Source organism: Saccostrea echinata, unplaced genomic scaffold, assembly GCF_033153115.1.
Source record: "Saccostrea echinata isolate AGI-Se365-2 ecotype Australia unplaced genomic scaffold, CSIRO_AGI_Sech_v1 ptg000006l, whole genome shotgun sequence".
NCBI lineage: Eukaryota > Metazoa > Mollusca > Bivalvia > Ostreida > Ostreidae > Saccostrea > Saccostrea echinata.
Window position 1 is genome coordinate 5,649,668 of NW_026889755.1, and position 72,089 is coordinate 5,721,756.

The 72,089-nt window shown below is 33.1% G+C and overlaps 1 protein-coding gene across 1 annotated transcript; it reads left to right on the top strand.

The window, feature by feature from the left end:
- The first annotated feature begins 27,154 nt into the window (after positions 1–27,154).
- On the top strand, positions 27,155–58,211 carry LOC133180242 (uncharacterized). The gene is made up of 5 exons (XM_061314785.1): positions 27,155–27,280; positions 36,032–36,358; positions 36,624–36,803; positions 57,654–57,755; positions 58,073–58,211. The coding sequence occupies exons 1-5, from the start codon at positions 27,229–27,231 to the stop codon at positions 58,165–58,167; spliced, it is 756 nt and encodes a 251-aa protein (XP_061170769.1). The 5' UTR covers positions 27,155–27,228; the 3' UTR covers positions 58,168–58,211.
- The last annotated feature ends 13,878 nt before the right edge of the window (positions 58,212–72,089 follow it).

The window sequence follows — 72,089 nt, forward strand, 5'->3', positions numbered from 1 at the left end:
ACTTTTATTCAATATAAGTATTTAAATGTGGACTATTTGAAAAAGTATCTTAGCAAAAATAAGTGAAGTTATTACTCTTTGGTAATTTTTTGATCGCTAGTATAATCTGATCACGAGTTATATTAGCCTTGCCTTTAGTATGATCATATATGAAAAAAAGTTGTTTTTCAAAAAAGAAATGCAGAACGGAAATAAATCTTACCATGGTCATTGAAACTTTTAGGAGTTAGTTTACTCGGAAAATCTTGAATTTTTTGGTATAGGATAAGTTAAGGATTCTGCATTAAATATAAACAGACAGAAAGAAAGTTATATTTATAATCGAAGTTTCGAGTTGCAATTAAAGATATCACTGGGTAATATTGGGTGTCACCATTATTCTAACGATATTTATTTAGGTTAAAGAATTACGTCAAAACTTAAATGAATCATGATCGATGGGCTGAACAAATTTGGTTTGGACTGAGCAAATTTGGTTTAATTCCAATGATGATGAAACTTGTAAAGGAATGTGTGGATTTTGAAACAAAAGAGCATAGAATTGTTTTGTGAAAATTGCAACTGTAAAATTGATTATCTGCTGCACATAATACAAAACACTCAGTGCTTAAGACTACTTAAACGAATGTTATAAAAGTAAATATCAACTCATGTTGCAGATTATCCTTACTTTTGTAGTATCTGGCAAGTATTTGGTAAGATTCTTATGTTATATGAAAATTGCCAATCAATGGATTTAGCATAGACAAAGCGAAATGCCTAAATTCAAATTTGTTTTAAAAACAATCTTTAGGCGGATTAAAAAAAAACTATTTATCTCAAATACATGTATTTATCACAACTTTATTTTTTTTTTTAAATTCCCATAATATAACACTATTTTGCTCGAAGAATCGTGCATCATGAGCGTCATCATGGGGCATCTTAAAGTAATGCACTTGAAGACCCATAAGTGTGTCGCAAGGCATATCCCTGTAAATTATTTCTGTGTCTTAACAAATAACATTCGGAGGTTGTTTTTTTTTTAATTCTTTTAATTTTTTTTTGAATGATAATCAACTTTCCTAAGTCAAGTTTTTCATATCCACAACTGCCGTTGCACAATATTACTGAATAAAAAGTGTATTTTTGAAAAAAAAAAATTTGAAATGTGTAAAATTGTATTGTTGAAGACATCGATGATACCTTATGGTAATATAAAATTGTCTTTTACAATAATTTATAAAACAATTTGATTTAATTTTTGGCTCACGATGCAGTTATTGTTGTCATTACATTTATTAAAATATGAAATATGTGTATTTCATAGTACATTTTGAAGCTTACTATGTTTTAATGAATTTAAAATTATGTTCTTTTTCTATATGATACGTATTTTTTATGTGTACTGGTCAAAATTCGAAAAATATTGCTACATTCGTACATCAGTAAGGAAAGTTGACGATAGAAAAGTTGAAATCATCACGTTTATCATTTATTTTTGTTGTAAGATTACCATTGAAGCTTTTTCTTGTGAAGTATCCAAATATGAAACAGATTGTTTGGGAGTCTCTGGTATCTTTTATTTCAAGTTGAACGGGATCTATGAATCAAATTAGGGATGAGAATGAATATTGCTAATTGCTATTCTCATTTAATCTCTGACTGTGTTTGTTGTCGAAGTACATGTACATTATACATAATTATTCTATCGAGTGCTGACTAAATTACGAAGAGTGCATTGACTCTAAGGTAAACGGCTAACTAAATATTCTACACCATCATATAATTTTGTTCTCTTTTTTAAATGAATGAAACATGTTTAAAACTCAGATTCATAATGACGTTTTTTTTTCATTTGGCAGTGAGGGATCTTTCTCTTAATAGCACCTACTGCGACACTGGACCTCGGTTTATACGTTCCCATCCAAATGACCAGCCTCCAGTGGGATTCTAACGCACGACATAAGGATTAACTCCTAAACCATGCCTCCAGAGCAAATGCTCTGACCACTGCGCCACGCGGGCGACTATATGATTTCTGTTTAATCTGAATCATATGCATTACCAGTTTTCTCCAGGTTATATTTTGATTGAACAACGAGAGATCCAATTTCATAATTCAAAATTTTAAAAGTGCACTATAAAGAACAGAAATAAAGCATAGCTCAAAAATTTTATTTCGGGGGGGGGGGGGGGGGGCTGGGGTCAACTTTTTTTTCATTTCTTCTGTATTTTGTTTTAAAAATCTGTAGTTTGCCAGTGTTCAGTAACAAAAATGAGGGGGGGGGGGGGGGGGGGCAAGCAACATCTAAATGAAGTTTACATACGAAAACTACTTCAGCAAAAGACTATTATCAGAAAACGTAAACACCTCCTGCGTACTACAGGACTGATATGTTACACATTTTTATTTGTATACCAGGAATTTGATATTATTATTATCTTCGCATTGTCCGATTTTCGGTTGCAAGTTCTTACATTTATTGTCTTACATTGCTCCCTCCTCCTCAAACATTTCTTTGTAACTAAGGTAATAGACAAACAGAATAATTGGGCATTTAAAAATGGATAGTCATAATTTGCATCATTATATCATACTCCAAAAAAAATCATGTAGTCTTCGAAAAAAAAAGAGCCTGCCCCATAATTCTGTCCCTGTGGTCAGTGGGACAAGTAAAATTAATCATCAGAAATAATGAGAGGTATAAAACTTTGTGTTTCTGATTTAATAGATTTTGAGCTGAATTTAAGCAGGAAAATTGAACCTGGAATGTTTTATAAAACAAGCTTACAATTAATCTTGCTGGAGTCTCTGTGCGCATCAGAGGCCTATTTGTGAATATAAGGGAAGAATGGATTGAATTTTTTCATAGAAAAAGCATGCTTACAATAAATTTATCACTAATATTAGTCAGAACAGCGTTATCAGTCTTCACCGTCTCAACATATAAGTAATAAGTTTTAAAAAATGACGTCATGGTACTTCAGCTTTATGAATGTTACATACATTGATTACCTGTAAATCCAGAACGAGGCAAGATACGCCTGTAAAATCTACAGATTATATTCACCATTAGATGTACTTCATTTTTGAGGAAAAAAGTAATTTTCGAAAATTTTTAACGTAAGGGGTTTTTTGGCTTTGAACGGCTCATAAAATATGATCATTTACATACATGCATTACATTTATTTTCTCAAATTTCTCCATTTTAATATTTAAAATTTAGTGCTGAGGGTAAAATTTTAAAATAGAAAGGATTATTCAATACATTAAATGACTAAATTTCATAATCTTTCTCGAAGTTCACATCGTCGCAAGTGTCCAATCTTGAAAATAAATTCATTTTAATACTGTAGAAGTACTTTTTGTACACGTGCAGTTACAATGCAATTAAAGCTATGAATGCAGGCTCAAGTTTTAGGCGAAAAATTATCCTCACTTTAAGCACATTTAATCCACATAGAAAAAAAAATCAAAGAAGTTTGCTTACTTTTCTTCTCGTGAATTGAACAGAAAATGTGTTTCTATAAAATTTCGACCCGTGAAAAAATGTACGATTTTGCATAAAACAGAGATGATTAACAGTTTTCACAAGTTGGACGTTGATATTATAATTAGAACGTACTTGTAACTTTACGATAGACTTTATGACTTTTTTCAAGAAAATCGATACAAGAGAATTTTGTTTGAAATATAATGTGTAATGTACAGGCATATGGATCAATAAAATTAAGAATTTCCTTTCAAATAAATGTTTATGAAATAGCTCTATATTTTACTCATTCTACTTGACAATATTGTGTGAAAGATGGGTATAGTTTTTCAGCTTAAGTACAAAGGAATATGTTAATTTTAGTTAAAGGATGGAGACTAACGTAAAAAATATATTTAAATTAATTTGACGTACCCTTTTTATCCAGGATACTATTTATTTAAGCTGCAATATTTAACATAACAAGAAACAACATCACAGATTTTTTTAAAGTATGTTAGAGGGTCGATAAGCTAAGCAAATTTGTTTTCTTAATGATGAAAAAATTGGAATATAAAAAATTTGAAAAGAAAAAGCACAGCACTCCGACTGTGGCACATAAGTGAAAATGCAATCGATAGTAAGATTATAAATGCCAGAATTTACCGAAAGTGAATATTTTTGAAAATGTCGCGTGCATTTTATTTCCGTTGCTTTCTGATTCTATACATTGTACTAAAAGAAACAATGCAAATGGGCATACATGTACATGAAAACTTTGGAGTGAAAATTGACGCCAACCCAACAGCCTCTTGCTTAGAGTTTCAGCATGCCAGAAGTAGTTTATACTGCCTCTCTTTTTGCTTAACAGAGCTGCAATCCTTTTATACTTTCAGTTATAACAACTTAAATCAGCGTTGCATGTGCTGTACTTATCTAGGAAAAGGAAGTGTCGTCAATGATACAGGATGGAACACGTATATACCTCGTAAGTGTTATATCTTAGTGTTTTATGGACATAGTGGAGATATCTTTTATCACATCATTCATTATAACTCCAGGCAATAGTAATCAAATAAAACCATAGGAAAAAAGCATGTAATAAATTAAATTTGAATTAATTAAATTTCAATCAAATTGCATTACAAAAATTATCTTGACAAAATAAAGTTTAAAAGAAGTATGTATAGGAATCATTTTAAGTCATATAAATCAAATTATGATTGTAACAGATTTATTCGTTAAAATTATAATGGTACGTATTTTGAATATTTTAGAACTGTGATATATGAAAAAATGAAAGAAAAAGTGAGCAAGCTCACATACCCCACGATCCCCCAAAACTCGACAATGCAACACGTAATGAATGGCACAGTGCATTTTAAATACACAGTATAATTGAAAAAGCGGCATTAATTGCAAAAAATCATCACATTCAAACTTCTTGCATATAAGGATATTCAAATCTTTGTATATTACAAATTTAATTGGGCTGAAGTTTCTATGATATTATTAAAGGCAAAGCACCTATTTGAGGGGGGGGGGGGGGTGAGAACCATCCAAGATTGTGTGTGTGTGTGTGTGAGGGTGTGAGGGTGTGTGTGTGTGTGTGTTAAATCATTAATATTTTGATCTCAAAATCAACAGGGGGTTTTTAAGGTCATAAAATATTTCACATAAAATTTCATTACAAAAGCTGATTCCAGTGGATTTTCTTATTACCTAGCTGGAAAGTTTCTTCAATAATAGGCAAATCTCTTAGGGCAAAAATGTTGGAATCGGAATTTCCTGGTTATATGCACATTTACACATTGTGTACTAAATATCTGCAAAGTTTGACGAAATTCTGTGCAGCGGTTTAAGAGCAGTTGCGCTGACAAACTGTTCATCTCTATATTCAAGATATGGCCAAAAATCTAAGTTGAAAAGTGCCAAAATTCCCAGAAAAATAATGGAATCGGAATTTCCTGGTAATATGTGCATCTACACACTGTGTACTAAATATCTGCAAAGTTTGACGAAATTCTGTGCAGCGGTTTAAGAGGAGTTGCGCTGACAAACTGTTCATCTCTATTATCAAGATATGGCCAAAAATCTAAGATGAAAAGTGCCGAAATTCCCAGAAAAATAATGGAATCGGAATTCCCTGGTAATATGCACATCTACACACTGTGTCCTAAATATCTGCAAAGTTGACGAAATTCTGTGCAGCGGTTTATGAGGAGATGCGCTGACAAAAAAAACAGGACTGACGGACTGACTGACTGACTGACGGACGGGTCGAAAACATTATACCCCCGCAACTTGTTGCGTGGGGTATAAAAATATTTGATTTAAAAATTTCTACAAACCTAGACAATTACCATTTACTTATTCGGTAAGCATATATAGAGAATTCATGTACATTCAACGAGCGCTTTTCATATGCAACATCATTTCGTTATAATATGTCTTTGTGAGAACTATTAGACGAAAATTTGTGAAATAAATATCAAACTGCGATATGTACTATAAATTATTTTTTTATATCCTTGACTTTGAAGTTGACTGCTGAAATAAGGGATTTGTATGCATACGAATAATCATTTCATTTTAATATCACATATTAAAATGACCTTGTTATAAGTCTTTGTATTAGGAACAATATCCTTAGCTTAGGACAAATTATTTTGTTTTCTCGTTTAGGAAATTGTCATGGCGCTTCAACTAGTAATAATAATTAAAATAATTCTGTTCTTGTTTTGTTAATAGCTTACTGTCAACTTGGATATGCTACATATCAATATTCCTATTTTGGACTCTGCCTGAAGTATGTACCTATTGCTACTTCATACCCAGATGCTGTTGCTAGATGTAAAAACGACGGTGGAGATTTGATCAAAATTGATTCGACAACAAAATATGACATATTTAAAAATTATGCAGGTATACACACAACTTTATTTGAACATTTTTATTATATATTACTATAGCTTTACAAATATATTAGAAGTTCTAATAACTATATCATTGTTCGACCATTCCCTACGTGTCATGGATAATATTTGTAAAGATTTCTTTCCATAAAATAAGTGGAAGAATTTTATTTCTGTAAGTGGCATATCCGATACAGAGATTTTTTTGATAACCATTTAAAATAAAAAATGCATGAATCAAACTTGTAGAAACCTTTCCTCTACAAATATCACTCTAGTGCATGAAAAGAATCACTAAAACATTTATAATTTTTATGGAAAAAAAAACACAAACAAACAAACAAACAAACAAACAAAAAGAACGACGGGGACACCTTATGATTGCCTCGGGTAATCAATATCTTCAAAGTAGAGTGTAATGATCAAGACAATAACAAGCAAGTAGTTCTGTGCTTTAAAGGTTCAATTTATATCTCGGATACATTACAGTGTTAGTGTTAGTGTATAAAAAATACCAATTAATAAAAGCAATATGAGCTGCATTTTTGAAAATTTAATTTTACTGTAAAAATATGCTATTGTGATAATTTTTAATGTAATTTGAACCTTTTTCATCAATTTGATTAAAATTAAGTATTAAATTGTTCCAGAAGACATCTAGATCTGTACAATGGAATGTATAGTATGATATAAGGAATCAATATTGTTAAGGACGACAATTATGTAATTCTGCTTCAACCAAAGCTTAAAAATAGTTATTCCATCGCAAATATAAACAACAGAAGTTTATTAATATTGCATTACAAACATACAAAGAAAAAAAATCTTCCTTCAAACATTAAACGCCTCTCGAATTATCAAATTTAAGATCTCATTTTTTCAAATTTTCAATTCTAGCTCAATTTTCTTTCTTTCTTTATAATTGTCTTTAATTGTCACAAAAAATATTAATGATATCTCACTATTTATTTTTAGGAATGTATGCTATACCTAGCGCAATTCAGGTCTGGGTTCAAGGCGTAAAACGAAATGGTCAATGGAAATTCCACGATAGCATATTAATACCGGATGTCTGCCAAATCTCTGAATCTAATCTTGCAGGTGAAAATCACATGAGAAGTCGTAGCGAAATAGGATTTCAATGCCAAGACAGCCCAGGGTCTAATAATTACACTTACATGTGTGAAATCTATCGTTTATTTTCCAATTTCGAGTGAAGATTGGATATTTCAGAATTTAGAATATTCATATTGATATGGATGTATATTGATTTTTTCTTGATATGGTAGATATTTTTTGAGAGAACTGTTTTGATTTTTTTTTTATTTACGTACCTCCTTTTCATGATATTTTATTTTCTCGTCAAATTTTGGTGGTGGGGCGTTGGCTTTGTAATCGGGAGGCCCGGATTCGATTCCCATTCGCCGCACTGCGTCAAACCTAAGATGTAAACATAGGTAGTGATTGTTTCTTCGCCAAGCGTCCGGCACAAGAAGTGAAAGTCATGGGTCTTTCGGGTGAGACCTTAAAAACCAAGGTCCCGTGTCACGGAAATCGTTGGCACGATGAAGACCTCACTGCTCAATGGCCCTGAGTGCCGAGTAAAGGGCTAAATTTGAAGCCCTTTCACCAGCATAGAGTGTCGTCTCTATATGAGTGAAAAATTCTCGAATGGGATGTTAAACAATATATAATCAATCAATAATGTGAAAACCCCAAACGCGTTGCATTGTCCTTTACTTATTTTTCATTTGTTTTGCACAGTCAAAGCTTTTTTGGCGCAAATATTGCATAGAATGAGACGTAATAGAATTAAACTTTTCCACTATGCTAATGCTAAACTCTAACACAGAGAAAGACCAGTTATTACATGTAAGTTATAAATCATCAACTGATATCTGTACTGTTATGATATAGGTGAAGATAACGAACAGTTACATGTATCTAAAGAAATCTATAAACAAGACAAATCTAGGAAAAGAATGTTGAAATCCCAGTAACATCAACATATCTATCACTAGCCTGCCTCGTTTTAAAAATTGATCGTACTCGGAGCATGCTCTTGAGTATCGAAAAAGTAGGGAATTGTTAACACTATATGCAGGTGATATTGAAAATAATGATGGTAAATCTTCCTGAGAAGCTGCTCGTATGGTTTTTCAGTGCATTTCCATAACATTTTTTTTCTGTATTATTGTTTAATACTTAGTCGGTTTTATTTATATTCTGAACAGGTGTTGTTAAAGAAACACCATTAGCTTTGGCAACAAAGCTGTTGTTAAGCTTTCCTCCCTATGGGGCATTTTGAATATATCAAATATGAATACATTTTTGTACTTCCATTGGGATTTTATCGAACTATGCATAATTTGTATCAAACACGTCAACCAAAGTACGACCCATGATTAGTTATATTGCTTACAAGGTCAACATGTAACGATCATTGGGAATCAGGACAACTCGCCCCCAAGACAAGTCGCCCCCTACACTATTAAAGACAACTCGCCCCCACTCAAGACAGCTCGCCCCCATTATAGAGACAACTCGCCCCCATTATTTTTTCTTGTGAATTCCAAGGGAAAAAATAACTGTTATTCAATTATGTATACATGTATTTTATATGTAAATTTAAATCATACTAAATATAAACGTGCATAAATACATACCTATTTAAACTGAATTTATTTTTGTAAAGCTACTATATTATTACATGACTTTAGTTTTAATTGAAATAACATTGTATAGCCCGCTCTGTACGGAATTTGGTTTGGTCACGTTATTTGACAGTCATGTAATAAATGCATATAATGTGTAGTGTATGTAGGTCATAAACAAATTTCAATATCGAGAGGACATACCCTGGTTAGAATTAAAAATTTCAGTGATAAATTGTATCTATATAACTTGTAGTTTATGGAAAGTGCTGCTGCTTATATAGAATTCGCATTTTATTAGTTTAAAGTTCAAGTTATTTTGCACTGGTCAAAATATGTGTGACCTTTACTATTTACTCTATTTATTTACTTAGTAATGCTCTCTATTTCAGGAAAGCAGCAGCATTTTTCAAGTTAAGGAATGCTTCCGTTATACATATTTAAAAAATGGTCAAGATTTATTAAGTGTATGCCCTTGCGAAAAGGCGATTTAATGAGGCACCTCGAGGTAAAACATGCACACCCTGTACACAAAAACACGGTAGAATTAATTCAATACAATCTCTCGATAGATTTTAAATAATGGCACTAAACAAAGGTTTCAGATTTGTATAAATGGTAAAATAATAAAATCCGTTTTTCACTGCGGAAAAATTACTTGATCCGCCTCTCACTGCACATAAACTGCGTCAAATTTTACCATCTTGCTGTGAAGGATTTAACTAGCGACGAAAATGAATGCAGTGGTATGTTTTGATGAAGTTCATCACTCTTATGCAGTTTAAAGCCGCAAATTATTTCATTTTCTGTTGTTGTGAGGAACTCCTATATTTCTGTGATGTCAAAGTAGACATTTCCCAAATTAGATCCCGCCCCCTTTATGCAGCCTTAACAGAGCTGCATTATGAAATGCTGAATTCAGATGAGATTGTTGAAATCCTTGTAACATCAACCTATCAGTCAATTGTGTGCCTCGGTGTAACGACTGATCTGACACAGAGCATGATCTTGTGCATCGAATATGTTGGGAGACATAAACAACAAACGAAGGTGCTAACGAAATATTACTACATAAATAAGGGACGTTGACGATGGAAAAGCTGAGGCCATCTCGTTTGTAATACAAATTTAGTTAATCCTCCAGACGCATGACCCTAATGAAATACTAACTGAATTCTACGAACTATTTAATAGCGTACTTGACCAGCATGCACAAGTTAAAACCAAACGAGTAAAGAGTGAAATTCGTCCTAAATGGATGACACAAGAAATAATCGATGCTAGACACTTACGTGACTCTTACCACAAAGAAGGAGATTTGGAAAACTATAGACTTTATCGAAACAAAGTTAGTCTTCTTATAGATAAATCAAAATCTTCATACTATAAAACAGCGATTGAACAGAGTTCAAATCCCAAAGAAATGTGGAACTATCTTAATCAATTAACATGTAATTCAAAGAATATAACTCCATCTCATGTGTTTTCTAACGGGGGAATTATTGATAATTTACAGGATATTGCAAATACTTTTAATAACCACTTTTCAGATGTCTCAAACAAGCTTCTTTTGGAAATGCCAAAGCATGAGTATGATCCAAATATATTACGTAATTTTGTTAGGTCTAAGCTTGATGATGAAACCTTTTTTAGTATTCATCTAATTGAGGAAAGTGAAGTTTTTAACATGTTAAATTCTCTTAATATCAATAAATCAGCTGGCGTTGACTTTATTGGACCGCGTCTTTTGAAAGTCGCATCTAAATATATATGTAAACCTATAACTCATCTTATTAACGCTAGCATAGTAAGTGGTATTTTCCCGACAAATTTAAAACAAGCCAAAGTAACACCTATTTTTAAGAAAGGTGACAAAGCTGACCCGAATAATTATCGTCCAATTTCTATTCTACCGACTATATCTAAATTGATAGAAAAACATGTAGCTAAGCTAATACAAAATTTCACTAATGAATTTAATCTACTAACACAATCCCAGTCGGGGTTTAGAGAACTCCACTCGTGTCAAACTTCACTTACAAAACTAACAGAAAGTTGGCTTAATGCAATGGATCGTGGTGAACTAATCGGTATTACATTTATAGATTTTAGTAAAGCATTTGATTTGGTAAATCATAACATTCTTCTAGAGAAATTAACCCTTTACAAATTTGACCATACAGCTATAAAGTGGTTTAAGTCATATCTTTACGACAGGACTCAGTGTGTTAAATTTGGAACATGTGTCTCCAATATTCTACCCGTCACAGCAGGAGTACCACAGGGCTCAATTTTGGGTCCACTTTTATTTTTATTGTACATAAATGACCTTCCATTACATGTAAACAATTCAAATATTGATATGTTTGCTGATGATGTAACTCTGTATTCTAATAATCATAATGCAAGATGTTTAGAAAATACACTAAATTCAGATCTTTGCGAGATTGAGAAATGGTGTGCTCAAAACCAAATGGTATTAAATGTAGACAAAACAAAATGTATGCTAATGGGGACACAGCAAAGAAAATCAAAACTAGATAATCCAAATTTACAACTTTATGCCTCAGACAAAACAATTGAAATGGTTGAAACTGAGAAACTTCTTGGTGTACATATTGATGATAAGTTGCAGTATGCAAATCATATTGATTCAGTTTGTAAAACCATAAACTATAAGTTATTTACTCTACGTAAGATAAAAAAATTTCTTCCCCTACATACCAGAAGACTATATTACAATGCTTATATTCTACCATCTATTAACTATTGTTTGACTATTTGGGGTAATGCCCCCAAGCAGGACATGGGTAGACTATTTAAATTACAAAAAAGGGCAGCCAGGATTATCCTTGACGCAAGTCCTGATTCTTCTTCTAAACCACTGTTTGAGAAACTTGGATGGTTAACAGTTTATGAGCTAGTTAATCTATACAAATACATATTATTATACAAAATTTTCAGCGGAATGACTCCCGAATATCTTTGTAATTTATTTGAATTTCACTACTCAGCTTCTTATAACCTGCGATCTGAAACTAATTATGACCTTAAATTACCTAAGTTCCGTACAAACTTATTCAAGACCTCTTTTCAGTACTCAGGTGTGCACCTGTGGAATAAACTTCCCCAGCACATAAGACTCTCTCAATCTCTACGAACATTTAAGTGTAATGTAGAAAATTACATTATCAGCTGTCGTACAATTATTTGAGCACAGTAAGATTTTGATATCCTATCTACAATGTGATTGTTAGTTGTATGTACATATTACCAGACATGGACACTCTATTCATAATTTTGTGATTGTAATTCCTTAAGACTATATCTGTTTTATTTACATGTGTACTTGTTTATATTTGTAATTGATATATAGAAGGCCCTGGGGAAGAATAGTGCATGCACTAACCAGGCTACCTTCTTTAAATAAAGTTTTATTATTATTATTATTATTATTATCGTCTTTAGTCAGTAAACCTCCAAATGGACTTTTGTGAGAAGCACTGACTTTTACAGTCGACGACTTACTTTGACATTTAAACCTGCCTTATGTACGGAGGTACGGAATTGATAATAGACAAGAAAACCTTAATAGTGGTTATAGGTATGGTGGTAGGGGCACTAACACGATTTACCGGTATGCAATCAACGCAAGAGTTGATGGGAGGCAGAATTACAAAACTTAAATACCTTATTCGTGAGGGGTAGCATCTTCTTTCAATCTCACTTTCTGGAGGAATCAAATAAGGAAGAAAAAGCATTCCAGGAGGAAAACTAAGCAAGAATTGGTCAATGAGGGAAGACAGGGGGTTGGGTGTAGGGTGGTTGCTTTTCCCTTCCTAGACAACGTAATATTTTCTTTGAAATGGCCAATTATTATCCTTTAATTAACTGTTAAGCTTAATATTCATATCGGAAAGAGCTTCCTTATATTGTGCTAGAGTAAAAGTAAGCCTTCGATTGTAAAAGTCAGCGCTTCTCGCAAAAGTCCAATATGAAATAAATGTGGAAGACTTTGTTGTTTCTTTTTTATTTTACTCGGATATATCAAATCGTCATTTAATTGTTTATTGATAAAAAAAAATTATCGATATAGCTGAATGACGAGTTGAAAGCCACAACAAGTGTTTTCCTCTTTTCATGTAACAGTTTCTAAAAAAAATCTGCTTAATAGAAATATACACACAGGTCAACTATTAAAGGAGAACAATGAATTCCAATCGAAATTTCAACAATTTGTTGGAAGACATTACAAAGATGATTACAGAATGTTGGCAATGAGGAACTCCAGCATCTTCAAAATATCATCTTTAGAGTACGTAAGTGCAGAATCAGTGTTTTTAACAAAGTAAATTTGTTGAAAATCAATCACTAGATATGATAATTTCCCTTTTTAATGAAGGAGCTGTTGTTTATGAAATCAAACAAGAACTGTCCAAAATGGACAAATATCCCTCGCTGGTTTTGTTTTTTAAAAAAAATTAAAAAAAAAAAAAAGATGCCAAGTCACTTAACATATTTTTTGGATCTAGGAGGAGTTCACAATTTGTTTAGATCGAAAACTAAATTAATCATTATATTTTTTATTGATAAAATAAGGTGCAGCCTAGTAAAACATCAATTAAAATAATAATTGTTACACTTTTTAAAAATTATATTTACTGATTAATTTTCAATTAAGGTCTTCCGACTTCCTACGGAAGACCGTACTATTTTCCTTCTGTTTCCTATTATTGCCTGACGCCACGTGCATCAGGCAGTATAAGGATTAATATTTTCATGGTCTGAAACTAAGCGATCATTCTTAATGAACTAGATTTTGTGCAAGCTGATTTACATCGGAATTTGATACCTTCATTTAAACAAATACAGTTTGCAGAAGATAGAATCATATTACTGATGCAAAATAATGGTGTGTTTAATTCCTTCAGTTTTTTGTGTTTGTTTTTTTTTTTGTTTTTGTTTTTGTTTTTTTTTTTTTTTTTTTTGCATGTTTATTCTTTGTGATTCTTTGTACGGACATGTCCCTCTTAAATTTTTTCTGCGTTTCTAAACTACTGGATCAGTCCATTTTCCTTCTACGAAAGGGGTGACACAATCATTTCGCGACAAATGTCACGTAAATTATCTCCGCACCTTTTTCTTGGATTGTTCTTTTGAATGGGTGTGATAACTTCTATGGAAATAAATAAAGTTTATTCATTTAACCTGTTTCTTAAGCTTCAGATTTTTTATTAACAGTAAATTTTATCTCATTTTTTTTTAATATTGTATATGGGCAGGCAACAATAAAGCAACGGATTTGCTGATTATTCTTTCTATTTATCCCATAAGTGGACTATTCCAATCATAAACAAACTCCCTCCACCTTGTAATTTAAATGGGACATCCCTTCTTGATTCAGTCTGTTTTCCACCTTTTCTTTCAATATTACAGGCCCCTTGGAAGCAATAACATTGGGGGGGGGGGCACAACTATACATTTTCAGTTGGGGGGCACTATCAACTACCAAAAATCCTTGATAAGCAAAAAAACAAAAAAACAAAAAAAAAAAACAAAACAAAAGAAAACAAAAGGTCATCATCTTTATTGAGGGGGCACAAGCATATAGTAGCTATGTTTTCTATAGTAATCTATATATCGGCAAAATTATTGGGAGGCATGCCCCCCCCCCCCCCCCCCGTGCCCCCCGGTTCCTACGGCCATATATTACATTTATTAATAATTTACGTTACAAAGATAGGTTTTAAAAAAGCTTAGAAAGTCAGCTAGTAGCATTTTCTTTCATGCTTTGTCACAGGGGCTTGCTCCCGCCGTGTAATAATTATTTATTTAAAAATCATCTGCGGTAATACTATTACCGTATATGATTTTTTAATAATTATTACACGCCGAGAGCAAGCCCCTGTGGCTTTGTGATGAAGGAGGGTTCCCTTTTAATACAGTGACAAGAGTGTAGATCAGTACCCGTAGAGGAATGGGCTTCACTCCTGTAAGGTTCTAAGTAAAGAATCGGCAAAATGAAGAAGACATCATGATCTGTACTGATTTTCATTTCATAAAAAAGCACGTATTATAAATATGACAAAGGTCCTAAAATCGATTGAAAAGAAAAACTAAACAATTTTTAAACTGTACCATGTATATGGTAAGACCATCTATCGCGTGAGTCTTGTCCCGGGGGGGGGGGGGGGATTAGTATCTTGTTTTGCTCTAGCTATAAAGTGTACCGGCCATTTATTTTGTGTCCTAGAGCAGCATTGAAGCATTTTTGCCTCAAACACTCCAAGACAACTTTCCCAGTTAAAACTGTTCATGATTTACTTCGTCGAGAACAACGGATCAGTCCATAATAAAGGCCGTCTCATCAATCTATCACTGACCATAGAGCCTGCATGAAGAAGCGCGCCCTCTAGTAAGAGAGTACATGTAATATGAATTTCTTTAAAACGAATCGTCTAACTTTTCCCCCCAGAATTATAATCTACGCAGTTTCTATGCATTTTCTTCCCAATGTAACTAGTCAGCCCGTGCGCTAACTAATAAATGACCAAATAGTGGAATGTCTTAGATATTCGTTAATCTGTAGTATTTGGTTATGACATTTCAGAAAGTCAATTGTTTATCTTGTGTAATGAAGTATCGCAACTATATCGCTCCTTGATGACGGAAACGTTTAGCACCTCTCTTGCTTATACGTTCCATAGATATTGATTGATTAGTCAGGCAAGCTTTTTGAAAAGCTATTACTTGTTATTATTATTACTTTTTCATAGTACAAGCGATTTCTCGGAAACAAGTCGACCGATTTCAAAGATTTTTAGGAATGATGCATCATTACCAAATCAGCAGACCGTTTTCAGTTTTTTTTTTTTTTGGGGGGGGGGTTTGAAAAATCACTTCCGTTCGCAATTTTTTCCTTTTTTCAAATTGCTATTTTGTTCACGCATTTTCTTGTAAACGACTCAAGAATCATTTTATTTTCAGAAAAAATAGAACATTTTTTGAGTTCTGCATAATGCATTCATTTTCGCATCCATCACTTCAAGTCGACACCAGAAGTGATATTCAATTTAGAGATATTTTGAAAAATTGAACAGTTTTGAATAAAGGCATCTGGAACTAAGGTTCCTCGGCATAACCGGCAACAAAAACATCTGTTGGAATACTTTCTGTGTAAACCGGAAGAAGTCGAAAAATGATTGCTTGATTAATTGTATGTTGTTTTACGTCCCGTTCGAGAATTTTTCACTCAGATAGAGACTAAATAGAGAAGGGCTTTGAATTCAGACCTTTGCTCAGCACTCAGCGCCACGGACCAGTGAGGGTTCTTTATCGTGCCAACGCCTACCGTGACACGGGGCCTCACTTTTTAAGGTTTCATCCAAATGACCGCAACTTTCACTTCAAAGTGCCGAGCGCTTGACAAAGGAACAATTCCTACCTATTTGTCATCGAATCAGGTCAGTCGCGGTCGTGATTCGACCTTCCGATCACGGAGCGAGAGCTCTACCGACTGAGCTACCTTGACGGCTCTTTTTTTCCCCTAAAATCATTAGAAATAGTATGAAATGATTTTGTTAATGAGTTTTAAGGATTTTTGCTGGCCTTGTGACTCCGCAGCTAGGTTAAGGACGCCCATAGGAAATACGCCTTAAAATATTCCTAGAAAATGAATATAGTGTTTATATTTTTTTGAACAGCATGTGTTTTGGTGATTGGGAATTCTACTATTTGCATATTTATATATCGGGTCTCTACTTAGTTCGGCCTAAGCGACTTCACATACATCAGCTGTTTGTCACGTGACATCCTTAAATTAGAAAAAAATATGTACGGCTACAAAGATCGTAAAAGTTCAACGATATACGGATATATTTTCGCTATGAAATTGATTGTGTTTTCTTTGAGACAAATTCCTTATCATGAAAAGTGCTGGGAGCCACTTCCTCATGGCCGGGAATTATGTAAAAATTAGCCATCTTTTAAGAAACTTTCTACATTGACATAATACGCATTGAAATAATGTTAAATTACGGAATAAAGCAATAGCACACAACAAACTCCCAGCACTTTTCAAAATAGTAGGGATAATAGCTATATTTGTTCAAAAACTCAGAATTTGTAGTGAAGCGGATATCGTTGAACTTTTGAGATTTTCAAGGGGCTGTGCCGGTCATTCTAATACGTTACTGTATTAGTGTGCCTTACTGCGGCTTTATTTGAAGTCTATACATTTTCAATTTAATAAGAGTATTAAATATCGATTAATACATTCAAGAATATATCTCCATTCGGTTCAGATCACGCTTGTTTCATTTTATTTTTCATATTTACAAGCTACAATAATAGTTTGATCCACGCCTCAAGTACAGAGAAACTGCGTGTCAAACTAGTCAGTGACGTCAGCTCACTCAGTACAGCGAGATCAAGGTGGCTTTAATTCTACATTCAAATAGTGTTATTATTGCGAAATAAGTTACACATCGATTTATGTTTACTTCATTTATGAGAAAAGACTGTATTTTAATATGTATGAAAAAGAACACTAGTATTTATTCGCCGAGATTCATTTGTATAGTTTTAAGGTGACGTCATAATCGTTTTCCCGAACCTCAGCATATGCTGATGTAAGTATGGGAGTCCTTAACCTAGCCGCGTCTCGACGTCAACCGGAAGTGACGACGAAAGGAACGGAAATGTCCGAATAGAAACTGGAACTTGTTGAAAAAATGATTTTGATATAAAATCTTAATAAAATACTTGCGACGTCCGTCGGAAGATCTACTCGTTACTTTGCATTAGGCTTTGCTCTAGTTATATTTATAATAATTGTTTTTTAATTATAATGTTTTTTATTGAATTGAAAAATAAATTGCATTTATCATCTTTCTGAGAAATTACACTCGGTAATTCGGTTTGTTAAAAAAGAATCAAAATATCATATTATACAATATCAAATTAATCATGATAACTTTATACCAAATTCATTTTAAAAATAAAAGGATAATCGTCCAGTAACTATGTATTTTAATTTCACAACTAAACTATAAATTAGAATTTAAAGAGTTATAGAACAGAGATCTTTAATTCTTCTGCGCAATTCCCAGGAAATATAGATTACACCAGCTAGATCAGAGATGCTCTAACAGCTTACCACTCTGAACTTATTAATTAATCTTCAACTTTTTACTCATTACAACCAAGGGACAAATGGATTTACACAGTTCACAGTACAATAGAAAATGCATGTATATTTCATTCTATTGAAAACAAAGATTTGTTTTAATTTGTTACGAAGTTTTAAAGAAAGAAACAAAAAATGTGTAATCTTTACGCATTTTTTTAAAAAGGTTACTGTATGACTCTTAGATTTTGATTGATTATCTACCAAAAGTCTTTTTTAAATACTGAGTGATTTTATGAGTTTTAAAAAGTACATTTGAGTCCATGAAATAATCTCCAAGAAAAGGTCCGAACAATATCACGTCTACAGACAGACGTACGACAGTACAGTTGAGAGATACATTGTATGGGGTTACTTTCAGTAGTTAAATCCATAGTAGGATGCGTATGTCAAAAGGTCTTTCTATACATTCTTTCGCACTGCAGTTTTTATGTTCGTATTTTTACTAAAGAGTGGGATGAATATCACTATGGGGTTCTGCACGTCCATAGTTACTATAGACAAGTCCCATAATATGTCGGAAAATTTTTGTGGGGTAAAGTTTATTTTCAGGGTTTTTTAACCTTGTACTGTCATATCAAACATGAATAAACCAAGTTATTGTTGGGTTAACCCCACAATAAAAAAGTAACCCCAGTATGCTGGAAAATACTCAGGTTTAACCACACAGAGTAACTCTGCTGATTCCAATATACCCCCCCCCCCAAAGAAAAATCGTTTGCGGGGGGGGGGGTAATAAAAACTTTGTTTTTAATTCAACGTGGGAATTGTTTGTATGAAGTATACAAAAATCGCACATTTTGATGTTCTTGACTGTTGAAAAAAAATGTTGATTTTAAATTTTGTAACAGATCTCTGATGTTTTTGAGAACCCACTTCTGATTTACATTTCGAATATACTTTAGCACAGTCATCTGAAGTTTCTCCTTTACAGCTATTAATATTTTTGAGAAATAAAGATAGGGGCTTGGTAGAGCATTTGTTACAATAGGCACTGTATTTGTAAGGGTTTATTTGAAGTTTAGGAATCCAGTATACGATCGAGGGGTGATCAAAAAGTTCGCGAATTATCTCTATATTTACAAAACCACAATTCAAGAATGCAATTTGGCACATATGTAGTCATACACATGTTCTATAAATAGCATATGTCTTATAATGTTCTGTGTTCGTGACGTCACAATGTGAAAATGACGTCAATATGTAGGTGACTTGTGATAAAGAATGGTTGACGAAGTCGTACTCGAGCAACGAACTGCTGTAAAGTTTAACGTATATCTCGGAAATTACTTTGCAGTAGAATTCGATAATTTGTACAGGGTTGAAGACAAAAGACTTACCAGAAGTTTAATCATTGATTGGATTGATTGTTTTAGTGAAGGCAGGGAGATTGTTAAAAATGATGTTTGTTCTGTTGCCCAGCGAAAGCAAGCCGGTAAAAGGGTGTGTCCTTAGTTGAGCAATTTGTTTTGAAAGATCGCAAAATTACAATTAGAAAAATTGTTGAATATCTGAACAATAATATACTTATCGAATCCCAAAAATATCATTTATTTTAGACTTTAAACTGTGATATGAATTTTTTTTTCCACATTGGATAAACGACGCTCCCGAGACAGATGACTCGGTTTGTGATGGTCACCAGGATAATTCTGGGAAGGGATATCCTTATCAACCCATCCTATTGCCGAAATTTGGCCATTTCTGACAGACAATCTGTTCTTGTTATAAAAAATAACTTGCATGGTAAGAAATATAAGACTCGGAAAAAATCTCTTAGCTTCTGTGAACAGACCGCTACTGAGCATGTTACGTGACCGCCTGGATCACGTGAATCGCGCATGGCCAGAACAATGGTAGATGTGCATTAAAATTGGAGATGCCTACTTTAAAATATAATGAACACTGAAACACTCATTTTACGCAGGTGAGTTAAGGCTAGGTATAGGCATTTCTATGCAGATAAACTAATTAAAATGCCTAAGGACTATTTCTATTATACAGGGAAAGTTAAAACTTGTTGTCTAATAGATACTCGGTACCCATGACATGAGATAGCCAGGACACATTATGACGTCATATTATGACGTCATTGTTCTTTACTACACAAGATTATAATGGACATCAATAAAAATGCTTCGGCGCAAGGGCATGCTCTATTTTATTTTACCGAAACAAGTTATATTTAGAAGCAAAATATTCCAAGGAGTACTGGTATTGCTGCACAAATATCAACAGCTCAGTTGTATAATTTCTATTTGTAAAGTTTTTAAGTTGAATAATGGTAAAAATGTACAGTCCAGTATAAGTTTCCTAAAATTCCGATCAAATGAAAAAATGCCTAGGATTTGTGCAGCAGTTTTATTAATCTATAGAATATTCTTCTTAGCATTATACAATTTTTATGTAAAAATAAATAGGGTAATCCCTTGCGCCGAAGCTGTTTTGTTGATGTGTTTTACCACCTCCAGTAAGTAAGATCAGTGACGTCATAATGTGTACTGGCTAAAACATGTCGTGGGTAGTTAGTATGAATAAGAAAATAAATCAAAACTTTCTCTGAATAATTAATATACCTCTTATGCGTTTTAATTAGCTCATTTGCATAGAAACGCCTATACCTAGCCTTAACTCACATGCGTATTTTTTTCAAGGAAGTAGTTAAATTAGTTCGCGAACTTTTTGATCAACCCTTCGTAGTCAATTTTGCAATACATGACCTTGTTTTATACACTTTAGTTTTCTGGATTAAATTAAAGATTAAAAAAAAGATGCTCATTTGTTTTAAACTAGATATATCCTTAACAAAAATTTACTACAGTTAACCATAGTAACTATAGTAAAGATTTAACTATAGTAAAAATTTTGATACGTTGTTTTTAAAGTCTCTTAAATTCGATAACAGTGATGTAAAATTTTGAAATGATATATGAATATACAAGTAATAGTTCCATTTAATTTAAAAATAAATATGCGCATTTGAATTTGAAATAAATACTTTGATTTACTATAGTGAAAACTTTGATTTACTATGGTAAGAACTTTGATACTATAGTAAACTATAGTTAATTATAGTTTGATCTATAGTAAACTATTGTTAACCATAGTTTTTTTATTGTATTGAATTGGGTGTTCAATTAAAAAAAATAAATCTGCTATTCAATTTTGGCAATTAATTGTCTAAGTTTGAATGAATTTGATGAAATAAACTTTGTATATTACTGATATCATAATAGTAGTAGTATCTTTATTATATGTTACACTTATTGCCATAAAAATGATACAAAGTTTTGTAATATTAATCAACAGATAGTGGGTAGTTTTCTGTGGAAAATAATTATACAGGAGTAATATGAATCTTGTTTGAAAGTACAATTTTCCTTTTTATCAAACACATCTTTCTTGAAATATTTTGTGATTAAGAGAAGGATAGAATTTTATATTCGATTCGACTGTAATTAGCACCCAGAAAGGAATACATTCATTTTAATCACAGGAGATGAAAACAAACAAATTTAAGACAATTGTTAACGATGTTTATTTAAGTTGCATTATTAAATATGATGGCAGATTGTATATAAGAAATTTATAAATTATTTATCAGGGTCGATGTGATAGCCAAATTATTTTTTCAGTGAAAAAATTGTAAAGGAATGCAAAGATATGGGGGGATGGAGGCACAGAACTCATAGTCACAGTCATATTCAGGAAATTACATTCGGTCTTTACATATAAATACAAGAAACATGTATGTGCAAATAGTATCATATATTTTCTTTGCTTTGTATTTAAACCCGCAATTTCAAAAGACATACAAAAGACATACAGTCGCCCGCGTAGCGCAGTGGTTAGAGCGTCTGCTCTAGAGTCGCGGAGTAAGGCGTTGATCCTTACCTCGCGGGTTCGAATCCCACTGTGGGACGTGGAGACCGGTCCTTCGAATGAGACCGTATAAACCGAGGTCCCGTGTCGCAATAGGTGCTGGCACGAAAAAGATCCCTCACTGCTCAATGGCCGTAAGTGCCGAGTATAGGACAAAATTTGCAGCTCTCCACTGGCAAGTGGTGGCGTCTCCACATGAGTGAAAAATTCTCGAGAGGGACGTTAAACAACATACAAACAAACAAAAAGACGTACACAACTTAAGAGTGAAAAATGATGCCGATACAAACCTGTGTTTGGATTTTCAAAATGTCAGAAATAATTTATACTGTTTCTCAACTTGTTTGACGAAACTCAAGTCAATTTACATGTTCACCCATAAGGACTTTGAAACGCAGTGCTGTAACGATGTTCCAGGAACAGAAAGTGCTCCTGGAACACAGACATACCTCGTTAGTATCATTAAAATTTCCTTTCAGTTGCTGATGGAAATGCAGGAAAAGAGCCATAGCTGCCTCTCCGACGACATGGCCGACTCAAGAATTTAAAAGGAAATCACCTGTTTCTATTTATAGATATACCTTTTCTATTCAAGATCAAACTATGTAATATGGTTTGAGGACGAGTATTATATTTTCATAGTTGCAAGTATGTCAAATGACATTCATTCAATTGGTTCAATACTCTAATTCTGAGACAAAAGATTTAGAAAATCAATAAAAATAAAACAAGTAGCTATGAATTTACAAACTTTAAAGCTATATATGGCGTATCTGAGCTAAAAAAAAAAATAAAAATAAAAATAAAAATACGAGATTGAGTAAAGATAAACGTGATATATGTTTTTTACGTTCAAATAAAAATTTTCAACGATTTTGAACATGAATAACCTAATGTTTCCATAGTTAAATTGATTTTAAACTGTGTCTGTTAATTAAATGCGGAGTCGTTAAATAAATCGGATATTGTATTAAATTTCTAATACCTGTGAAACGTGATTGATTTTAATTGTGTAATTTACAGGAAAGTCCTATCTTTATATAAAGTAATAAAACAAATAGAAAGATCTTTCTAATTTTAGTTAAATACTCTATATATGACTTTAATAAAATATTTTAGGACTGTCTTTTCCCGAGATACTTTCAAAGTGTAATGTGTATAATATAACTTCCTGAAATTATGCATATTATAAAACATAATAAAGAAAAACGTAGAAAAGATATACAAAGAAAAAAAAATTAAAAAAGCATAAATGGAAAAATGTGGGGCTCGAACTCGCAATCACCATATTTACATTCCAGTAATCATACCACTGCGCCAACGAAGTCAATGACGTCTAATGGATAAATTTAAGACAGATTGCTAAATCTTACGATTATATGAGAAGAAAATTTGAATATATATTTTCATCATATTCAATATGAAGACCACCTTTAACCAAAATTATCTAAATGCAATGAAGTGCAGTCATATCCAAATAAAATTATTCAAAAGTTGATTTTCTGGTTAAGGGTGGTCTTTAGCAACAATTTGTCATCTTTAGGTGGATACCTCAATATTGACTATACACTCCATACAAACTGGATAAATTATATATTTATCATATGAAGGAACTATCAATATTGAAATATCATTATTGTGTGGTTTGGTTTTACGTATGTATAAACTAATATTGTATGACAAAATTTTGGATAAACAATGAATTTAAGAAATCACTAGTAGAGTAGGCGATAATGCCTATCAAATGCGCTATGGCTCTTTTGAATATGCAATATTTCTTATTTCATTCTGGAAAGAAAATGATTTCAGAACATAGGCGTTTAATTAAACTTTAGCGTTTTAGTTAGAGCGGCTCATGCTTACCAATAACTGCCAAAAGACACATTCTAATAAGTCTATCGAAAAATTGTATTTTTTACAACATTTGAAAGAAACATGTCTACGAGGTCAATAAATGACAAGTCTTTCACTTTAAAGCCCTTTGTAGCATATATGATGACATATTGATTTTTGTTTAACGTTTGAAATTATGTCATACTTTGATTGCATTTCAGAATTATATATTGCATTTTATTTTTGCATTAATTCTTGAGATGTTTTGTAAGTCATTCAATAAAGGTCAATAATTGAAGTAATATATTGTCATGAGACTCAGCACTTTTTTCGCAATGTAGGTGAAATGCAATCATTACTTGATTTAATCTTTTTTCCCAATTTTGCCATTGACCATTTTGCAAAATCTGTAGTCCCAAACATTTTTTTTCATTACACAAATTGACTTGTATTGCAAAATGTAAGGCTAAGAAACTTAACGAGGCCCAATCTAGTTGAAAATTACGAAAACGGACCGGTAAATATTTCTCAATTTTAGATATATGTTTGTATGTAGCATGCTAGGAATTACATTGAAATATTGTTACCTTGCCGTGATTGTAGTGGAATGGGGGCAAATTCAAAATGTGGACTTTTTTTGTGGTTTTACACACAATTACATGCTAAAGCTACCTATTAGTAAATATCAATGGAATTGACAAATAAAAAAAAATAAATTGTGAAATCTTTTGCTTTTCACATATGTTATGCAAAATCCATTCCTCATTAAAAAAAAAATGAGAAGAAAATTGGGGGTAGCCTTTATTGTAGTGAAAAGGAGGCGTATCAAAACACAAAAATAGGACTTTAAAAATCTAAGGTTAACATAATATCAACAAATGATTGTTGCACTGTATATGTTTCTCAAAATTAAGTGCTTCTTATATTATGAAAGAATTTTCTCTTCATTCTTTATTCTTCTTAACACATAGCGTCATTTTAACTGGAAAAAGAAAAGGGGGTGTAATGAGGCGATGAATTACAAAGTGTATTGCGATGTAGGAAACTAATATTTTTCTTCTAGGTTGCATTTAAAAGGCTTGTACATTTTTTAAAAAAAAAGTCAATCTACTTCATGCATATTTAAGGTATCAACAAAACTGGTAAATAAATAGTTTCTAAGACTACAAGACTTATTGTTTACTTTCGGTTGAAGTGGTTTTTTCAAACTCAAAAATTAAAATAAAATAAAATAAAACTGGTAAATCTCTACTGAGAAATTGACAATATCGCGAAATAAATTATGTTACAAAGTTGCTTATTAATTAAAATATTCATTTATTAATACACAAGAATTGACAGAAATGCAAGCATTAATTAGAGAGCTTTCTACATGTCCAAACCTACGAGGTATGCAATAATAGCGAAATATTTTAGCCCAATTTGACGTCATTTTAACTGTTATTGAATTCAATTCTGACGGCAATCAAGGGTACTGTGACGCGTCTGAAACAACGCTGCATGAAAACGTATGCGCAGACCAAGTACATTGGGCCTCGTTAAGAACTGCCATCGAAGAATGAAAAAAAGAGGAACACAATTTCTTTTAAAGGAAGGAGATAAAGTTAAAGTCTTTTAAGGAAAAGATGAAACTTTATTTTTTTGTATTGTTAAGATATTTTAATATATATTTTTCTTTGAATCCATTGCCTCGTTGTAACTCTTCTACAAAGAATGTATGAAAAGTAGGCCAGGTGGGACGCTTCAGCTTTGAAATAATTGTTATTTGTTTGGGGCACCTTTGGATACCCTATACATAGTCTGGTAAACTCCAAAGAGATGTAAACTAAATTGAACTCTGCAATACACGGAAAGCGACACCCTATCGAAAACAGTGGACTGAGGGGGTATGATCAAGAAAAAAGGTCATTGTTAACACATTTGTACACATGTTCGTGGCATTACTAATAATTTTTTTAAATAAAGCATGTACAATAATTCTTTCATTTTTTTTTCAAAATATTTATATTAATTAATAGAAGAGTAAATTCTCCAGTGTAAATAATAGTAAACTCAATAATATCTTGTTCTTATTTTTTAAATATTATATAAAAAAACAATATGCCTTATTAGTGGAAATTTGTACACCCCCCCCCCCCCCACCCCCCAGAAGACTTTGATCTGTATGCATTCTGTCATATTTATTTAAATCAGATAATTCCATCAATTTAAAGAAGAGCATGCCTCTGATTTTTATGCATATTTTTTTTGTATAAAAAGGAACATTTAAAAGAAAACACTTTTCATTACAAACTCAATCACATTTATCAATATAATAATCATCAATAAAATCTGTTTAGCTAAAAGATTGAGTGGTTATTTTTGCAGACTGAATCATGCTTTTCGTAACGTTTGCTCAATGAAATCTGTCCACTTCACTCGTTATTAATGGATAATAGAAAATTAAGTTCTATAGGATAGAGCTCTGCCATTCAAGTAAATGAAAGGTGACTGAATGCCAGAGCTCTTTCATTCAGCCACCTTTCCAGACCTCTCAGTCAACATTCAGTTGCCTGAAAAATGCAGTTTCATCTTCTAATATGAGTATGATGATTTCTGTGGTGTCCTATATTTGAAATCTTAGTAATTGGAAAGATTGCCCTCAAAAGGAACTGTGGTACAAAAGGACTTTGAAAAATATCTTTTCATTTCAATACATTTGATACGAATTTAATTTTTCGGTGTAAATTTAGTTGTTAAGGTTAATTGTTTTCTGAGCTGTCTAAAATATCTGTTGAAAAATGAACAGTATTTCATGCGCTATATATCCAACTCGATGGAAAAAAGTACCTATTTGGAAATGAAATTCCCCAAAAAATATATGTCTCTTAAAAGTGATGGTCAATAATAGTAAAACAGAAGTAGAGCGATGGGTACCATTAAATTTTTGCCAGAATAAATACTTGATATTTGCTCAAATTTTTAAATACCTATGCTAACAAAAGTTTGTTCAGGTGGACGTTTGTATATCTAAACATGTCACAAAAATATCAAGGTAGTAAAATTACCCAGACATTTAAATTCAGTTGAACATGATCATTCCTGCCCATAAGATAAGAAATTTACACATATTTGTGGAATGCATCACATCTGGTGAAAACTTTCACTTAAAGTAACAAGAAATAGGATTTGATTATGTCCAAGTACGTTTTGTTGCTGATTGATTTCCTTGTGCTATTTTCAGATATACTTCTGAGATATCTGCAATGTTAATTTGCTGTAGAGTTTTCTGTCTTTGTACATTTGTTGAATTCTTAAGGATATGAATGTCTTGAGGATCAACATTATTTTCTTCGTTATACTTATGAATCCAGGTACTGTTTTATGATCATTATATTATTATTATTATTATTATTATTATTATTACTATTACTATTGTTGTGCAATTTCAAAAAGGAGATCTCAATATTTAACGTTATTGTTTCACGATGTACTCGATCACAAATCAGTTCATATTTTGATAAGGAATAACAAGTAAGGCTTTCGCCTGGCTTCCACTTTATTGAACATGTGACAAGGGAGCAGTCACTGTATCATGCATTATAATGACTGGGAGTAGTCATTATATATAGAATACTGTCACATCCCACTTTCTTTAAAATGTTAAGTTTACAAAGTTCTTCGAATACTGAAACTTTACTGTCCTTGAATGATTGTTCATTTGAGTGTTAGAAAACCATGAACAAATTACCATTAAACAAATTAAAACAGTGTGTACATTCAACATGCAATATTACATTATAGAATGAGAAATAAGATTTAATAACAATCAAGACTGACTAGCAAATAAGCAAATACAAGGCTATTTGCCATGTTAGGAGACTAGGGATTATAATGCCCTCAACACAGTCTTCCTTTGCAAACTAGTCTACAAACAGTAAGTCTAAACTCAGGCAAGTAATTATTTACATGAAGTCTAATATTAACTGAGAAATAGGTAGACGAGGAGTTATTATTACCTCTTTCACTATCTACCTTTGCCCTACACATCACGGTAACGAATTGGTTTCACAACTATATGAGCACTACGTGTTTTCATTGGACTTGATGAAACTTGTTGCTTGGGACGCTGAACGGGTACAGAATCTTGTGTATTGCATAATTCTGATGTTGGAGGAGCTGGTTTTGGTTCATTGCTGACTATTGTAAGAATGGGATCATCACTGCACTGTGATTGTTCAGTCAAAGGTTCAGACTCTGAATTTTCATGATCAGGACGGAATGGTTCTCCACTAACTCGGAGATGACGTCGATTGCGTCGGTATACGCGACCATCCTCAGTTCTCACTTTATAAGAACGTATATCACTCTGTTTCTGAACAAATGCTTTTTTTCCATTCCTTTTCATTTACTGTACAATGTAGGTCTAATACGAACGGTATCTCCTTCTGATAAGGGTTTCAGCTCCTTAGCTCCTCGATTATAGTAGTATGTCTGACGTTCCTTGCGTTCTTAGAGCTTTTCCCTGGTGTAGTCAGCATAACGTGGTCTGAGTAGATTTTCAGCTACTGATAATATCGTTTTTGTGCGTCTTCCGTTGTGCAGGTGAGTAGCCTATTCCTTGTGTAGGCGTATTGCATAGATCTAGGAGCGCCAAAATGAATCTTTCCTGTCCATTGCACACTTGTGAATAAGCCGTTTGGCAATCTTTACAGAGTTCTCGGCCTTGCCATTAGATTGTGCATATCTAGGGGAAGATGTAACATGCTCGAATTTATAACTTTTACTCTCGGCTTCCAAATGGCGGTCCGTTGTCCGATATTACTCTCGCTGGGATTCCATGACGTGCGAACTGTGATTTCATCATGCGAATAATTGAACTTCCTGTTTTACTATGAAGTCTTTTCACCTCAACGTAATCTGAATAATAGTCTGCGAGCATGAGGTAATCTTTGCTTTCACATTCAAACAGATCACATTCTATTGTTTGCCAAGGACGAATAGGAATTCCATGGCTTATCATAGGCTTCTTCTGTTGTTCATCCTGGTAAGTATTACATGCAGCACATTGACCAATGTTCGACTCAATGTCCTTCGACATATTTGGCCAGTAGACATAGTCATGGGCACGACGGATATATCCTTGGATACCAATATGAGAGTTATATATACGCTCTACTATACTATGTGTGATAGATCTAGGAACGACAACTCGATCAGTCTTGCAGGAGACACCGTTTTGAACGAACAACTCCTCTCTAAACGGAAAATACACTTGTATATCAGGGTGGACTTCTTTCGAAGAGTCAGGCCATCCATCAAGTATGACCTTCTTCAGCAACTGTAGAGAATCATCCTTTTCTGTAGCTTCCTTTATCTGTGGGTATCGTTCATCAGATATTGCTAAGTAGGTACGGTGGTTGATGCTGTGTATGTCATGCATGTTGTCTTCAACTGAATCAGAGTCAGTGATAAGATGGGCCCTACTTAAAGTGTCGGCAAAATACATCTCTGTGCCCTTTTTGTACTCGATGCTGTATTCAAATTTCTGCAATCTTAATAGCATTCTCTGCAAATGCTTGGGTGCATTATGAAGATTTTTAGGTACAATGATTTATAGGGGTTATTGATCCGACTGTATCGTAACATGTTGTCCATATGTATAAATTTCAAAAATGTTCCATACCAAACACTGCGGCTAAAGTCTCCTTCTCTATCTGTGCATAGTTCTGTTCTGTGGCTGTCAGCGAACGTGAAGCATATGCGATATGATGATTATCTTGCATAAGGCATGCGCCTGGTCCAGTAGAACATCACATTGCAAAGTCAGTTTCTTCTTGGTATCAAAGTATTTGAGAACAATTGCACGAGACAATGTGTCCTTGACCTTGTCAAATACTTGTCCGTGGATATCCGGATTCCATGCAAAATGAGTCTCTGCTCTCAGAAGATCTCGAAGTGGACTGGTGATCTCAGACAACTGCGGTGCAAAACGTTGTACAAAATTTGTCTCTGCTCTCAGAAGATCTCGAAGTGGACTGGTGATCTCAGACAACTGCGGTGCAAAACGTTGTACAAAATTTGTCATTCCCAATAATCTCTGAACTCCTGTCTTCTGGGGTAGGCATTTCATGTATCGCCTTGAGTTTTTGTGGGTCAACACTCAACCCATCCTTGCTGATCACATATCCAAGATAATTGACAGACTTAAGCTTACGTTTCATCTTACTTTGGTTAATCTATATATTTCTCTCCATATATCTCTGCATTAGGGCTCGAAGTTTCACATCATGATCCCTTTCAGCTTCTTCATCTGTCCCACCACATCAATAAATTAGCACATCATCATGTATAGGTCTAATACCTGGATTGTCACTTAAGGCGTCATCCATTCTCCTTTGGAACTCCTCAGGTGCGACAGCTAGAGATACCTAATAGCATCCTCAACCAGCGATATTGCCCCATGGCGTAGCAAATGTAGTTAGATAGTTGCTATCACTGTCAAGCTCAATGTACCAAAAAACATCCTTTGCATCGACAATGGAGAATATCCTCTATATTAGGTGTTGCGTAATGGTTCCGCATTAATGCCTCATTGAGTGGTTTCGGGTCAATACATAGGCGAATGTCACCATTGCGTTTAGGAGCCACCACTGAGGCAGATACCCAGTCGGTTGGTGTGTTAACCGGTTTAATGACACCTAACTTCTCCAGTCGGTTTAGCTCTTCTTTCACTTTTGGTTTCAAGGCTAACGCAGGGTTCTCCATAAGGGGTTTTACCATGGCGGCCCGCCATGGTTAAATTTATGTGCGCCATGGTTAAACGAGCTGCGCCATGGTCAAAATCGGCGGCCGCCATGATTAAATTTTTATTACATTTCAGTATTGACACCTACTTTTTAATGACTTGCGTAGTTAATTGTGTTTATACTACGACATCCATGCACCTCGCATACCTCGATAGAAAGCGGACTGTGCTAAACAAACACGGTCGTTGATCGGCGACAATGCTGTGAAGCGTGACAATGGAGAGTCAATCAGCTGATGATCAATATCTTGAGAGTTAATTATCCTGTACACATGTAATTTCGGGGAATTCCAACGTGTTCACCATAAGATAACGGATTTACAAAAGATGACATAACGAGCAATAACAGCATGATAATTGACAAGCATCCGATTCAAGTTTCTCTGCCAAGACAAAGTTCACCCTTTCAAAATTTTCTGTTCTTTGTATTTAATCAATTCCTCATGCCTTGTTTTTAAGTATTAACTTTTTTTTATAAAATGTACGCAAGTGCCAATCGCCGTCTTAGTTTTAGAGTTACCTCCCGTGTTTACAAAAGGTAGCGTGGCGCTATTTTTAGCACTGGGGCACGTGTAGAAGGAAACTCGGCGAAAATGCAATATGTAGAAAAAAGAACATTTAGGAAAAAGCAGAACAGAGAAAGCAAAATTACAGTTGTGTCAAATTTATGCCCCGGGTTATATTAAGTTACTTTTACCATGTATGCCATCAGTAAGTTTTCATAAACAATGCAGTTAAAAAAGCCTAGGCTTTGATAGGATGTCGGTGTTCGTTCGTCTGTTCGTTTGTGTGTCTGTTAACTTTTTCTCAAATTACTACCCATTCATCAGTTTTAGTCATATTTAATAAAACGTTTCATACAACAGGCAACATCAATTCTGTATATCAGTTTTTGAATAATGTTGCCATGGTTACTCTCTCAAAATATGTTTTTTTAACTTCTTCAAAATGTTTCTACAGTTTTGGGCCAATTTTGGTACATTTGTAAAGTAAGATAAATATATATATATTTTTTTTATTTCTATTTTTTATTAGCTTAAAAAAAATCATTGGTTATTTCAACTTTTTATGTTGCAGTGGTTTAAGTTTTGTGAAATAAATCATTGATTAATGAAGGTTAGGAAGTCTAACACGCATTCGTGTTTTCGGTCACATTTCGCCTTTGCACAGCTTCCTCCATGGTTAAATTTTGAAATGTGGAGAACCCTGGCTAATGGTATTTTCCTACGCGGTTACTGTACAGGTCGCACACTGTCCTTGACCTCCAGATGAAGCTTGCCATCCAGTTTACCTAGATCCTTGAACACATACTTTTCATTTATTTCTTCTTTAATGTCAATCTGTGAAATGACGTCATTCTGAACTTGTGTCTTTGTGAGTAATTTGTCAATATGCACAGTAATAAGTTCTATTCCTTCAATAGCTCGCTTACCAAATATACAATGTAGCTCTTTGCCTTGCACAATAACGAATTCTAGATTATACTTCTTTCCATTGCACGGATTTCGAACAGGCATTCTAATGGTGCCCAAAGCCTTGGTTTCCGATTTGTTGTACATCTGTAGGGTAACATCAGTTTTCTTAAGATTCTGGAATTCTTTGTCACCTGTGAGACACACGTACCCATGAGCTGATAAGATATTAGCTGTAGACCCATTGTCTAACTGAAACTCCACATATTTGTCATGGATATTCAGCCGTATGACTTTTTGATGATAGTGAATGCACTTGTTCAATACTAAGAACGAGTTCATTGATGAGTCACTTTCACAAGTCTCAATCTCATGAACTTGAGACTTTCTGCGGTTCCATGTACCACGACTTTTTTCATGATGTTTTGCTCTAGGAGGCTTTTTGCTAGGACATTTCCTTTCAAAATGGTTCTGCTCGCCACATAAGTTGCAAGTCTGTCCAAACGCTGGGAATTTCTCTCGACTGCGCGGATGTGCTCTCCTACAGTAGCGACAAAATTGAACGGTAGGTATGGATTGTGTGTGGTTGTCTCTACGTTTCTCATTTTTACCACAATTATCTTCTTTTACTTTCTAAGACCTTGACATGGTGAACATCGATTTGATTTGAGATTCAGATTTCTCATTCGACCGGTATATATCTATGAAACGCTGAAGGTCTAGTTTCTTCTCTTGTAACAACTTTTTACGGGTCTGGTTATCGTGAACTCCAATAACAATTCGATCCCTTATCATCTCATCCTCCATGTCCCCGAAGTTGCATGTTTTCGCTAGTGTACGCAATTCTGCAACATATGCATCTATATGTTCAGACTGTCCCTGATTTATACAGTTAAATGTGTAACGTTCATATATGACGTTTGTTTGACCTACGCAGTAAGTGTCAAGTGCCGTAATAACTTATCAATATCTTTCTCAACGTCATCTGTATCAAATTTTAGTCCATCTACAACATGTAAACCATTAGATCCTAAACAAGTGAGGAATGTTGCACATCTGAGTTGGGTATCTCTCTCCCTTAACCCCATAGCGATCTCATAATTTTCCCACACTCTTTTGAAATGTTTCAATTGGTAGCGAGGTCACCTTTCAAACGTAAGGGCTAAGGAAATGGTATATTCATAGGAAAAAAATTGTACTGCAGCAGGAGCTGCTTCAACTTGCTCATTCTCTTTGGACATTGTTCAAACTTTCAAACTTAAGGGCTAAGGAAATGGTATATTCATAGGAAAAAAATTGTACTGCAGCAGGAGCTGCTTCAACTTGCTCATTCTCTTTGGACATTGTTTTTTTACGAACAGAGGAAATGCGGTCCAAAACAAATCGGGTAGATTCTTCAATATTTGGAGCAATTTATATAAATGACAGGCGATCAAGACGTTTTACTCACCATTAGGATTCAGTAAATACTTCTGACACCATGTTTCACGATGTACACGATCACAAATCAGTTCATATATTAATAAGAAATAACAAGCATGGCTTTGGCATGGCTTCCACTTTATTGAACATGTGACAAGGGAACAGTCATTGTATGATGCTAAATAATGATAGGGAGTAGTCATTATTTATAAAAATACTGTCACAGTTATGAAAACATATTGGTATAAATTGTTTGCTTGCAAAAAAATCATGTCTTCGGATATATCTGAAATATCTAAGTGATGGTTAGCTAGCTAGGTGATTATTGAATGTGCATGTCCTTTTAATATGTGACATTCAAACACAAGTGATTTGAGATGTGATGAAAAGGAGACCAAAAAAACACATAATGAAAACAAAGTATATTCTAACTAGAGTGTTCCAAGGAACGCATGTGTCGCTTGCTTTGTAGCTTCATTACAGATGTAAATAAATCTAAGCGTGATTAGCTATTTATTTACTTCTGCAAGCACCCGCGCATAGTATAAGACTGCTATAGAATCTGAAAATCAAAGAAAATATTATTCCCAACCCTAAAATGAATAATTAAATTGAATTTATTATGAATAATCATTTTACATGTATTAATACGTGTTTCAAAGTCTTAACTCCAATTGTTGGTCTACACGATCCATTGTGGGATACCGATCCCGATGTACTTTCATATTATTTAAATATCAGTTTGTGAGGTAACTAATATCATGCAGTTTCAAAGTACAGTTTCATGAGCTCATAAACATGTATAAATGCTAATTGTCAACGTCCCGCCTCTCAAAAATCAAAAGACTTCAGTTTAATTAAACTGTCCGTGGTATTTTTTTTTTGCAAAGTAGGTCAAAGGTCAAAATTAAGTGAATTGTAATGCTGGTATTTTTCATGATGTTTTATGACAATCAGTGCACATATAATAATAGCATAGGCTTACCTCTGAAATGTCAAAAACATGCTGTATATTGGCACTATTCACTTTTTTCTAAAGTAGGTCAAAGGTCAAGGTTCGCCAGGTCGGTAACCATGGCAGTTCACAAAAGTCATAGTGCAAAGCAATATACATGTAGGTGAGGAGCAAGAAAGACAATGCATAGAAGAGATAAAATAATGATTTACTCAAAAGACTGTAAATTAAGTATAATTTTGATCATATAAAAAAAAAACCAAACCGGAAGTGTAGCCATCGTCACCAAAAATGTGTACAATATTTTTTTTTAAAATGTCAACCCAAATATTAAAACATATTCCAATCCATTGAAATTTGAGTAGCTTTATAATTTATTCACGAGAGAGAGAGAGGGTGAAATATTGTCGGATATAAAAAAAAGCAATATGCCACCGATATTTTATAAGGGAACATGATATATGTTAAATGCATGTATACGTTTATTTATGTGGATATTTGGAGTTTCAATTGCAGAACTAAAGAAAGTAAGTTTTATATATTTAAAGCTAAAGAACACGTAAAAGCAAGTTATAGATATTCGTTATCTCTATATTTCAATCTATCAGTATTTTCAAAACAAAGTGGTCTTTGCGATAACATGTATACACAAGTTGCTATTTAGGGACTGAAATTACCTACGTACCTTAATTTGGCAGAATAGTTAATACTCATTTATTTAAGTATAACAATATTTGTCCTATATTTCAGTATATTTTGTATAGATAATGATAGATATCAAGTTCATTATCACGTTCCACTGCGGATCAGAGATTTCTGCTCCCAAAAATAAAGCACATGGAAAGTTTAACATCGCTAATAAGAAAATTCCAGCAGATGTAGTAAATGCATTCGTGTAGGAAATATGAAGATAACAAGCAGTAATCAAGCTCAAAAGTCCATTTAAACCATACAAATGAGGAGCAGCATTAACACAAGCAGAGGTAGGATCAGGTGCCATGGGAGAATATGCATCCCCTGTCGACCGGTCACACCTGCCCTGTGCTTCTTGTCAAGATTGGGTAAACAGAAAAATCCGCAGACAGTTCACTGTGAAAATAATGGTCCTTCAATTTAAAGCATTGCCATAGTTCCCTCACTCTTTTCCACTTACACTGATAATGTTTAACCTTTCCTTACATGCTTTCTATTAAAAATAAATCTTTTAAAATTTGTAATATAAAAGTACTTTCTGGACATACACTGTACGTGTTTATAAATTGACGTATTCAAAATTTAGCACAATCACTGAATATTGTTTGTTTCTTTGTTTGTTTAACGTCCCATCGAAAATTTTCTCTGGATATTGAGTTGCTGGTGTAATCTTGAATAAGTGTACCAATGTCTTTACAGTGTATAACGTATAATACTGATTTATCAACGGTATTTATGAATAAGCGCATTGTTGAGTGCGCCAAAATATGAAGCCCACTCTTTTAAGTACACGTTCAGAATAACTAATTCACAAAGTTTGTGTTTATATTTAAAGGCATCCTATTGGACGTAATCAATGAAGATCAAATAGAAAATGGTTTCTGTCACAATGACACTAAAAGATTACAAGTTTACTTAGACTGTGATTTAAACTCTACCTCGGTGACGGTTGAAGGTGACTCAAATTACATTGCACACTGTATAAAGTCTCAAAATGGAAACGTTAGTTGTGCAGAATCGGGATTGTATAATGAAACATATGGATTTTTGGAATTTACTTTCACATTTAACCATTCAAAGCACGCTGGCAAGTCAATGTGGATTAATTCCACCTGTGTTAATGGAACTGATCACAACAAAAATATCACTCTATTTCCTTGTCGTAAGTACACTTTTTCTGTTTTAGAAAACAAAATCAGTAATAATCAAGAATTAAAAGTATGATACCAACTACTTTGATGATTTATTTTAAATAAAGAATTTTGATATTTATTTACCTTTCTCTCTGCATTTTGGTTTCGGTACATGACGAGATATATATATATATATATATATATATATATATATATATATATATATATATATATATATATATATATATATATATATATATATATATATCTGTTTTCATTAGCCCTCACCTTTAGTTTCAGGTTTTACGGCGATAGCAACGTACAATAAAACACACGTCTTTATTGTGTGCAAGCATATTTTCTTCAACATGTCAAAGGAGATAAGCATTATAGATACATCTAGTGATGACCGTATTGAAACATGCAGGTGGAACGTGAACACATCAACAACTCAATGTTTTGTCCAAAATCACGGTACACTGTTTACATAATACTCAACCTTTTGTATAACTAAAGAAAAAAAACATTTTTTTATCTTGCTAAAATTGTAATGAAATGTTACTTATCTATGAATCATTACATCAATTGGAAGCACCTGCTTTACCTGAAATATTATTAGTGTCAGACGATATAATTCTTCATAAACTCAATTTTTATATTTCAACATCTGATATAGACCAAGATAACATTCGTTCATATAATAATCCTACAATGTTAAACATATTTAAGAGAGAATGTCACGAATCATCAAGCTTCAGATGGAAACTTAAAATTTTAACACCCTGTTTTCTTTTATTGGTTGTAAAAAGTGTTCATAGTACACAACTTTTACGTATATGAAAATGATGTTTGATCATAAAAACTATTATTTTTTTCCCTAATTATCTGTTGCCATGGAAACCATCGTAAGTTAAGAAAAATAACTTCAATTTTAATTTTTTTAAAAGAATATTTTTACAAAAAGAATACAGATATCACCTACAACAGACTTAGATTATACTAATTATTAAAGATGTATAGTATACAAAAAAGTTTAAACGCAAATCTGAATACATTGGCATTTGTTGCCATGGCAACACAAATATTGTACAGTTTTACAGTTTGAAAAATTGAAAACTACCTCTCTAGTTTAAACTTATATATATATAAAATCTACAACAAGCTGAATATAAAAATGGATTTGATTCTTACACAATACAGGTTGATCTTCGAAAATTGCGTATAAAATTGAGAAACATTTTTATTGTTTTTGTGGAAAAAAACGGTTAAATTTTATTTTTTCCTTCTTAAAAAAATGTTTAAAATACACAGCAAATTTTAAGGAAAACTTTCAATTTCTTCCAAATTGATAATTGTTAATGTATATTTGCTATTATACTCTTGCATTATCAATAAATATAGTGATATTAGGAATCCTGTAATGTGCCCATAGCAACCAAATTTACTGCATAGCAACCTAGGCATTTTCAAGATGTGTCAAAAAGTAAAGGAGAACATGTATTTAAATATAAAAAATTAGATTAACAAGCTTTATTTCACTTAGGAATAATAAAACATACTTAAATTTCAGCATCAATCATATTCTGTGCATAGCAACCAAATGATGTCCATAGCAACAGAGCTGAACAGACATTTTGTTATTTATGAATTATCAAAAACTATTGGAGACACTCCAATGAACTACCGTAGTTATGAGAATTCAAACAAATATTCAGTAGTGTGCATCCCTAAATGCAATATTTATGCAATTTTGGTCTGATACCTTCATTATCTTTGTCAATCATAATTATGATTGACCAACAGAACTATTTTCTTTCCCCTTATTTTGTGTTACCATGGAAATTATAGTAAGATAAAAAAAAAAACTGCTTCAATTTTAACACTTTTCTAAATATGTTTTACCAAAAAGTATACCGATATCAGCTTCAACAAAGTATGAACATATTATTAAAGGTATGCAGTATACCAAAAAATATCAATGAAAATCTTAATACCTAGGCATCAGTTGCCATGGCAACACAAACTTGTACAGTTTTACAGTTTAAAAATTTGAAAATTACTGTTTAGTGTAAAAATATATATAGATAATATGCAACAAGTTGAGCATTAAATTGAAACTGAATCATTCAAAACACAGGCTGATCTACAAGAATGACATATAAAATTGATAGGCATTTTTATCATTTTTTCTGGAAAAAAGGTTATATTTTAAGTTCTTACACCAAATAAAGGTTAAAAACACACATCAATTTTTAAGGGAAAAACCTTCAATTTCTACCACGTTGATACTATGTTCATGTATATTTGCTAAAATACTCTTGCAACATCAATAAATAAAGTGATATAATGTTGAAATAATTATGTAATGTGCCCTTAGCAACCAGTTTTACTGCATAGTTACCAATGTATTTTCAAAAGACTGAGAAAAAAAAATGGAGGAAAATATGTATTTATATACAGAAAACAAGATACTTAAGCTTCATCTCACGTATAAATTAAAAAAACATATTCAATTTTCTGCATCAGTTATGCAATCTATGTATAGCAACCAAATGAGGTCCACAGCAACAGAGATGAACAGACATTTTGTAATCCTTAAATTAACAAAAAATGTTGGTAATACTCCAATGAACTATTTATGAAAATTCAGACAAAAGCATGATCAATTTATTTATGAGAATTGTTTTCTTTTTTTTAGGTTTAACCTTTACATGATTTGTCTTAAATTCAATATTTCTCCTCTTTTTATTGATTCCTCATTCAAAGAAAGCTTCAATTCATTTAATTTTCATCTGTTTCTTGATAGGACAATGCCCATGCATGTAACAGCATTCAAAGAAATCATCTCAAACTGTATTTTTTGGAACTTAATCAGTGAGACCCATGATGCTGGTTCTGTCATCTCACTTGTCTTAGTCATGTCTGTGTCTTGACTACCTGGCAATCACAGTCTCTCATGAGAATCTGGCTGCTGTGTAAAAACTTCAAAAATTAAAAACAATATTATACAAAGTTGCCCAAACTGCATTTCCTTAAATGGAGAAAAATTGACAATCTCAAAGGACAGTTCTTTCCTTTAATCTGAGTAAAATTAAAATATTACCTTGGGTTCAAATTAGCAATTTATGAATTAAAAGAAAAAAATTAATAAGAAGAGTTCCATAGGCCACACTGCTCACCTGAGCCACATATGCAATGCTATTATTTTTTGAAAGACATTCCAATCTCTATTCACATGAAACATTCATGTTCTTACTGGGGCTGTACCCTAGCATCAAGAGCCATGACTTATGCATACTTGAATCCACTCACAACAAATGCAATGCTGGATAGCAATATGACTTATGTAGCTGATCTGTATAATGTAAAATTTGCTTCCATATTTCAGTCCCACTCAACCCAGCTTGTATTTACAAGACTTGGGAATTTTGATTTTCTCATGAAATATATTGGACACCATTTATAATTTTGCTTGTTATTGGCACACTAGGATACAATGAGTTCATTTAAGAAATGAATTCAACTTTTGAAAATTCATAAGGACATGAATTAGGACACTTCACACAATTTATTATAAGAAACCTGATTTGAACAAATTTAAATCTACATACCTGAGGATGCTTCCATATCAATATGACTGATTAAGGCCTTGCTGTTTTAGAGAAGAAGATTTTTTCTTATATATCCCTATGTAAGACTTTGATTGTCCTTTTTGGACCCATCCTATCCCACAAAGGTCAAGATTTGAACAGAACTGGATCTACACTATGTAATGAAAGTTTCACAGAAGTTTCAACTCATCTGGCCAAGTGGTTCTGTTTTTTTAAACATGCCAATAAATTTTCACTAGGTTTTCTCCTTCTTGAAAGATTGTGTGGCCTTTCTATGAATAAACTTGGATTTCCTTTACCCAGGGATGCTATGTGACACTTTTGGTTGAAATTGGCCTAGTGGTTCTGGAGAGGAAGTCAAAAAGTTTACAATTGGACAGACAGACGAACACTGAACAAATGTGACCACTCAAGCTAACAGCTCAGGTGAGCTAAAAGGTGCAAATGGAAAACAAAAACAATAATTATTATACATGATAATATACTTACATTATCTTAAGATCCATCTGTGCCAAATATGACTGATACTGGTTTCAACAGATGATTTCTTCTCTATGAAAGAACAAGAGGCCCAAGGGCCTTAACGGTCACCTGAGTACAATACAACAATTTAGAGGATCCATAGAGTATTAAAATGAAATGAAAGGTGAAGCTTTGTTGCCCAAAAGCATGAAAAATAGGGAGATCAGGATCAACAAAATAATTAGTCTACTATTCATTAACAGTTCATAAATTAGGTTCTAATCTGTTCCCCATTTATCACTATCACCATACAGTATATTAACAAACTATCAGTGCTTTGTACTATTTTAATTCTTTGTTGACAGTTGCTATCTCTTACATTGGCCTCTCTTGGTCTTTGATGAACATTTAATAAGACAAGTTATTTTTGTCTCATTTTTATTTATCTATTACTTACAAGTCCACATGATCATTAAAACTACGAAAATACTTTTTGCATTATACAATAAAAATTCTTGCATAATTCTCTTATTCTATTAATTTTTCAAGTACATTATTTACAGTGATTAATTATCAAAAGTAAACAGCAAAGGGGAATAACTCCTCTCAGTAGAATGCAAATTAATTGAGCCCTGGCTAGGACCAGAACACTTGACCAAATGGTCCAGATGTTCAAAAATCTGGTAAAAATACCCTTCCTTATTACAACTTTTACACTTTTTGCCTCTGATATGCCCAAGTGCAGAGAAGATTTTTAAAGAAATAATGCATTTTCACTACAGATTCACTATATTATCAATAGAGCCCCTCCCCCCCCCCCCCCCTTCACCACCGAGAAACACCAGAGCCTCTCACCCTGGGACCAGAAGTTTCAAGTTTACTCATCATAAGTAATCACTTTGTATAACTGCTTAACATTAAGGAGCAGACAGGATTATTTAATAGAATTAATGCATTTTCACTACATTATCAACAGCCCCACCCTTATACCAGCACATCTGACCCAGGGGTCATGCAATTCACTACTCCGGAAGAAGCACACTTGCTCATCATAACTATATACTTAGCTTCTTTGCTTTTTAACCAGAAGCAGAAAAGAATATTTTCAAAGAAATTTTGATTTTTCACTATATAATCAATAGAGCCCCCCCCCTTTTGACCAGAACCCTTGACCCTGGGGCCATGAAATTCACAATTTTAGAAGAGGCATCCTTGCATATCATAACAATGTACTTAGTTTGTTTAAATAGTACCCAGGGGCAGAGAAGAGAATTTTCAAAGAAATAATTCACCTTCACTGTAGGAGCTATATAGCCCCACCCTAGCACCAGAACCCCTGTCCCTGGGGCCATGAATTTCACAATTTTGGAAGAGGTGTCCTTGCTTATCATAACAATGTACTTAGTTTGTTTAAATAATACCCAGAAGCAGAGAAGAAGATTTTTAAAGCATTAATGCATTTTCACTATATAATCAATAGAGCCCTGCCCTAACATCAGAACCCCTGACCCAGGGGCCATGAAATTCACAATTTTGGTAGAGTCGCTCTTGCTTATCATAACTATGTATTTAATTTGTTTAAATAATAACCAGGAGTAGAGAAAAAGATTTTCAAAGAAATAATGTACTTTCACTATGTGATCTATATAGCCCCACCCTAGCACCAGAACCCCTGACCCAGGGGCCATGAATTTCACAATTTTGGTAGAGTCTCTCTTGCTTATCATAACTATGTATTCAATTTGTTTCAATAATACCAAGGAGTAGAGAAGAAGATTTTTAAAGAAATAATGCACTTTCACTATATGATCTATATACCCCCCCCCCCAGCACCAGAACCCCTGACCCTGGGGCCATGAATTTCACAATTTTGGTAGAGTCACCCTTGCTGATCATAACTCTGTATCTAATTTGTTTAAATAATACCCAGGAGTAGAGAAGAAGATTTTCAAAGAAATAATGCACTTTCACTATACGATCTATATAGCCCCACCCTAGCACCAGAACCCCTGACCCAGGGGCCATGAATTTCACAATTTTGGTAGAGTCACTCTTGCTTATCATAACTATGTATTCAATTTGTTTCAATAATACCAAGGAGAAGAGAAGAAGATTTTTAAAGAAATAATGCACTTTCACTATATGATCTATATACCCCCCCCAGCACCAGAACCCCTGACCCCGGGGCCATGAATTTCACAATTTTGGTAGAGTCACCCTTGCTGATCATAACTCTGTATCTAATTTGTTTAAATAATACCCAGGAGTACAGAAGAAGATTTTCAAAGAAATAATGCACTTTCACTATACGATCTATATAGCCCCACCCTAGCACCAGAACCCCTGACTCTGGGGCCATGAATTTCACAATTTTGGTAGAGTCACCCTTGCTTATCATAACTATGTATTCAATTTGTTTCAATAATACCCAGGAGCAGAGAAGAAGATTTTCAAAGAAATAATGCACTTTCACTATATGATCTATATAGCCCCGCCCGAGCACCAGAACCCCTGACCCTGGGGCCATGAATTTCACAATTTAGGTAGACGGCTCAATGCTTATTACAATCATTTCATCAGTTTGACTGCTTGATGTCCAGGAGTAAAGAAGAAGATTTTTAAAGATTGCATTAATTTTGATGGTTTTAGCCCCACCCCTCAGGCCCCAGGGGGGCAGGGACCATGAAATTCACAAATTTTGTTCCCCTTCACACATAGATGCCATATGCAAAAATTGGCTGAAATTGGTTCAGCGGTTACAGAGAAGAAGCTGAAAATGTTCAAATGTTAACACACGACGCACGACGGACGACGCACGACGACGGACGAAAACAGATAGCAATAGGTCACCTGAGTGACTCAGGTGACCTAATAAAAAAAAATATAATTATAGGTTTGACCTTGAAATTATGCCTGTTATTATACCGACTTTTTCTGTGAATGTTAAAATGTTATGACACAAATCCATTTAACTTGAAAATTGAGAAATATTAGAGGAAATAAAATACATTTAAGCAACTTTTTTTTTTAATGGATGGTGGGAATTAAAAGTCGGTGATCACTATTGGAAGGTTTTACATGCATGGGCATGTACATTATGATGCAGTATTGTACTGTGGAAACATTAATTTTATGGAGTTTTATAAATTTTAACAATGCCACACTTCTTCAACCATGAAATTAAATATTTTTTCTCAAACCTTGAAAATTTGTCCTTCAAAATTAACAAATAAAATATATATTTTACAGTATTTCTTTTCTTCTGATCAGAGACAAACATGTAAACAACAAATAAATAATAGTGATTTATATTTCTGTTTTTATTCAATAAGTCTTGCTATTTAAAAATAAATGACTGCTAATACCAGTGAATAACTGCAAAAGGCTTAATTGTCTTTTTTCTAGATGCTAGCAGCATTTTTAAATATTATGATGAATTTGTAAAGTGTACGTATAGTACGTATATCTGCATTTAGAGCTACCCTATATGATTTACATGAAATTCTGTACTGCTGCTAACAAGAGTTTTTCTTGGCTTTTGTAGAGTAAAAAAGGAAAGAAATATAATACATTCATGCATTATCTTTTATCTGAAAACAAATCAGTTTGACTCTGTCACCTTGCAAAATTTATTAATGTATTACAATTTGCAATTTCCATGTGCAAATCTGATCTACAGACTTTCATAGTAAAAGTAACAGTAAAATGACCTTTGCCGAGGAAATAAGGATCCCTCTTACTAGTATATTGATAAGTACGAGTATAGTAATATATCTGAAGGAATTGACTTAAGAAAGTATTTTTTCATACCACCACCCCCTCCTGAGATTCAAAAGGGTTTTCAGGGATTTTTAATTTTTTTTTCTTGCATGTGAAACTTTTTATGTTTGGCATCTGTTGAAGTTAATGTAAAACACCCAACTCCCATTCCATCCACCGCAAAAATATCTTTGATCCGAAATATGAATTTCAATGTTTCCTGTTCGTTATCTCCATATATTTCATTCCTTTTAAAATGCATTTATACAAATTAATGTTAAACTTTAAGAACATTTTAAACTGTTAAATAAATTTAAATCATGATTAAAAAATCTTTGATTATAACATGTACATAGATATATTAGGCATTTTAATTACAAATAAATATAGAGAAAATACATATATGTACCAGTTCGATAGGTGTCGGTTTTGATTGTCACTGCATCAGCTGTGCATTATTTATGTTATTAAAATATTTGCATCAAATGAATATAAATGTTTCTGCAAACCTCTGCAAAAAGGAAAAATATTTATAAATTGAAGTAATGTGTGAGGCGTTTTTTGGATAATAAACAATTAAGGAAACTAATTCATTTGGACTTTGCATGCATTTATTTACCAGTTTACTGTGAACAGATAAATGGAGAAAATTCGGATAAGGAAGAAAGTGATCGCTTTTAGCAGAGATATATGTCTCTGCTTTTAGAAATAAATATTATTTTTTTTAATTGTATTACCTGATTTGTGAAAGGGTTTTGTTGTTGACAAGATTATGAATCTTTTTCCCTCTTGAAACAACATGAATTTTCCTTGAGTCAGTGCTCCAGATCATCCAAAGGTTGCCGACATTTTTTGTTTCTATCACAGAAAAGCTTCCAAGGGAGGTAATTCATGAGAATATAAGATGGGAAAAGTATCCATCAGTATGATAAAAAAAATCTTTTCAATTTAAGCCCACTTAAGAATGCCTCTCAATTTTAATGTTGATATACACAGTAATAATGTTCACCTTTTTTAAGAATAGCATCAGTTATTTATTTTCTTGTTTTAAATTTGAGAATTCAGTCACCGAAACAGGGTCAAAAATAGGCTAAGAGCATGTAGAAAAACTAATAGAAATTTAAAGTTTTTGTTCACATGCAGACAAAATATAAAAATACTAGTTTCTTAAAAATAGTTTTAATTAGTTTTATTAATATTTATTGATTTTTTATTTGTTGTACTATACAAAAGTACTGCAAATGTCTGAATCTGAATTTTTCTAAAGCGTGTATTTTACTTACTTTGATATATGGTTACCATGGAAACGAGTTGGCTAATCATTGTAAAATTTTACCACAAATGATAAAACTGTTAAGGAAGTTGATTAACGCAAAAATCCCGAAATTTTTAAATTTAATAGTTAACATCAATTACACTGAGTAAGCTTGATGATTCGTGACACCCTCTCTTAAATATATACAAGAGGCCTATGGGCCTTGAATCGGTCTTCTGATAAACTGTACAACCTATCACTTCTATTTGAAGCCTCGAAGTATCCTGTATATTTAGATAAACCCTTGAAATTCCAATTCACACTCTGAGAACCCAAGATGATTCTAAGCCAATTAGTACCTGAGAGTTGGTCATGGTGACCTACTTATCACTTGTCATTCTATGAGGACCCATCAACTAAGTTTGATGATTCTAAGCCAATTAATACCTAAAATATTTTTTTAAAATTATAACCATAAAATTTTATAAGTAGGTCAAAGTGAACTTCTTTTCAATTGTTTTACTCCAAGGACCCAAGATGCATCAACTGACAAAGTTTGATGATTCAAAGTCAATTAGTACCTGTAATATTTAATTAAAGACATAAATTTTCAAAAGTAGGTCACTGTGACCTACTTTTCAGTTGCTGTACTCCGAGGACCAAAGATGCATCGACTGACAAAGTTTGATAATTCTAGCCAATAAGTACCCAAAATATTTAATTACAGTCATAAATTTTCAAAAGTAGGTCACGGTGACCTACTTTTCAGTCAACCTACTCCGAGGACCAAAGATGCATCAACTGACAAATTTTGACAATTCTAAGCCAAATAATTCCTGAAAATATTAAATACAGCCATAAAATTTCAAAAGTAGGTCATCGTGACCTACTTTTCAGTTGTTGTACTCCGAGGACCCAAGACGCATCAACTGACAAAGTTTAATGATTCTAAGCCAATAAGTACCCGAAATATTTGATTAAAGCCATAAATTTTCAAAAGTAGGTCCCGAGGACCCATGATGCATAAACCGACAAAGTTTTATGATTCTAAGACAATTAGTACCCGAAATATTTTATTAAAGCCATAAATTTTCCGAAAGTAGGTCACGGTGACCTACTTTTAAGTCAACCTACTCCGAAGACCCATGACGCATCAACTGACAAAGTTTTATGATTCTAAGCCAATTAGTACCTGAAATATTTAATTAAAGCCATAAATTTTCAAAAGTAGGTCACGATGACCTACTTTTTAGTCGACCTACTCTGAAGACCCAAGATGCATCAACTGACAAAGTTTGATGATTCTAAGCCAATTAGTACCCGAAATATTTAATTAACGCCATAAATTTTCAAAAGTAGGTCACTGTGACCTACTTTTTAGTCGACCTACTCCGAAAACCCAAGATGCATCAACTTACAAAGTTTGATGATTCTAAGCCAATTAGTACCTGAAATATTTAATTATAGTCATATAAATTGAAAAGTAGATCACGGTGACCTACTTTTCAGTTGACCTTTTTTGAGGACCCAAGATCCATCAACTTACAAAGTTTTATGATCATAGGACTTAAAATGTCCAAATTATGCCTTAAAACGCTTTGAAATCGAATGCCTGCAAAGTTCAAAAAGTAGGTCACTGTGACCTACTTTTTAATAAATATGTTTTATGGCCCCAAGATGCATCATCTTACAAGATTTAATGATTCTAAGCCTCCCCGTATTCGAATTAATGACCTTAATTGTTTTAAAAAAGATTAGCCATAAAATTCAAAAAGTAGGTCAAGGTGACCTATTTTTAGTTGACATACTTTGAGGACCCAAGATGCATCAACTGACAAAGTTTGATGATCATAGGCCTTATATTTTGTTCAAAATATGCCTCTAAATCATTTTGAAAAAGAATGGCCGCAAAATTTAAAAAGTAGGTGACCGTGACCTAATTTTGAGTCAGCATGATATGAGGTCCTTAGATGCACCAAATGACAAGATTTGATGATCCTAGTCCTTATAGTAAGCAAAATATCAACATTTTAATAAAATGTAATTTTTGGTCAACTTTGAAGTGATCTTGAGACCACGCCCTTTGCCCCAGGGTAAATCCCCGTGCAAATTTTAATCTACAACATATCCTTATCCTTTTGTGTAAGTTTGGTGATAATCTGCCCAGTGGTTCTTGAGAAGAAGATTTTTTAGCAACCAGTACTTTTGTTTCTATTTTCCTAATTATCTCCCCTTGTTAAAGGGTCACAACCCCAGTTTTAGTACAAAAGGGAGCCCTTGGGCCAAGAATACCCTGTGACAAATTTGACAATAATTGGCCAAGGGGTTCTTGAGTTATGGCCCATATTCTAAAAAGTTTACGCACACCGCACAAATGGCCATAGCTTTAGCTCTTTGAGCCTTTGGCTCAGAAGGGCTAAAAAACCGATAAAAAAAGATTTTGTAGTAAATACCTCCGTCTTACACGGGTTTGGGACTGAAAGGTATTGTAAGCGTTGTCTTCTGACTACAGAAATCGTGATTGAAGGACAGAAGATAGAAAAAAAAAATGCATGAAAAGTTCGGTGTATATTTTGGGATTTGTTTGGCTGTAAATGATACACATATCAAATCTCTGAAATATTTAAAAATCGTTTACTTCTATAATATTCAATTCTTTGTTTAATATCACCTTAAAAAATCTATAAATAATTGTTAGTCATTACTAAGATACTTTGAATGGGAATTGAAACTAAATGGGACTTAACTTATTCATTTAACTGATATAAACATATATTTGGTTGTTTTTTCATGATTTACGACAAAAAACTTCTATAGTTCTTCTTTAGCTTGAATTTAGTGTATTTGTTAAAGCCCGGCTCTGGGGTATAAATAGCAGCCAATCAAAAAAATGGTGCAAATTTCAATTTTCTTGCCACCCTTCGCTTCAGGGGATATATTTTTGAATTTATACTAATAACACCAATTACCATTTTAACGAGGTTGGATCCTGATATTTAAAGTCTTAAACTTTTTTGTCAAGTATATTTTTAGTTTCTACACACATAGCTTAATTAAAATTCAAAACAAAAAATGGGGGTCAATATGCTTCTTTTGGCGCTACAGTACATTTAATATGACCTTTTTGCAATGAAATTTGTGTCTTAATCAAAAATCACACCTTCGACGTTTTCCCTCCAAAGTTTTTATCCAAATAAATCATGGGACAAAATAAACTATTAGTCTATTTTAAAAAAGACACATTCAAATTGTGACTAAGAGAAAGTTTCAAATTGCTTCGCATAATCAATTATTTGACCTTTCTGCACTCACAAAATGTGATTTTTCTGGCATTAAAAATTTAATAAGCAAGAAAATTATTTTAAAGTCTTACACTTTTGCTGAATTTAAGCAGATTGATCAAAGTTATCTTATATATTCAGAAAAGAAAAACAAAAGTGGGGGTCTATGATCTAAATTTTTAGATATTATTAAAAAGTGTTAATTTTATGTTAAAATTGGCTCAATTTTTTCCCTGGACTTTCAGAATATATTTACTTTATTTGTCACAATGTAATGAAAGAATTCATAAGAAATAATTTAATGGATATTTCAGAACCAGCATAAAACATTTCACTTCAAAAACAGCTCTGTTTGCAACCAGCATGGAAAAATACGAATCTTAACTTAACAGTACTGTATATATTTCAAAAGGGAAGAATTGATCATTTTCTTCTAAAAAACCTTCCGCCACAAAATATAGTTCCTGGCTTAATCCTACTGGAATGGAATTTAATCGCGGTTTTTTTCATTGGATAAAGTTTTATTTGCATTGTAGAATCCAGATTTAATGTTGGAACTTAAAAATGATGCAGAATTTTAGAAATAAAGGTCCAGACCAAAATCTGCTCAAAAGCTCAGGATCGAACCTCCTTAAGATAGTTATTATATAAATAAGGTTTAGTATTATGCATATGAAAATGCATAGAATATATTTCAAATGTTTCTAAAAAGGGAGAATTTATCAATTGAAATTCTGAAGTGACATTGATTTTCAAAATCTGCCCGTTTTGATTGACAGCAAAGCTCTGTTCGTATTCACACCGGAAGCTCTAATCTCTATGGACGCATTCATAATGGCTTCTTAATATGATTATGCCTCATTCTCTTACCTCAGCAAAGAGAAAGAAAAGTCCATTAATTCCTTTTATTTGCTGAGAGATAAAGAACACACACACACACTGTATGTAAACATGAACAGATGAAAATGCATCATGCTGTTATCACCTGACCGCTGCTCACAGCAGAGTATACAAGTAATTAGTACATATGCACTCCAGTCAACAGATAAAACTTAATAGTTGCAAACAAATGTAATTTTCACAAAATCATGAATTTCCTTAATTTATATATATATATATATATATATATATATATATATATATATATATATATATATATATATTTATATATATAAACATGACAGTCACTGCAACGGTGTCCCATGCATGGAATATGCTTTTGGTTGGTAAACCAAAATCTGACCAGATTACTCAGCTATGTTAAGGAAGGAAATGGAAAATGCGACCTAAGTACCTTCTTAAAATGTATAATTTTTAAAAATCTTTATAACAAAGTAACTGTTAACATGTAGGAAAGGTAAAATATAGATATCCATAATGGATAGGTTTGGGTCCGCACACAGTACCATTTACATCGCATGTATCAGCTGTGTGTCACGTGACTGGTATAAAAATAGAATTGATAAGCTGAATGTAGAAAATGACGCTAGTGCAAGGGCTTACGCAAGTTTTTGGAGAGAAAAATTGTTACACATTAAAAAAGATTTACATCGGCTACCCGAAAAGTGCTGGGAGCTAGTTTGAACTGCTTCGGAAGTACTCGTAATTTTGCTGAAATTGCGTACAAAAGCTAAAAATTCCTACTTTGCTTTAATTCTGTCATGAATAAAAATAATGCTACGCCGACCATATTCAGCTCCCAGCACTTTTTAAAATATACATGATATAAGCAATTGATATTCTGTATTTCAGCTCAAACAGTGTAGTCTATGCCCTTGCACTTTTGAGGTTAATTAGGAATACAATTATCGTGTTAAGGATATTCTTTACATTCTATGTCATTGTGCAGCTCCATAGCACCTAGATAAAATAATAATTTATATATGTGTTTTAAATAAATTATTTACTTTCAATTCAATTGATTAGATTTAAACATTTGCGATGGTTTTATATTCATTTACGCATTTTTGTAATTATTAAACTAATGGATCCACTCCTCTGGATCACTTGTACTGCGTCAAGTCAAGGCTAGTGACGTCATTTCTGACATAAGAGTTGCTTCTAATTACTCGGCATTGTTGTTATCAAATGTTGTGATTTTACATTCTTTTTTAAATAATTGATAAAATAAATGAATGCAAGTTTTCATTTACGCATTATCATGTAGTTAAATAGATTTTTGTCGCTTGTGAAATTTTTAATGACGTCACAATGAAACTTCCCATACAGTGCATCACAAATGTGAACTCAGGCCTTCCTTAACGTAGCTGAGTAACAACACATTCAGGTAGAATGTCCCTACAATGGCTTGCAAGGCTTGCAACATTTGTAAATCGAGGGTCTGACTGCAGCACAATCAGTTTTCTTTCTCTATATCTAACATCAAGAAGAACTCCTCTATAAAAGAGCATTGTCAAAAAAAACTTAAACTTTTGCTTTCGGACGAGCTATTTCTTCTATCAGGTAATACCGATTCAGAAGGCCACCACATCTGCGTGTTTTTTTAATCTGTTATGCACGGTTTGCAAAAACACTGTTGACATTCATCATATTTCTCATTCTGTGGGATACGAAATGTCCTCTCAAAGTCTTCATCACTAGTGTCCTGATTTTCAGTAGTATCCCCTTCGCATAACATTTCATCTAATTCCCATTCATTAAAATTTATAAATTGAATAATTGTTTCCCTTTGTTCAGGATTCACTCTTTAAAAAAAGTAAACTTCTGTCCTCATTTTCTTCCATTTTGCTACAAAAACAATGGTTGGAATTGGAGGGAAAGTTTTAAGGCATGGGGTACCAAAGAAGATTTATAAACATATGTTGTTGTCTATTTGGTCATTTAAAACTTTGATAATTATCTCTGGAGTTTTTCTCGCTTCATATTCTTTGACCCCCGAGGGCCCTTTATGGGAGGTGTGCTGACTAGTAGATTTATTGACATTTGGCGTGATGCAGGGAGTGCCTCCCCACTGTGAAAATATTTCACCTTTACATGTTACATTGTAACTGGTCTAATCCATTTGTTTTCTACGAAGGGTAAAATAAGATTATAAATATTCTAATCAACAAATAAAAAATATTTTCAAACCCAAGGGGTGAAACCTGATTTTGCAATTATAGTACCAGTTTACCACGAGGAGCAAACTATGAATCATATTTGACACCCGTCTGTTAATTACATTGAAAATAAGAAATATGATTGTATCCTGGTACATCACAAAAAAATAATGGCCCAGTCCGAAACACAAAATTACAAGAAACATTAAATATACCACTACAACAAGAAAAGTGAGTAAACATTGGAAGAATATAGAAAAGTAAAGTACATAAGAAGTCAAGAAAATGGCAGAAACCAAGCGAAAACGACCTGTTTGAAATGCCAATTACTGAAGGAAAAAAAGAAATAATGCAAAGTCTTCAGAAAGTAAAGGAAGTTTTGGTCAGTAAATTAGGGAGACCTGTCAACAACACAGACATAATGGAATCATTGCTTGATACCTGAAGAAAATCCCTAGAAACAAGTTAAAGTGATAATTTCAAATCACCGGGAACTTATACCAAAGTAAAGAAGAGTAAAGTGAAGCAGGACTTTTTTGTGACATCAATGCAATCTATCAAAAAACTGATGGATGTTTCAGAAACCCATGGAAAGTACTGCAGAGGAATTCTAGAAATCAAAAAGTCACTAAGAGAAGTCATGTGTATTCATTAAAATTAAATTGTACCCGGGGCGACAGAGGAAAACATTCCTATCTCTGGGCATCTTCTCCATACTTACCCGACGGGAGATACCTTGTTAATGAAAGAATCAACCATGCATTTCTATGCAGCGGGATGCCTTCTCATTATTCCAGATTCTGTAATGCCGCAGGTCTTGGAATTCATTCCGTAGACAAACGAAATCCATTTTTCAAAATGTATAAACAATTTGTACAAGAGGAATATGAGGATTCATGCACAACTGTTATTTTAGAAGAAGTTGGATTATATAAAAACTTGGATGGAATAGACATAATAACTGATGCACGCCATGGCTGGAGAAAAAATGCACAGGACACACTTGTTGCGATTGGGGAAAGATCCCATAAAGTCTTAATTGTGCCCATGTCACAAAGGCAGAGGAACCCATTTCCCAAAGACATGAGATAGTTGGAACAAGGAAAATGTGTGAAGATTTTGACAACAGAGACATTTCTGTGAATGTACTTACCCACGATAGGAATATGGCCATCAATAAATTTGTAAGGGGAAGAGAACATGAATTTACATGTAATCAAAACGATCTTTGGCATGGCGTCCAGAGTGATAAAAAAGCCTTGACTGATATATCAAGTGGACCAAGATACAAGGAAGGAAAAACGTGATCTGAAGAATTGATTGATAAAGTGGAACCTGTTGCAATACATTCTTACTGAGCAACCAGGCATTGTGATGGGAATTCTACTAGTTTGAGAAATTTGTTGAACAATATTGTGGACCATTATCAAAATAACCACAAACACAAACAATGTCACCCCAGCTCTAGATGTAAACTGGATAAAAATCATGAACCTTCAAAGGTTGTAATTGAAAATCCAGTGGCAGTTAAATTATTGAGATGTGTCATTATAAATTCCACTATAATTATATAAGGATCCAGACCATTTTAATTTAGGAAGAGATACGTACTTTGTGGAAAGTTTTAATAATACATTGAATATTTATCAAGACAAAGAAATAGCATTTGCAAGTGAACAATATAAAGTGCGTGCTTTCCTTGGTACTTTGCACTGGAATGAATATGTAAACAGAGAACATACTTCTATTTCATTCAAGACTGACCCAAAGGCCCCTAGAAGACTAAAGGGAAAAAAGAAACACAAAAAGAAAACATTTAATTTTAAAAATAATATATAGATGCGCTATATTAAAGAAGTGTATTCAAAGCGAAGAAAGAAATAATAAAACTGTGTGCAGAGTTTTATCTCTACTTTCTGTGTAACACGTGTTTGTTCCATGCAGGTATCTATTTATAGCTTCACTCTGTAGTCTTATCAGTTAGAGGTGTGACCTTCTCCCTAATATGCTTAACTGCTGTCCGTGTGGATATTTAACTAGGTCAGTTCCGGCCTTGAAGGTAGCTCGAAGGTAGATTGTTGATGTCACAATATGATTCGAACTACAAACACGCAAAAACATATTTTGCAGTTGTTCAAAGGAAACATGCATTTAAGTTTCTGTGTCTGTACACATATTTATTTATATGTAATTAAAAATAAAGGACATGTCAATAAATTAAGAGCTTTGTTAATGTTGGAAAATGCAAGATTAAAATATTAATACTGTTTTTTCAAAGTAAAACGCAATGTTTCGTCATTCTTTGCAAATATAATCTTTATTCAATTTCTTTGTGCTATATACAGTCGATTTTGCCGAGTGGCTAAGAAGGTTTCCATCTTCTTTAATTGATTCACGTAATGCACAATTTGATGCGAGTATTTTAGTGTCGTACATTTAAAGCTTAACCATAAACGGTCTCGCTGATTTGATTTAAAAAAAATGTCGTTTTTAAACACATTAAATGTATTCAAAAGAGTATATCCATCATATAGGTTTCAAGATTTCGCAAAATCATTCGTTCCAGATTTTGAATCTTTTAATGAGCATAATGCTGAAAATGATGCAAGTATGTTAAAAATCTTGCTGAAAAACACCGAAAAAGCGAGAAAAGTTCTCACTGAGTTAGTCTCTGTCATCATGAACAACGAAAAGCTGTCAAATATGAACAAAAAGTAATGGAAGCTCTCATGATCTGGTCACTTTAAACGATCTGACAAAAGGGCAAAGTTCTACAATGGTGTCGCATGGTATGCAGGCAAGTCATTTAAATTTGGCGCTTCAGGGATGGTTAAAAGATGGTCTGTACAACGTATTGAAGGGAAAACTGAAGTCTGTTTATTCAGTGATGGACAAAGTCATTCCGTTCTATGAAATATGAGTATACACACTCATTATATGCTACCTTTAATCATACAAGTCGAGATTCACACATACTTTATATTAATTGTAACATTTACGAATTAAAATCTGGCACATTTTGCGAAAAATAACAATGCAAAATAAAGTCAAATACTAGTACATGCTCATTTCTTATATACATGATGATTTGTTCTAATTTTCCGCATTGTTTGAATTTATTGAGAGAAAAATTAATATGAATATGCAAATATGGAGAGTACAAATTGTGTTGTTGTTTTTTAAAATGATGCATACCCTCAGTTTTACCAAGGATTATGAAGGAATGCGGACTTTTAATGCTTTTTAGCTCAACTGAGCTGAAAGCTCAAGTGAGCTTTTCTGATCACCCGTCGTCCGTCTGTCTGTAAACTTTTCACACTTTCAACTTCTCCTCAAGAACCACTGGGCAAATTTTAACCAAACTTGGTACAAAGTATGCTTGTGTGAAGCGGAGTTTAAATTGTTAAGATAAAGGGTCAAATCTCCTTACAAGGGGAGATAATCAAGAAAAGACAAAAATAGGGTGGAGTCATTAAAAAATCTTCTCAAGAACCACTGGGCCAGAAAAGCTGAAACTTATGTGGAAGCATCCTGACGAAGTAAAAATTCTAAATTGTTCAAATCATGACCTCTGAGGGTAGGGCGGGGCCATAATAGGAAATCAAAGTTTTACATAAAGATATATAAGAAAAATCTTCTTCTCAAGAACATCTGAACCAAAAAAGAAAGCTGAAACTTATGTGGAAGCATTCTCTGGTAGTGTAGATTCTAAATTATTCAAATCATGACCCCAGGGGGTAGGGTGGAGCCAGAATAAGGTTCCAAGTTTTACATAAAAATATATAGGAAAAATCTTTAAAAATCTTCTTTTCAAGAACCACTGAGCCAGAAAAGCTGAAACTTATGTGGAAGCATACTCAAGTAGTGTAGATTCTAAATTGTTCAAATCATGACCCCCGGAGATAGGGCGGGACCACAATAGGTATTACAAGGGGGGAAATCTGGTAAAGAACAGCTTGTCCAAAGATACTCAGGTGAGCGATGTGGCGAATGGGCCTCTTGTTTATATATCCAACCAGTTGAATCCCTTTTAGAAACCCCTTTTTCACATAATTATTCAACCTCTTAACAATTTCTAATGAAGTTTTGTTTCAAAAATTGCTAATGAAAAGAAAACAAATGCACTTTCAAAAATGTATTAAATCAAGCTCCATCCTGAAATCCGATTTCCTGACTCACGAGATACAAAGATGAATTTGAAGACATTCAAAAAATTCATAACAATTGCTCTTTAAACATTTTTTTTTTTTTGCTAAATGTTAAGAATCAAGATGAAATAGAAAATGTTTGGAATAATTATAGAACTATACAGAACGAGACAAATGTGTTCTGGGAGACTTGTTCTTTTTTTTGGGGGGGGGGGGGGTTATCCACAGAACTTCTTATTTTGTTAGTAAAGAAATTTCATGCCAATTGTAATGTAATTAAAACTTTTATAGTTAAATGAACCCTACATTCGCTACTGTTTTTACTTAATAATTTATCAAACACTTCCATCCGTAGGATTTTTGTTTTATTTTTAAGCTTGATTGTTTTTATACAAAAGGAAAAAAAACAATTTGCAAAAACTTGATGCATTTTTTAATCTCTTGTTCTTTCCCATTGCATTATCCATACTCTAAGGCACATATTTTGCATTTCTAGTATTTACAGCATTTAACATTAAACGTTACACATAATATCATTACTCATTAAATAGATGAAACTAATCAGACCAAGAGGTCTTAGCATTTTTTTTTAAAGAATTTGTCTGTACAAAATGATTTAGAAGACTCGCTTGTATGTATTATATTGAATCCAGGCCCCGAGATCATGAAACAGACTTACACTTAAGTCAAAAGTTCGATCATCTATAAAATGTTCATTTCTTGTGAACTGAAACTCTGCATTTGCACACAAAAGCACTTTATTGATACAAAGTTCAAAAGCATTTTCATTTTTCATCAGTAATTGATTTCTAAATTATGTGAGCATAATACCCATTTTTTAACTGGAGCTAAAGATGTTCCTGGGGCCAGTTTTCTTGCTACAAAGAGATGTCATTGAGTAGAATAATGGGTACATTTGTTAAGACATTTTAGATCTGAGGAATCTAAGTAGGATGCAAATTACTGTTGACAATTTGCGTTTAAATCGGAAAAAAATACAACCTGTATTTACAGAGAAAATACTAAAACATTTTAAAATTTTAAGCTTGAAAATTGAAATTGATTTTAATGATAATAGATAAAACTGAAGATAATGAATGGTAGTCATGTTAAATTCTAAATAAATCGTACAAATTGTGAGCACATACATGCATACATGTACCTCTGAAAATAGAGATTGGATCAAGCGCTTTCCTCCGTCGACATGTTACTATGCCAAGTGCTCCCTGTCATGATCGGTTAACAGAAAAATATCCCTTAGCAATTCATTGTGAAAATGTCATTACAATTTGTATCAATTCGTTATTTCTCGATCATGACAAGTAGCACACGGCGGGTGTGACCGGTCGGCAGGGGATGCTCATTCCTCCATGGCACCTGATCCCACCTCTTCTGTTTTAGAGATCCGTGTTTGCTCTGCTACAAAATTTGTATTGTTTAATGGACTTTTGAGCTTGAATACTGTTTGTTATCTCCATATATTTCATACGTCAGTCAACATTCGATCTAACGACAGATTTTATGCAAACAGAGTCATTTTATCGACCATGAAATATATGAAATAGTGACTTTCAAGGAGATTGATAATGACCTTGTTTTATCAACTTTTTTGTCAGTAGACTGCCTCTGTTTAATGTCTTCTCAATTTGGAGACATTTACCTCACATCAAGGTTATAATGGAATATTGCCATATCAATAAGGGAAGTTTAAATACATATGAATAAGAAAATGAAATTTATCTGTTTTAGGACATCCTTCTGGAATTGATGGGTTTATTTCAAACTGTAAACAAGGGCAAGTTTTCCTTTGCTCTATGGATGGGCAAAACGTTAAAATAACTCCTGAAAAAGGTAACGTAACAACTTGATAAATGTTATTTCCTCTTTTTTTTTCTTTTTTTTTAATTCCTAAATGCTGATTATATCTATCATCAAATCATCAAAAAAGTATTTTAATCAATATTTCTTATGAATGAAATTTATCAGGAATGTTTTCTAAGATAGGTATTGTAACATCCTATCAAAAAAAAAAATAATGATTACATTAGAAACCAGATAGATTTTTATATCTATTTTCCCCACATTTTTAATGAAATTATTTTGTTCTAAAAGTATCCCTTTGAAACATTACATACAGTTTAATTTTTTTTTCCGTAATTTATTTGCAGTGGTGACAAGTGGTCAAAAAAGTGCAAAGACTCAGGCGATGAATGTGCATTCAACCTATCAATATATTTTTATTTTATGTTTATTTATGTTTTGAAACTTAGTTACTAGAAATAAATTTAAGCTTTCACCTTTGAAAAAGAGCATTCCAGCAAAGTCACAATGTAGTTTGAGGATAAAGATGATTGTGAAATAAAGTGTTTAATTTATGACGGTAAGAAATAATTCATGAAAAATAAACATATTAAAAATAACCCTTAAGTCCAATTTATGTCTAGAAAAAATTAGGCATATGCATGTAAATGTATACCTCAGTCCATTCTTGGGTTGGGATTGTTTGAGTAAAAAAAGCTTTTCGAGAATGTCAAATCCGAAATGTTAATGACCAATCTGAATTTAAAAAAAAAACATATCCTTTTGTACTCTACAGGTGAGGTTGATACTAATCGACCCGCCAAAACCAAAGAGTTTTATTATATTTATTCCTGTCGTCTTTTGGGTAATATGTATGATATCCCCCCCCCCCCCCCCGAAATTTCTTGAAAGTCAGAAATTTAATCTTTTCAAATAAATCTTTTTTATTTAACGTTATATCATATCCAGATTTGGTAGAAATATTTAAATAATAAATTCACATGATTTGTATTAAAAAACATTTTTAATATCTTGATTTATTTTAAACTTATTAGGAGTTAAAAACTGCGAAAATTGCTTCGCGGATCAAGTCAAAAGTTAGTAATTTACAAACAAAACACTAATTAATGACTGTAGTCATATCTTCTGTAAAAAGGCTCAAAACCAAAATAATCTAGACGATCAAATTAAAAATTGTTACATCGTTTTTATATTTCATATTATGACTTAATAGATTGCTTCATGGAAAAGAAATCAATTTCTGAAGATATGTAGTCCTCACTGAAAAAAACAAAAAAGGTGACGTCGTAGAACGTCACGGAGCAGCAGTTTACGATACAATTTTCTGTTGTACTTTGGAAAACGTCAGAATAAAATATGAAAATGGTGTAGGAAGCATGAAATATCTCAAAAGCGGGTCATGCATATGTGTGTGTAAATAGCCCAGGCAGTATTTGAATGATAGAGACTCTCTATCAGATCTGTGAGAAAACGGATTATCTGTAAAGAATCAACCCAAAAACGTTTAGTTAGTAAGGTATTGAAAAGAGAAAGGCATTTCGCGGTTGCTGGTTTTGTGAAAGCTTACTAAAGCGGTAAAAAAAAGAAAACACTGGCAATCAAAAATATGCAACTGGAGCAATTGTTTACAAAATGAATTTCAATTGATAGAGACACGTTTTAAATGAGCAGATATTGGACCAGACTGTGTGAAATGTATAGAGAGGATACTTTGAGAACCTCATGACGCTATATTTTTGACGTTAATGTTGTTTAGTTTGCTCCGGGGTTATCAAACATGTTGATTTTGAAATAAAGTAAATTGATTTCTATTAAATCGAATGGAATGAAACTTCACACATCAATAAAATAAATACTTTTACATATGATAATGTGCTTACATTAAATTTCTTGAAAGTAGTATAACGAGGATTGACATCGTCCACGAACTTTTCGAACAACCCTCGTACATGGTTAGACCCAAACCATCAAAATCAAGTTTTGATTTCACACTGGATCAGAATATCTATCAAAATATTGATTTGAACTTACACCCGGTCACAGTAGCCTAGTTGTTCACTTTTATTCTCGAGAGTCCTGGGTTCCATTGTCGTACGCCACTTCGCGTCAAATCTAATACGTAAGCAGAGATAGTGACCAGGGTTCTCCATCATTTGAAATTTTACTGTGTTGCAGACTTAACGTGAAACACTAATATTCGCGGTATTTTCGCGATCAAATTCGCAACCGAACCACTTTTCATTATAATTACAAAAGCATACACACGCAACTTAAAAAAATATGTATGATAAAAAAAAAAAACTTAAATAATATACTTGTATCACTGTCTACAAGTTGTACGAGTATATTAAATCTTAATATTTTTATATATACAATGTATATTTAACTTCACATGTTACACATGCTCTGAAGGACAGAGGAAATTCTAGACGATAAAATCGATCTACTTCCCCACTTTAAAAGTAAATTTGCTGTGATTTTTTTTTTTCAGTTGATTGAATTTACGAATTTAAAAAAGAAACTTTAGAAAAGTAAAATACTTTTAGGGGTGTCTTTAAATCCTTCAACAATACATTTAAATCAATAAAATCATTATGGTACCATGTTTGACTCACAGTGCCAACATAATTCTAGAGACGTGGTTCTAAAGTATAAAGACATATATTTATAATAAATCTTCTATTTTTAAGTAATTTTTAAAATATACGGTTACATGGAATTGTGAAAACAAATTATTTGTCTTTGTTCCTTCATGCGTATAGTTCAGCGATGGTCTATAGGAGACAATTGATTATGCAAGGTGAAGCAATACAAAGTGCCGTAATTAAGAGATAATTAAGTGCTCTGCCTTAAAAATTGAAAGACGATTTGTTTGATTATAGTTTCAGTTAGAGAGAATTTATGCTATAATTTTCTGATTATCACAGATTTTACTTACAGATGTTACTGCGTGGCAAAATTCTTACTGTGTCGCACGCATAGAATTTGAATCGTTACTGTGTCGGGGAAATTTTACTGTGTCGGGGCCGACACAATAAAACAGTTCATGGAGAACCCTGGTGACTGTTCCTTCACGACAACTTCAGCTAAGCTTTCTTTAAAAAGTATGTGGATTCGGGGAGGCGGAGCTATTTACCGGTAACATTTATATTCAATCATATGTCAGTGTGTAATTGTATGTAATTTAAGAGTTAAGTGAATCACATGCCCTGTATAGGAATAAATTAATTGAAATACAATTTGATTTGATTGAAAGTTTGGACAATTACACATTACTTTCAATTACATAATTGTATTTAGTAAAATTACTGTTAATTCACATTACTCCATCCCTGCCATTTTTCGTATGTTTGCTATATAAATCGGTTCGTTGAGACATGAAAATATTTTTCTAAACTAGAGGGCTTTATCAAATCTCAACGCTAGTGATTATTGCAGAAAAAAGCTTCCTGTAAAACAGATGTTGATTCCTCTTTTTGATGCAATTAATGTACAGCCAAAGAATCAAATATATAGAGTGGAATCTGGAAATAATATCTGATCTTTCATTAAACTGTATTTCTTGAACGCATTGTACATCGTTGCACCTATGAACATTTAACAGGTTGCAAGCATTCAACATGCACATCTACTTATTTCATATTCTTTTTACGAACACTCTCAAAAGCTCAGATAATTTTATCTGTGTAAGTCAGGCGTATAATTACAGATGTATCTCCATTAATTTAAATAACGAAAATGGCTTAACCGGGCCAGTGATCATCTGTCTTTGAGATAATTAAATGCTCTCTTAACCATGAAATAACAGGCAGATATGCATGAAATGTGAAACTAGCAACGAGTAATCATGCTTTTAAGTCAATTTGTTAGCAGAGAGAAATCTCTGGGATCAGGTGTCATGGAGAAGTTAGCATCCCATGTCTACTGGACACACATTCCGTTTTCCCCTTGTTGTGATCAAAGAAACAAAGTAAACGAAAAAAAGTATAAAATTTATTTTGAAAATATTGGTCAACAATAAAATACAGGATTCAACATTTTTACAAACAAAAGTAGTTAAAAGCATCAATAAGAACAAATTCAAAGTAGTTTCAAATTAGGAATTAAATATATAATTTGTAACTAAGCAGTCAAAAATTTAACTGATATTTACAAATACGACATAGTCTTGGTTTTGCTCAATCCTTTAACAGCTACCACGATTCTTACTTAAAAAAATATCATTTAATTTAATATATTGAGGTCTTGAGTGAAAAAACTACTAAATCCTTCAGATTGGCTAGTGTAACTTCTTACTTTATAGACAGTGACCGCAAAGGAAAAGGACCACACGCTACTTCTGTGTAAATCTTTCAAATATTTTTTACTCAGATCAGTTCTGTATTAACTATTGTACTGTTGATTAGTACTCTTAATTTCTATAATCTCCTTACCATTCCATTAATATTTGCTAAATTGAATACAACATCTAAAGCTTGAAACTGGACATTTTTTTGTCCACAATGACTAAAGATCGTGTAGAAAACACTAAGCTTGAAAAGTTGATATTGAATGCAGAAGCAACAATTGAATTTTTGCTACTCATAGGATAACCATCTTTACACTAAGAACTTCAGGCGGTGATTCCATATACCATTCTGTTATTCCTTAATTCCTTTGCAAACGTACATCGCAATGCTAGCTAATGCACAATGTTAATTTACTGCAGAATGTAACTTTGCTGTAGATTTTAAACTTATCTCAATTATCTTAGAGTTATCTCTCCATGCATGTTATTATGCTTCGCAGCTTAACTAACATCAAAGCAAAACTTTATTCCATAAGGAAATCTTTGAAGACAATCGAAATTATTATTAAAGTTTATACTCCATTCGAAAAGTTTACAGAAAAGACCAAAAGAGAGAAGGAGAGAGAAAAAAAGTCATGCTAAGTATTATGCATTTTCACTCTTAACTTCTTATAACTTAACTTCTAATTGTTTATCATTTTTAATCCTCTTTATTCATTTTACAGTTCACGGTAGCTCAGTCGATAGAGCGCTCGCTCCATGATCGGGAGGTCGTGAGTTCGAATCTCGGCCGCGACTGACTTAAGTCGTTTAAAAAATGGGTAACAACTGTTCCTTCGCCATGCGCTCGGCACTTTGAAGTGAAAGTTGCGGGTTCTTCGGATTAGACCTTAAAAACCGAGACCCCCTGTGTCACGGAAGGCGTTGGCACGATAAAGATCCCTCACTCGTATATATAATGAATTAAATTTTTGTTCAAAAGGTTTAATAAAATCATTATGTAAAACAAACATGAGAAATATTTAACAATTTCAGACTTTACTCGTTATTAAGACTTCTTTAAACTAGATCAACAGGATCGTATATTCAACTAACTCTGGGTGAAAAACACGGAAGAATGGGATTAAAGGCTTCGAGAAATCGATCGATTTAAATGTGTACAATTCTCTTACTAAAGGTAACAGTACCGTGTACACCACTTACATTTACATCGAATCCAGTCGCCTGCGTGGCGCATTGGTTAGAGCGTCTGCTCTAGAGTCGCGAAGTAAGGAGTTGATCCTTACGTCGCGGGTTCGAATCCCACTGTGGGACATGGAGACCGGTCCTTTGGATGAGACCGTATAAACCGAGGTCCCGTGTCGCAGTAGGTGCTGGCACGAAAAAGATCCCTTGTGACGGTACATATTGTCGTTTTGTACATATTGTCGTCGGCGACAATATGTATCTACCCTCACTGCACATATTGTCGTCCATCGGTACATATTGTCGCCGGCGACAATATGTACCGAGACGGGCCTTATTTTCCTCCTGCATAATGGACGACAAAATGTACAGTCAACCACCAGCACATATTGTCGTCGGCGACAATATGTACAGTCAAGGTCGGTATATATTGTCGTCGATATATTGTTTTAAGGAATATTTACTTGAGAAAAGAAAGACATTGACAAACACACACGCACGGAGGGGACAGACAGCATTATGGGCAATACTGTAGAGAGAAAACTTTTTGGTCAGAAAATTGTGTCCAGGATTGATATTTTTATCAATATATGACTATGATTTGTCAAGATACCGGAATTCTTGAGATATCTGATAAATCAGCCTATTTTCTTTTCTTGTAATATATACTTGGAGATTGAATACATGTATTAGTTTGTTTTTTTTTTATTCAGTATAGTAATGATTATTTGGAAATTATTTTTTGCGTTATTCTGATATACAATCATGTGCCAATATAATTGGTGTTGGGGTTGACATTTTAGATCACCTGAACTGGAAGTTCAAGTTCAGAGCTTTTCTGATCACATTTTGTCTGACCGTTCAAGTGTCTGTAAACTTTTCACAATTTAAGCCTCTTCTCAAGAACTACTGAGTCGATTAAAACCAAACTTGCCACAAAGCATCCGTGGACAAAGGGGATTTTTTTTTTTTTTCAAATAAAGGGCCATGCACTCTTTCAAGGGAAGTAGTTAAGAATTGGTGAAAATTTAGTGACATCTTTTAAAAGTCTTCTCAAGAACCACTGTGTCAGAAAAGTTGAAACTTACGTGAAAGCTTCATTATGAAGTGTTGATTCAGTTTTACATGTATTCAGATCATGTCCCTTGGGAGGGGGGAGTGTGTGGCTACAATAGGTGATCAAAGTTTTTCATAGAATATTTTAAAAAAATTCTTTCAAAATTTATTTCAAGAACTACTGGGTCAGAAGAGATGATACTTATGTGAAAGCGTCATTACATAGCGTACGTTGAATTTTGAGGTGCTGGCACGGAAAAGATCCCTCACTGCTCAATGACCCTGAGTGCCAAGTACAGGTCTAAATTTGCAGCCCTCCAACAGCAAGTGGTGACGTCTACATACGAATGAACAACAATCAAACAAACAAAAACAAAATCAATTTTGTTCAAATCTTGACCTCTGAGGTAGGGTGGGGCCACAATGGGTGATCAAAGTTTTACATAGGAATATATATAGAAATATCTTTAAAAATCTTCTCAAAATCCAGACAGATGTAGCACTAGTGCACCCTAGCCCGCTGTTTTTTTTTTTTTTTTTTGGCTTTGGTAAATTCTGTTTAACTTGTACATATTCTCAATTTAGTCCACCGGCAAAATTTCATAATAAAAAAAAATACTTAACATATACAGTCACACACCTTTACATACAAATGACTTTTTTTTGATTTTAAAAGAAAAAAAAAATCTGAACAGCACCCTCTCCCCTCCTTTCTGAAATTTCTGGATCAACCCCTGAGGAACAGCAGTAGCCCCGTGATAGTGGTGTTTATATGGAAGCATCCTTAGGTAGCACAGATTCAAGTATCTTCAAATCAAATCGGGCCTAGGGTGGGGCCACAATGGGCGATCAAATTTTTGCATTGGAATATATGGGACAATTCTTTATCTTCTCAAAAACAGCAAAACAATGATTAGTCATATTTATATGGAGCATTGCAGTGCATTGTCATGTAACATGTTCTGATGGACGACAATATGCGCAGTGAGGTTAGGTACACATTGTCGCCGGCGACAATATGAACAGGACGACAAAATGTACCGTCACAATCACACTGCATGGAATAGCATGCGAGACACGTCAGTGTGATTCACACACCAATTACATTCACAAATCTTCCAAAAACTCAACAATAGAGATCTTTAAGCGACAATATCTGTTGGGCGACAATATGTACAGTGAGGGTGAGGCACATAATGTCGCCAGCGACAATATGTACATGTGTAACTTTTCATCCGGCGACAATATGTACCAATGGACGACAATATGTGCAGTGAGGGTAGGTACATATTGTCGCCGACGACAATATGTACAAAACGACAATATGCACCGTCGCATCCCTCACTCAATGGCCGTAAGTGCCGAGTATAGGACAAAATTTGTAGCTCTCCACTAGCAAGTGGTGGCGTCTCCATATGAGTGAAAAATTCTCGAGAGGGACGTTAAACAACATACAAACAAACAAACATCGAATCCAACAGTGAATGTAGTTCCTACTCTACCTGGAGACAAAACAAAACATTCACACTGGTCATATGCCCTAAATTTTATATCAACACTTTCTCTATCAAATCTAGAAGAAGCTTGCATACTTAAACAGTGCGGTAATTTGCCTCCGAAATAAAAAATATCAAAATCTTGATCACAAAACGTCACATCAAAAATAAAACCATGTTTTTCAAACATCTTTTTTAATTCATACTGCACAACAAACATAAATCTTAACTCTTCACCCTGTGATATTCTCTTGTTAGTTTTAGCACCTTCGTAAACCAGTAGGGATTTTTCTCCTGATCCTGGCACGGCTGATGGGAACATGGTATTGCTGAGTATTTTCTGACAAGTAGACTGTTCTATGCAGTGATGATACATTAAACTCTATAGAATCTACAAGAAGAGAAGGAGAAAATAAAGACAAAGACTGATCATAAATGAGAAAAAAAAACCAATCAGTTCTATATATCAACTAATGCAACAGGAAACATATGCGAAAACCCTTATGTGCCAAATGCCTATTTTATGCGTTTTTTTTCTATACATTACATTATTTAAAATCTGTTGTAGGATAATATAAAATTTCAAACACATTACTTGTAAAACCCTCCAAATACGATAGGAAACATTAGATATGATCCTCTTTGATTTCTATTTTATTTTAATTTATTTTATTTTTAAACTTTACATAGGAATTTCATAATTCTCTACGTTTTGTTTGATTTATGCCTCCCCTATAATGCATCTACTGAATATGTTTGAGAATTGTATTTCTCAAAGTGTGCGAGAAATAAAGCTAACAAAAATTTGTTGAATAAAAAGCCATAGCTTTTTTTTTTTTTTTTTTTTTTTAAAGCCATCAAGGCTTAATCTGAATGTAATACAACGTCTCTCAAAATTCATAAGCTGATAAGGTTTGGTGATTCAAAAATATTTGACACTCTCTAGTATTAATAGTCAAAGAATTCCAAAATATCCCTTCTTCCCTGAGGAATCAACTGACCAGAATTGATATTGCTAGGCTTCGCATTTGCAAAACATACATGTAGAACGGTCAGACAAGTTGACAGAAAACCTGTTAGATACTTATCGTATTAGATACACATGTATGAGCAAGGTCATTTGTGATTTTTTTTTTTTTCTGTTTAACACCAAACAGTTGACTATCTCATACACATAAACTATCAACTAAAACTTACATGGGTGTGCAAATATTTTGACCAAAACCAAATACCAATTTGCCTCATAAGAACGAAGCAATTTATCTCCATTGCTTTGACAATTTCCGTCAGGAGAAAGAAGATATATTAATTATTGATTTAAGAACTTAATGATTAAAATCAAAATGGTAATTTAATCATTATTTTTTATATTTTTACATTCTTGAAAAACGAATCATGTAGTCATAAAAGTAATCCTTTCTTCAATATTTGCTTTTATCTGTCACGATATTTTTTGCTATATAATATTGTCAACTTGGTAAAAGAAAATTATCCTATGGTGTCTACTTCCGGGTAAATCACGTATGAGTATACTGTCTCTAACGCAAGACTTAGAAATTACCGACTTTTTAATTTCCGGCGTCGAATAGTTAACCTTCCACATAGCTAAATGTCCCCAGGGGTGTTACGTGTAATTATGTAGTAAAGCTTCGCAGCACTGTTAAGGTATACTATGAAGAAATCAACGAAATACAGACGTGCACGAATAGATACCTTTCTTTAAACTGAATTTGCTTTTGTAAAGCCTTTATTTTATCATAATTGGTGTATAATAGAAAAATATAGATTTTCTGAGAAAAAAAACAACTTCTTAGTTAATTTCTTATATCTTTAAAATGAATTAAAATTATCAGTTTTAAGCGTATGTAAACATAAGCTATATAGACGCCTGATAGTTGGTAAACATGGAGACATAAAAAACTTAGAAGGTCGGCTTCGGATTTTAAATACCTGACCAAATATCCTGAAATAAATATGTAATTTTTAAAATAGCACTTGCGTGGATTGAAGATAATGTAATAAGCATAGATGTACTTCTGGAAGGAAAACACGGCAATGAAACGTGCATTGATTTTTAGTATACCGAAAGTTTCTTTTTCTAGGGACTGTTGAATTATTTAAAAAAAATCAAATAAATTCAAAAGCAAAAAGAAATGAAGAATGTCTGGAATTTAAATATCATATTATATCAGGCGAATTGAATGCTATTAACGACATCTGAGGAAATAGACGAGGCAAGGTTTATATCTGTGCCTGTTTCTCTGCACCCAAATTTCAAACAAGATAAAATTTGTAGCTTTTGCCGTCAAAATTCATAATTTCTATACACATGTACTACAGAGACTCACTGTAAAACTTTCAAGAAAGTTTCTTTTAGATCTTTTTTACATTTCTATGAAATTTTCCCTAACAAAAAAGTTCTATAGTTAACTATAGTTTACTATAGTATGAAAGTTTTTTCACTATAGTAAATCAAAGTATTTATACTATCGATTTTAGATCGTTATATTTTTTGTTCTTCAATTCATACCTGCACATTTTTTTTATACGAAATTGAAATATTATTTGCATTATTTCCAAATTTTAAATTACTATGATCGAATTTTAGAGATTTTAAGATTTGAAATCTTAAAAAAAAGTTCCAGAGTAAAGTCTCATAGTAAATCAAAGTACCAAAGTTTTCACTATAGTTAACTATAGTAAATTTTTGTTGGGGCTATATCGATCCGAGGTGTGGTTTAAGTTTGAGAGAAATATTCTACGTTGCTGCTGTTTTTTAAAGGGGGGGGGGGGCTAAACAATGAATAACTGGGTGTTGTATCTTACTCCACGTCCCTTACCTTGGGTAAATTTTGGATTCAGATCAAATGTCAAGGTCATGTTTTTTTAAATATATGTATTAAATGTAATTACTTTTTTATTATCGAGACTGAGACAAACTGATATCTGGATTTAGTTGCATATCTTTAATTTAACTTCTGTTTCTTTGGTCAATAGTCAAGGTCAAATTTCAAGGTCATTTGGGTAATTGATATTTTTTTTTACATACAAATTTCGAAGTCAAAGGTTGAAGTTAGTCCCTCGGCTCTACGATTCATCGTTTAAAAAAAACATGAACGTAAACAGAAAAAAATTCAGGGGCGATAACTGTGAAAGGGATTGAAGAATCCAAGAATAGATTGATGAGTGTTCTAAATTAGTCAAAGACACTGGTGAAAGTTTGGTATCTACAGGTTTGTGGTTTTGGAAAAGTAGCGACAAGGTTTATGGTAAAAGGGGTGATAACTTTTAAAGGGATCAGACAAGTCCTTTCGCACTGAATGGATTGAAGAAACTTCTAAATTAGTCGGAGGCATGAGTCAAGAACGAAAGCCCAAATCTGCATATTTCGGCGCTGTCAATTCCTGAAAATCAAACTTCATTATTATGCAGCGAAACTCTTGTCAAATTTTTATTAGATGTTGAACTTATAAATTCCGTTTCGACTTTTGGAAAGGAAATGACACGTGCGTTATAATAAACGTCAAAACCGGATATAGTACTGCAAATAATACCAATCTCCCAGAAATTCTAGACATTTTTAAATGATTTTTTGTAGGCGCCAAACTTGAACCATGATGAAATTTTAAACACAGTTAAATTGATACTTGTTGATTCATAATTCATTTGTTTTGTGATGGTTCATGGGTGGCGCCATACTTTAAGGACGAATGCTACAACGTCATGGCTGCATTTCCGGTGAAACTCTAGCTTCTTCCGGCGAAAACGAGAATTTTACATGTAGCGAATTAAACAGGAACCCGAAAATGGAACTCTTTTGTAAGAAAGATAATTTTAATATACAGGTCTTTTAAACGCTTTATGTGACGATAATATCGACCAAGAATTAAGCGCTGAAATAACCAGTATGTAAATAACCGGTTAGAAACCGGCATAATGAATTGATGTTCAGTGTAAATGTTATACGATAGCGGAAAGGAGAGAAAATGAATAGTGATCGCAGATATGCTTTGTCTTTGGTTGAAGTCATTGAACATGACCATTTCTACACGCATGAAAGTAATGAAGGTAAGATAATTTATATACGTATGCCCAACATATCACTTGATCACGGTGCAAGCTTTCTGTCACCATTGATAAATGTTTTAATATACTTACTGTTCAGACAAACTTGTCAATTCAACTTGACTTCTTTCATAGAACGAAAAAGAAATTGGCATGGCCAGTTTGAAGGAAAACTGAAAACGATTCCGTCCCAACAAGAAGATACATGTAGGCCCATAGGATATGACCATTCCTACTTAAATTTATTGACATGTTCATCTACTTCAGGTATATAAAGTATATTAAAATGAGTTATTGAAGTAATCTGAATATTGCAGAGTTGTACTCAATCTGGGAATTATGTAATGAAATTAATATTTAAACTTTAAGATGATTGTGAGATGTGCATAGATGAAAACATAGATGAAAACGATTCCGAATCAGATGAGTGTGAAGATGAAGACTCCTGTATATACAACACAGAACAGTCGGTACAAGGGAGGCATATTGTTGAACTCGATGTTTTGGCAGAATGACTGGAGAAAGGGTATGTACATTTATAATCGAACAGTTTTATATAAGTTTGGTTTTACAATTAAAAAATGTCAAAATGAAGTACATCTTAAAATTTATCACACATATATTATTTTTATTATTAAAGGTGCTCAAACTGTGGACAGGCATTACATTTGTCATCATACATTGGAGAAAGAAGATGTGGCCTTGGTGAGGATTTTTTTTTTTTGGCATTAAGTTTCATCATATACGAGGGGTTATCAAAAAGTTCGTGGACTAGCGTGATAAAATTAAAACCGCTTTAGGTACATCAATGAATTTTTACACATTTAGTTAGCATCATCCTTTCTATCTATAGAATAAACCATAAATCATAATTTTTATTTTTTTAATAAAATGTTAGTGTTTTTGTAAGCAAAGGTATGTCCAGGCGGCGCAACCTCTAATATGACGTTTTTTCCTACCTGAGTGTAACTGAGAAAAACTCTTTAGATATGAGTATTTGTCATCAGAAAATCTCGTTAATTCAGGCATGTGGTATGACACATTTGTTCAGTAAAATTTGGAATTTTTACCCCATTCTGTAATTTCTATGAAATTTTATCGTAAATTTTATATGGAGTGTCCAAACAATTATGGGCTTGAAAATAACGTCAAAAGGGGGGAGGGGTTTCTTTTTCAAACACTCTATAGAGTTTCGGTCCTGGAAAAACTGGTATTGACCTAAGGAATGTTTAAACTGGCTACAGAAAAATAAAATGCATCCAGAGTACTTGTTTTTTAATGCCTAAAAAGATTCAAAGAGATGAAATATGCACAGCTAGTGTCGATTTGTAGTCAGGGTGTCAAAAGTCAGTCACGTCGAAAAGTGACGTTGATCATGTGTGGTAGAAATTGAACTCCAACAAGCTAAGTATTCTGGCATAATCAAGTGAGGATCTTTCCCCATATAAAGATCCATTTACAATATTATATGCATTGAAAACAGCTGCTCATGACATTGTAAATTCATATAAATAAGACGGGTTTAAGTCCTAACTTAACTCCAGGTAATCTCATCAAGATAAGTGTATGAGGTAGAGAGAGCGGACATTAAGAAACAATGACGTTAAGCGGACGTCATGACACTAAACGGCGACAGCGCCGGGTGATCACATAAAGTCTTTTTAATTTTAGAATAATTTGGCAAATTATCAACTTATCAAGCTAAAATTTTCATTATTAACATTTCTTAAACTTTTGTTGTTTTATGTTCCGCATAAATTTTGTAAGCAAAGACTACATATTATTAATTTTATCGCGTCAGTCCACGAACTTTTTGATAACCCCTCGTATGTATGCTTTTCACATGTATGTAACTCTTGACTTATTACTGTGTTTTGTGTAAACATTTGATTAGACTGAATATCTTGTAATTCTTTATACTGAATTTCAGGGAGTCTTCTCCACATAAAATGTTGTAATTGTCACAGAATAAACTATGTGCCCACTGGAAAACGTCATGCCAACAACATATGGGATGTTAACTCAAAATTAGGAGCAGGTCAGTTCATAAATAATTAATCTTTTTGAATAATTGCAATTAGATTGATTTTAGCTTCTCTATGAAACATAACAGTTCACTCTGAACTGACTAATAATACATGTTTATATACTGACATAGTTTAATAATTTATAAATAAACTTCAGCAATGATATCCGTGGTATTGGGGAGAGTGTTGTCAACAATTTACTGGCTGCATTGAACCTTCCTAGCATATCCCCAACCATCCTAAAGAG

What these genes read in the sequence shown, in the direction of transcription:
- LOC133180242 (XM_061314785.1), top strand. Translation starts at nt 27,229, where the DNA reads ATGAATGTCTTGAGGATCAACATTATTTTCTTCGTTATACTTATGAAT. An exon ending in ATGTTTTGTCCAAAATCACG is followed by an intron (nt 36,804 to 57,653) that starts GTACACTGTTTA and finishes TATCTGTTTTAG; the next exon opens with GACATCCTTCTGGAATTGAT. An exon ending in TAAAATAACTCCTGAAAAAG is followed by an intron (nt 57,756 to 58,072) that starts GTAACGTAACAA and finishes ATTTATTTGCAG; the next exon opens with TGGTGACAAGTGGTCAAAAA.